General features: G+C 36.9%; 4 protein-coding genes across 10 annotated transcripts; all 4 read left to right on the top strand.

The window, feature by feature from the left end:
- The first annotated feature begins 4,623 nt into the window (after positions 1-4,623).
- Positions 4,624-18,040, top strand: LOC148862627 (oxysterol-binding protein-related protein 1D-like). Of its 2 annotated transcripts, none has more exons than XM_088979668.1 (8): positions 4,624-5,791; positions 7,148-7,504; positions 8,844-8,931; positions 10,284-10,714; positions 14,248-14,403; positions 14,736-15,044; positions 16,476-16,820; positions 17,665-18,040. In XM_088979668.1, exons 1-8 carry the CDS (start codon positions 5,240-5,242, stop codon positions 17,839-17,841), a joined length of 2,415 nt encoding a protein of 804 aa, XP_088835794.1. In that variant the 5' UTR covers positions 4,624-5,239; the 3' UTR covers positions 17,842-18,040. The 2 variants fall into 2 exon arrangements, with proteins under 2 accessions (XP_088835794.1, XP_088835793.1); XM_088979667.1 differs by having other exon boundaries at positions 4,693-5,791; positions 16,461-16,820.
- A 6,505-nt stretch (positions 18,041-24,545) lies between these two features.
- BT1 (BTB and TAZ domain protein 1) lies at positions 24,546-27,903 on the top strand. 3 transcript variants are annotated; one of them, XM_088980201.1, is made up of 5 exons: positions 24,546-24,818; positions 25,232-25,365; positions 25,579-25,882; positions 25,968-26,287; positions 27,317-27,903. In XM_088980201.1, the coding sequence occupies exons 1-5, from the start codon at positions 24,657-24,659 to the stop codon at positions 27,501-27,503; spliced, it is 1,107 nt and encodes a 368-aa protein (XP_088836327.1). In that variant the 5' UTR covers positions 24,546-24,656; the 3' UTR covers positions 27,504-27,903. The 3 variants fall into 3 exon arrangements, with proteins under 3 accessions (XP_088836327.1, XP_088836326.1, XP_088836328.1); XM_088980200.1 differs by having other exon boundaries at positions 24,554-24,818; positions 25,576-25,882; XM_088980202.1 differs by lacking the exon at positions 27,317-27,903 and having other exon boundaries at positions 24,554-24,818; positions 25,968-26,291.
- A 3,822-nt stretch (positions 27,904-31,725) lies between these two features.
- On the top strand, positions 31,726-39,088 carry LOC148862629 (Pyridoxal-5'-phosphate-dependent enzyme family protein). Of its 4 annotated transcripts, none has more exons than XM_088974272.1 (7): positions 31,726-32,224; positions 33,837-34,163; positions 34,915-34,957; positions 35,087-35,452; positions 36,088-36,217; positions 36,361-36,537; positions 38,693-39,088. In XM_088974272.1, exons 1-7 carry the CDS (start codon positions 32,138-32,140, stop codon positions 38,928-38,930), a joined length of 1,368 nt encoding a protein of 455 aa, XP_088830398.1. In that variant the 5' UTR covers positions 31,726-32,137; the 3' UTR covers positions 38,931-39,088. The 4 variants fall into 4 exon arrangements, with proteins under 4 accessions (XP_088830398.1, XP_088830399.1, XP_088830396.1 ...); XM_088974273.1 differs by having other exon boundaries at positions 31,857-32,224; positions 38,668-39,088; XM_088974270.1 differs by having other exon boundaries at positions 31,857-32,224; positions 38,706-39,088.
- A 10,764-nt stretch (positions 39,089-49,852) lies between these two features.
- On the top strand, positions 49,853-54,238 carry LOC148862630 (protein terminal ear1 homolog). Its single transcript, XM_088979847.1, has 5 exons — positions 49,853-50,978; positions 51,531-52,290; positions 52,448-52,567; positions 52,712-52,853; positions 53,570-54,238. The coding sequence occupies exons 1-5, from the start codon at positions 50,255-50,257 to the stop codon at positions 54,059-54,061; spliced, it is 2,238 nt and encodes a 745-aa protein (XP_088835973.1). The 5' UTR covers positions 49,853-50,254; the 3' UTR covers positions 54,062-54,238.
- Positions 54,239-60,674: the final 6,436 nt, after the last annotated feature.

Consider the following 60,674-nt stretch of genomic DNA (forward strand, 5'->3'; position numbering starts at 1 on the left):
CAAGCAACACAATCACATGGTATTACCCATCTTTTGATTTTCTCAAATAGCTCAGCCTTAATGGAGTTTGCTACCATAGATAAACCAATCCAATGGTCAGATCATCTCCACCGAAACTATTTGCAAAGACTGATTTCATCTTTTAAAGTTATTGAGTTTGTACATATAAGTAGAAATAACAATCAAGCGGCCCAACTTTTTGCTTACATTTCATTTAAGGGCCGCATATCACTACTAACTCCCCATTTAAGACTCGCATAACTAATTCAAGGCTGCTTCTTTTGACAAAAAAAATGTATAAAAGACAATAATAAGATGGATGGAAAAAGAAAGCAAAAGTCCTCTACAGATTAAAATTAATTAACTAGAAATGATGTTGCATGGATATGACAGAAATGATACGGAGGAGCCAAAAATATGAGAAGGGACCAATAGATATATACAAGTTTATTTCTTATCAAGGTTGCGTTTGGTGGGGCTTAAAATAAATACTTATTGTGTTTTAGAAGGGATCATTTTATCATATATCATGGTATTCTTTACCACTTACGAGTAATATGAAAACCCATTAGACGCATAACCAATCACCCCATCATATTATTTTAGAAAAAAAGGGGTAGCCCATGAATTTATCATATTATTACTAAATATAATGGTTTAAAAAAATTATATGAAAATGGAACCGTTATGGCCACTGATTTCTGGGTTGACGGTTTGATCATCTGGTTCGAATGGATGGTCTGTTCTGACAAAAAAAAAAACTAAAAATAAAAAATGGCCAAAAACCATTGAATGAATCGACGGGTCGACGGTTTGATCACCTAGATCAACAGGTTGTTGACTTTTTCAACGATTTTTGGCCAAAGACTATACTTGTGGTAAAACGAAACCGGTTGCCTAAACGATTCCCAAACCAAGCAGTCTGACCATCTGAGTCAACGGCGGTTCGAAAACCATACTAAATATTAATAGGACACCCCATCCATTTATCATATTATTGCTGAAAATAATATGATGCCCCATCAATCTATCATGTTATTAAACAAAATAGTAGGGCAATCAATTAATCATCACTTTATAATCCATTACAATCTAGTTGAAAAAAAGGATAATCAACCAATTTATCAAATTATTCTTGCATAACAATAGGATATGGATATCCTATCAACCTATAACATTATTCTTGATAGAATAATAGAATAACTCATCAATTTAACATATTCCTATTGAAAGATAATAGGATAACTCGTGATGTTAACATATTTTTTTACTATAAACCATGATGTTTGTGCTTTCTTATACCAAGTGTTTATTTGTATGTTTGAGATAATGGGCGATGGGATAAGGTAGAAACTCTTCTACCTGTGAATGGTTTCTCTCTACCATCATGATATGACCCACATTATATTTAGACACAAACTGTTTTTAAATAAACAGAATTATTTTCTTGATTCTAGAGGACAAATGTATCAATGACTGTATTTGGTTTGAAAGAAAAATTAAGGAAAACAAAGGAAAAAAAAGATGGGGAAACCTATACAAATTTTGGTTATACATAGGAGTTTAGGCTCAAAAAGACCGTATGGCAGCAATTATAGAGTTAGCAACACGTTTGGATGCCAAGAAATTCTCTTAATGGGCTCAAATGGGCTAAAAAATGAAGTTTTTTTTTTCTAGGTTTATTTATAGATGATATAGTGAAAACTTGTATTTCTAATGAAAAAAGCACTTTTTTTTTTGTTACCAAGCAAATCTGTTGTAAATGGAAAAAGCCACTTGGAAAAGCACCTCACCAAGCACTCAATAAGTACTTTTTTAAGAAGCACTTCTTAACTCTTATGAAGCCCATTTTAGAGGGGAAAACCAACCATTGGCCATTGCTAAGCGCAGTCTAAATTTTCTCGACCTTAATAGTTATTAGTTAGAGTAATGACAGCAATGACAAAGAAAAAAACATCCAATTAGGCATTTAACAACATAATTGATTTTGTTTTTGAACAATTCAATAACTGACTACTTCTCGACATCCCTTAATTGAACACAAAGATGGATTACTTTGATTATTGTTACATTTTACCTTAATCCGTTATTTAATATCAGTATCCGATTAGTTTAATTGTAGGCTCTTCGTGGCACGGCCAATGGACCTTACATGCAGCATTCTGCGTAGACCCCACCCCTTAATCCCTCTCTGTGATGTGCTGTAATATGTAAAACCAAAAGACATGATCTATTTGTGTAATTTAAAAAGTGATGCTATAGTTCTTTTAGGCTTATAGTTAGAAATATGATGTGACAACTCTTTTAAAGTATTTTGGTGGAATGTGTCATGTCTGTGGGCGTTGTTACAATACAGAGCTTCTGATTTCTCTAACACTTATATATATATATATATCTGAGGCATATTCTTTTATGAAACATACATTGTGTATAAGCAATGGTTATGGTACATCCTATCTCGTAAAGGACTCCCGATCTGTTTTTCACAGATGCGCCTTATACCCACTCCGGATCTATTCATCACAGAACGCGCCTCACAATGATGTCACAGTTTGTTATGGCCGGGAATAATTCTCATGTTTGTGTTTAGGGTTTTTAATATATAAGGGCAATTTTTTGCCTTTATATCAATGAAAAATAATATTTTTATATAATAATTAAAATGGGATAGTTTTTCTGGAATAATATCAAGAAAGGGCAGTGGACACTATTGCGTGTCTTTCTCATCCGCCTTTGTATTTATGTGAATGGATCATAAGATTTCAGTCAAATAATTACTGAAATTGCTCTTCACGTCCCAGAAATCAAACTGGCGGCCACATTTGAGGCTTTGACTTGTTTGACGATCTCTCATAAGGTGTAGAAGGGATTCGTTGTTGTATTGGTGGCACCATTGTAAGATGTACCGAAAAAGGAAAAGACGAACTTAGGCCAATTGGGCAGTAAAAGCATGATCACTTGTCTTATAAATTAATTCATTTGGGTTCATTGCAGTCTCCACCGGAGCAGCTGGAGCCATTGTAGTGAGATAAATAAATTTCATATATATATAGAGAGAGAGAGAGTTCGGGTTTGAGGTTGGCTGGGATTGTGAAGTTATTGACTAAAAAATGCACGAAGACATTCCGGTGTGCCACCTATAATTTTACATAACGTGGTTTGTATTGAGTATATGATCATAGTTGCTGCTGGCAACCTTAACCTACCGCGGCAATTTAGATGGATGTGGTGATGGAAAAATCATGTTCCATTCACATGAATGAAGAGCCAGAGGAGGAAGATGAACAAAAGTGCTCAATGCCATTTCTTGATTTTTTTTTTTCAAAATGCTATCATATTTTAATTATTATATATAAATATTATTTTTATTGATATTAAGGGTCAAAAGTTGCCCTTTATCTGTTAGAAACCCTTGTATTTATCATCAAGAATATTTATATTCATATGTTGTCGTTCACCCCAGTTTGAAAGGAGTATAAATATAAATACAAATACAAATACAAATACGTAGACCGTAGAACTTTGCATTTTGTATATATTTACACTGTGCACATTTGTACCTGTATTTATGGTCTTTCCAAACTGGGTTGATGACAAGGCCTTTCAGAGAAAATCCGATTAAACGGGTTCGGGATTCACCATTTAACTACCATTACGAACCCCATGATCCGGATAAAAAGATCCAATCCAGTTCCGTTTTTTTTTTCTCTCTCTCAAAAATCAAAACATTGGCATTGAAGATTTTTTTGATGGATCATTTGGCATACTGAAGATTGAAGAGCAACGATGAATATAGAAGGATTAAATAATAAGGGAAGCATAAGATTCCTTTTTTTGTCTTTTATAAGTAAAAAAAAAAAAATCTTCTGTCACTGTCAGGACTAAAGACAGAGGTAATCTAATGATAGAGGGGTTCTGATGGATATAACATGTGACAACACGTGGCAAAAGATACATAAAAAGTCTTCAAAGCATATAAGATTAGTGCTGGAATAGCAATATTAACAAAAAAAAAGGGAGATAGAGAGATCCATTTGATCGACAAACTCGTGGTGGGCCACGTGCGTCATGGGACTCGGAGGATTTTAGGCTGCAAAGCGCAGGTGAAGTTGATTACTGAATACTGATTTGATCTTACGTCCACCATACGATTATAAATACATATATTTTTTATATTCTAAAGATAAAAAAGGAAAGCAAGTAAAGGCTCAGGCCTGAAAGCAAAAGCATATCGTACAATTTGCCCACAAGCATTTATATCGCGGGCGCACATTCAAAAATACCCCCGAGCCCCCGACTCCATTTCACGGATCCTTCCAAGCTTGTCGTCCCTTTGTGCACTAATCATTTTCGTTGCCTAAAATCTCCAAAAACACCACCTCCCATCAACCGTCTCACAGCCTCAGCTACGTTGAATATCAAGGATATTCCCGTCATTCTGGCGGGATATTTCAATCATTCCGTTTCTCGAACCAAAGACCAACCGGGTCCAGTGGGGGTGGGTGGGGCCTGGTGGGACAGGGAGGAGGGTTGTGGGGTCCATCGCAAAAATTTCTCTTGCCCAACGTACAATGCTTCCCCACACGATCATTATAACTGTACTCCAAATGGCGCACGTTAGCTGTCTCTACAATCATTACGGTTGCAACCAGGACCGTACATAAAAGTTAGGCAAAGCTTAACCTACGCCCCTCTCTAGTCTCTCTCTACTCTCTCTCTCTCTCTTTACCCGCCTCTTATCGGTCCGAACAGACTATAAGTCTTTCCCCTCTCTTTGTATTTTCAAACTAGACTGTTGCATACTGATCAGCGAATTTAATGGATCTGTTGCAGTCTGCAAGTTTAATTGCTCTGAACTGTTTATACAGCTAGATATAACTGTCCTCTCTCTCTTTCTCTCTCATTTGGTTGATCGTTTGATCCACTTACTGTTCGAACCTTATCGTTCTTATGTCATTTCGGAAAAGTTTCGGAAGGCTCACCCTTTCGACCTCCGATCGGGTGCTGTTTTTCTCCGCTGAGTGGACTGATTTAACCTCCTCTTTCCTCCAATCTAGGGTTCATCTACACCGATGGAAATGCCCGAAGGTTCGGCACCCTTCGGCTTCGGCGTTTCGACAGAGATTCCGATGAAATGAGACGGATTCATCGTGGTCTTAGTGCTGTTTCTCCAATTTTGTTATACGTATATTTCTGTTTTTGCCATCCTTCTTTTGACGATTGAGTTGAGTTTGTTGAGATGAATCCTCTGTGTTGCATTGCTCCCGTTTCGATCGATCGAGACCGGAGTAACCCTGGGGTAGCCAAATCTGCGATACAGACTCCGTTAGGGCATGACAACTCTGTTACAAGTGCGGGAATTGGTTCAAACAAGCAGTGTTTTTCGGCTCAGGTTTCGTCGGTTGGTACTGATCTGGACTGCGGAGTGTCTCCTGCTACTACTGTTGTTACTGCTGTTGGGAATCATGAGTTCGAAGAGACGACTGTAGAAGGCAGAGATTCCAAGGCTTGCTGTGGTAATGGTGCCGTGAATGGCAGTGTAACCGGGATTCTCTACAAGTGGGTGAATTACGGCAAGGGTTGGAGGTCTCGATTGTTCGTGCTTGAGGACGGGGTTCTTTCTTATTATAAGGTGCACGGGCCGGACAAGATTTTGATGAGTCCTGCAAGAGAGAAGGGTGTTAAGGTGATTGGAGACTATTCATTGAGGTATATGAGAAAGGCCAGCTGTGGCAATGGCCTACGTGGGTCTGCCAAGCGGTGGAAGCCCTTCGGAGAGATACATTTGAAGGTTCGATTCCTTCCTTTTCTCCCCGGGGTTTAGTTGAATGGTTGTGTTATTCATTTAGTTTCTAGCAAGTGCAGGGTGATACTAATAAGTAATAACAAATTTTATTTGCACAACCATGGATCATGGATGCCCTATCTTCCTTACATAGAATAAAGAGAACTAGTTCTACGAGTATGTAGTTGGGCACTTGTGATTTAACGGCGAGGATTCAAGACCTCTTTCTCCCCCTCTGTATGTTTTCTTTGTTCCGCTGGAACTCCTACATCATGTGCAAAATCTCTCTGCATCAATATGCAAATAAGGGGATCATTCTTTACTTGAGGTGTTATGAGGTCCTCTTTACTGTTAAAAACCCCAAAAGTAATTATTTCCAAGAACCTAGAGGAGGGGGATGAACATTAGGTGATCAGTTGCCCCGAATCGGTAATTTTGTTGAAATCAAACCAGAGGAGTGTGCTAGAAATACTCATACAACATGGACGTGCATTTTTTATACGCAACAAACATCACTTCACAAATGCATGAGCATAATTCTTATATACATGAAATTATTTAATAATATCTGGAAATGCCTCTGATCAGAATGAAAGAAATAGAGGACAAGGTGGTTTGTCAGCTTAGATGTCTCCAAATCCTGCATTATATTTATCAAGTAAAACAATTAAGGGAAACACTAAATCAGAGCTTTGGTGATGAGTCTGAGAATGGTTAGACCTCTGCAGCTGAACTCTGTTCTCATTGAGGGGGATTCCAGAAATGTTATTAATTGGGCTTCCCACCCAGAAAAGGGCCCTTGGAGGTTGGGTCATTCCCTCAATGAGATCTCAGAAATAACCTCTTCTTTGCATTGCGGCTTTAGATGGATTCCAAGGGAGCTGAACTCAATTGCGGATCTTTTGGCCAAATCTGGGGTGGACCAAATTTTTTGGTATAGTGCTAATAGTTTGCCCCCTTTAGTGGGGTGATTTTATAGTTGTGAGATCTTGATGGTTTTGTACATCTTCTCATGTACACCCCCCCTTTGCCCCTTTTTGAATATAATAGTTATCCTTTCTCAAAAAAAAAAAAGGGAAACACTAAATCACTCTGATCAAAACTGTTTGGCAGGTGCTTTTGCTATGGCTTTCTAATTACTTGTGAAAGATCAACCTAGTCTAACACATAAATGAACTCCTAGCTTCCTCAAATATTTATAGTTCTGAATTTTCTACATGCTCATGGGAGATGGAGAATGGGACCTATATATATGACCAGCTATATTCTTTCCATATATTTACATAAATTTTCTTTTATATCAATTACTTACGCTATCATATGTTTATGTGGTCAGTATGTCTTAAATGATATTGCATGCAGGTTTCATCAATTCGTGCGAGCAAATCAGATGATAAAAGACTTTCCATATTCACGGGCACTAAGACTCTCCATTTGCGATGTGTATCGAGAGAAGACAGGGCATCATGGATTGATGCATTACTGTCTGCTAAAGATCTTTTTCCCAGGACGCTCACAAGCAGCGATTTTCCACCCTTGGATGACATTGTGGTATCAACGGACAAGCTAAGGTCACGGTTACTGCAGGAAGGACTGAGTGAAACAGTTATTAAAGATTGTGAATCTATTATGCTCTTGGAACTCTCTGAATTGCAGAGCCAATTGAAGGCTCTTCAATGCAAACATATTGCTCTGCTTGATACATTGAGGCAGTTAGAGGTATTTCTTTCTATGAGCTTCTTTCCAGTATGCTTAAAGGAATGTGACATGTGCTTTCTTAAACTAACAGAAAAAATTTGGAATTTTTAGGAAAAAAAAGAGAAAAGACCACTTTGAGGGGGTCAGCCTCCTTAAACACTTTGGTGATGTTTGGCCTCTTAAAACAGAAAATTTCTTCATTCATAAGTCAACTTAACTCAACAATGCAATCAATTTATTTATAAGAAAATAATACAATAGATTTATAGAATCCAAGAAACTGAAACAACTTTTATACTAATCCACTAACTACTAGATATATAACACAATAGAACCAAAGAATGTAGAGAGGCATAACAATGTTGCAAAGTGTTTTTTTTTTCCTCTTAACAATTAAAAATTAAAAATTAAAACTTCAAAATGATTTTCTCACGAGGAACTGCTGAAGTGTTTTACTCATTCAGATTTCATTAAGACTGATATTTCACTTTCTTAGCTTAAATCTTCTTATCATTTTGTATATCATGACCTCTAAACTCATTGGTTCATGTTTTTCTACCTGTCACAGTATTATTATTTTTTTAATTTAATATTATTGCCAAACTATAGTTGTATATCTTCAATGAGAAAAATTCTACTGAAAGCAATGCCAAGTTCTTCACCAAGTTGTTGGGTGAGCTGTATTCTTTCTGTTTTGAGTGGTAAATTCATAATATGTTATTTCCAACTTGTTTCAAATTACAATATAAATTTTCCAATCGCTTTGTTTTTTTTTTTTTGAGAAGTAAGCTATTGTAGTAATATGTCAAAAAGATAACAAAAAGACAGCCATGTACATCCCTTCTATACAGATGCTATAAAATCTGTGAGCAAAATTCTACTTCAAAATTTTGTAAATGGTAGTTTTAAATATCTGTTGGATGGCAAGGTATGGATGCTATATGACCCTCTAAATGTTTACAACGGGAGTAGTTATTTTGACTGGTGTCGAAATTTTTTTCCTAATTCCTATATGGATTCAATTATTTATTTGTGAACATCAAATAGATATTCACGAGCTATTATTTCAGTAGGTACTTGCATTCCATGTAAAGTCTGAGGATGCTCTTTTGCATGGTAAACTTTTTATGTTATTTATAGTCTCCAAATAATGACTTAACTGAGAAGATCTCGTGCTTATTGGAATTGATTGAGGGTAGCTTTATATTTTCGTGCTCCCATATTTTAAGAGTCCACACCAATTCTTTCCACATTTGTCTATATGTGGTTTTTCCTTGTCTTTAATCCTGCTTGGGCAGGCTATAGAAGATAATATAGAGAGAATAATTTAACCAAATTATCCTTGCCTTTTTTTTTCCAGACAGAGAAAGTAGAACTGGAAACAACTGTTGTGGATGAAACAAAGGAGCGTAAGTCATGTTCTGGACAAGGGAATGGAAGATTTAGTGGTTTGTAATGCTTTTAAATTTCCCTTGATTTCAAATTTGTTTTAAGTTTCTATGTATTGGCATGTATGGACATTATTTGTATTTGCTTGATGACATTTATTAGGATATAATTTGGTCATCTCATAATTTAATTGATCTTATCATCTTATGATTTGTTTATCTCAACTTTCTTATCTGTTACTTACTTACTCATACATTCAATATCTGTGCAACTCTGATTTCTCTCACAAATATTGTTCTCAGGAGTAGAGTTTGCTTCATAGTGAACATAATGTTTTATTTCAATAAAGTATCTATATGTCCCAACCAAACACTGGACAGGACAGTTTTACCTGGGGGCCATATTGGAAAACCTGGAAGTTGAATTGGCTCACACCACCTTTAGGATATAACTTGGTTGAGTTTACTTGCAGTGCAGGGGCAAGTCAAGTATTCTTTTTTGCTTTTAATTTTATTATATAATCAGCTAAAAAAAATACAATATACTAAAAGGTGAAAATGGAAAAGAAGTCGGACATGTTCTTTTTTATGCAGTTCTTGGGTCTTGATCATGTTTGTCTATATTTTGTTCAGGCATCCAGTTGAATATTTTTCACTTATTCCTCTATTAGTAAATCACAACAAACCTACAGACTTTGACTAACACTAGTGCATAATGTAAGAAGAGAGAAGGAATGAGGAAGGAAAAGGAACTAAATCTTATAGTGGTAGACAAGTCTTATCACATTGCACTCATTTAGGTGGATAAAGATCAATGTTCAGTCATTGCACATTTGGTGCACTTTTTTAATAGGCAGTTCACATGGCCGAGGAACTTTCATGTGGACATGGCCACTCAAATTCATTTTTTTCTCACTCAGGGTGGCCAATTTAGAAATCCTAATCATTGGCAGCTGAGGTGAGGTGAGAGAATAAAGGTTTAGGACTGGTGGAGCCTGGAGGAGGACAGAAGATCATTAATAAGACCTGTCCAACCTAGTGTGGCTACTGAATGAATTAAGCAGTGAATTTGAAGTTATCCTGACTGTCTCATAGAATCTTTGAGGCCTTGTCATATTCATTGTAACTTTTGACTCAACCATTATTAAGAAGTGAACCAGTTAGGTTCTGACTGTATAAAAAATAATGATTTTCTGTCCTATCAAAACTAGAAAAATTCTTTCTTTGCTACTGAAAGTCCCAACGATTCTCTAAACATCACATTCTTCAGAAGTACCTTTTGATTATAAGGAATATGATTTCTTGCTTTCTGAAGGTTAAAATGTTATTTTTTTAGCAATTTGAACAACTTGTGAATAGCTGTATTTATTTCCTGTAAGTCTTATCTTTCTTGTTTTCTTCTATTGTCTCAGATTTCTATTCCATCATGTCTGAAGGTAGTGGAAGTGATTCTGATGCAGATAATGAAAGTCAAGATGGAGTGGATATTGAAACTGATGAAGATGATGGAATATTTTTTGATACAAGGGACTTTTTGTCTTCAGAGTCTCTAAGAAGTGCTTCCTACCGCAGTAGGGAGTCTATGGGAAAGGCCTGTAGTGGTGGTATGGAGATCAAGACTATAGAATACCCCTATGTCGAAAGAAGGAATAAATTGCCTGAACCAAAAGAGAAAGAAAAACCAGTTGGTCTATGGTCAATAATCAAAGAAAATATTGGAAAAGACCTATCAGGAGTTTGCCTCCCTGTTTACTTCAATGAGCCACTTTCTTCGTTGCAGAAATGCTTTGAAGACATGGAGTATTCATATTTGATTGATCGAGCACTGGAATGGGGCAAGCAGGTCAGGTCCTCTGCTGTGCTTTGATTTGTGGCAAAGCAGTTCCTTAAAGCATGATCTGCTTGTTTCATTTTTACCCAGGTAGTTGGTATGTCAGCCTTAGCATTAAGGCGTACGTGTTATGTCAAGAATAATCTTTCTCATTTGTTCAAGCTTTCTCTGAACTTGTCTATATTGTCATCCAAACATAGGTTATTCCCTGAACTTTATAAATGATTTTCTTTTCTTTGTTTCATATTAGTACTGGGCCCACTTTTAAGTTATGTCATCCAGTTTAGCGATTTTTACTGTCAAAGCCCACTTTTTTTTGTCTTAGATCTTTGCTGTGTTTGACTTTGTTTGTCCACATGTAAATGTCCTATTGCAAGTCTGAGTGGTATATTTTTATGGGTTTTCCAAGTGCATGTATTGTGTTAGGACTTGAAAAGTAATGCATCCCCCAGTGCCCAAGCTCAAGTGCCTTAATAGTTTAAACATACTGGCATCCCTGGCTGGGATCAATTGTCTTTGGCTTTAAGCTGGGGCGTTGTACAGTCAAAACTTTCATCTCTAGTGGTATTGTGGGAACACTGAGGCCTTTTGTGTCGTGACTTGCAAGCAACTCAAAGGTTCACTGCGCCCCCCCCCCCCAAAAAAAAAAATAAATAAATAACAAAAATAATAATAATAATAAAATAAAAAAAAGATTTTAGGCAGTGTATTGTTCATCAGAAATAAGAGAAAACAGAAAGTTGAAGAGAAATAGGTATTGCAAGCTTCTTTATGTCTCAAAGTTGTGAATGAAACCCAGCCTAAACTTGAATTTGGGCTAGAAATTGAGATTGAGTCATATTCATTCTGCTGACAACTTTGTCCAGTGGGCCTTGGAGTTTGGTTCATTTTTTTGGCAGAAGCTAGAGACATACTGGACTCAATGCCAGGTTAAGCTGAACTGGACTCATAGAGATATTTATTTAGTGACGGTGCTCTGCTTTTGTAATCTTTTTCTTTGTTTTGCTCTTGATGTACATCTTCACATGTACCTCCTTTTCTTAATATAATCTCAGTTACTTTTTGCTCAAAATAAAATAAAAAGAACTTTGTCCAGTGGCCCACCCTGCCAGCTATTTCGGCTGTGCTGACAGGGTTTACCAACCTCCATTTGTACCAGATAATGGTATATTAGAACTTAGAAGTGCCATTGACACAAACAAGGTCATCTTTGACACATTCCCTGACCATAAAATCACCATGATTTCTGCCATCTTTTCCTGGAACTCATTTTGCTCCTTTTGCTTTCAAAATCTATAATCTTCCTGCTTCTCTGAAGTTGTTGAGGTATTGATGACCATGGTTTTCAAGGCGCCCAAGTGAGGCTAGGCAACAAGGGGGCACCTTCTCACCTAGTTGCCAGGTGGACACCTAATCTAGGCATCATTTAGGCAATGGATTTTTCTTTTTAAATAATACCATGAATCCTAAGGCAATTACCCTAGGTTCCATAGAAACCACCAACCATCTTTTACTAGTAGTTATCATCTATTCATGAGAATAAAAAAAGAAAAGAAAATTCAGTAAATATAGGGGCTAAGCCAATGTTTTTGTCCTAGGGGCTAAGTTCTTCCTTGCTTATCAGTTTAAGCATGGTTCAAAGTATTGGTACACTCGATTCTGAAAAATTCGGTATTGAGCAAATAAAAATTGTTGATACCCTATGGTAGCTTAAATTTCAGTCAACGCCTATTTGTCCATTATTATTGCACATCTATTACTATTGTTTAAAACTGACACATGTGCTGCTTAAACTCTAACAAATAAGAAAATAATAAAAAGAAACTAGTATATAAAACCAAAAAATTAATAATTTAGTTTAATTATATTTATTTTATTTTATTATTTTTTTGTCACTTTGATCTTACTGAAATACTGTACCTTATACTTTGAAAAATTATATCTATTATAATCCCCAAAAACATAAAGAATTATAAAAATATTTCGTAGCACCATTTACAAAATAGCTAGGTGCTTAAGTGAGGCGACCCTCCATGGGTGCCTTGTTGCCTAGGTGTTGCCTTGACAACACCACCAAATAGCTAGGTGTTGCCTTGACAACACCTAGGCAACTATGTTTTGGACCATTCTCAGGTTAGTTTTTTTGTTGCTTTTTTCTATCTCAAATCATCTATGTTGGTTATAGGTCCCTTATTTTAGTTGGCACATACATGGGGAGTTCATGAAACTTTATGTATTCCAGATTGCCATTATTGGGCCTCAACCGTAGCATGATTGCTGTTTGGTGGTGTTGGTACTGTGTGGTGGAGACTGCTTTGTCCATTAATCTTGTCATGCAAATCTCTATAAAATTGCCATTTACAGCGTTCAAAAGTACAGCTGCAAATGGATCAGATTTGAATTGATCTGTTACAATTAAAATTCAGATCAAATCTTATCTGTCATATTCATACTGTACTCTGTACTTGGTTCTTTGAATCATTAATAAATCAAATTAAAAATTATCAAAATATTATATATTATTAATAAAATGCACTAGAAATGTCTGATATTGTATTCTATGAGACTTTAACCTATGACTCTTTAGTAAACATAGAACATTTAAACCACCTTTACCAATAGGTAAACATTAATTATTCACATACAGACACTAATTTTATAAATGAGTGCATATTATTAGATTGGATTTGGACAAATGGTTAGTGTGCAGCCCTATTTGACATCTATTTGGTGTCAGTATCTGTGAATCTATATGATGGATGTTTAAATCTTATCTGTCATATTCATACTGTACTCTGTACTTGGTTCTTTGAATCATTAATAAATCAAATTAAAAATTATCAAAATATTATATATTATTAATAAAATGCACTAGAAATGTCTGATATTGTATTCTATGAGACTTTAACCTATGACTCTTTAGTAAACATAGAACATTTAAACCACCTTTACCAATAGGTAAACATTAATTATTCACATACAGACACTAATTTTATAAGTGAGTGCATATTATTAGATTGGATTTGGACAAATGGTTAGTGTGCAGCCCTATTTGACATCTATTTGGTGTCAGTATCTGTGAATCTATATGATGGATGTTTAAACTTTGGAATGTGATCTTTTTTAAGGTAGATCGAATCTCTTGCTTTCATATAATACCATATGCAGATATAGGTTTTCTTAGAATGCTTTTGTTTATGGTTTAAAAACCTGAAATTACTCAAAAATGAGAAAATGGTGTGGTCAATCAATGTCTAGAGGGTATATAACCACTTTTCTAGCATTCATCCAAGTGACTCAAAAATATTCTACCCTATTTGTTTAGCCACCTTTTATTTTTCTTTTATTCGCTTCTAGCCACCTTTCATTTTTCAAACCCTGCTTTGCTTTATCCATTCAATTGATAGCAACATTTCAAAGAATTAATGTTTGGCTAATGTTGAGTTGGAAATAATAGTATTTTCTTGGTGGATCTTACATTGCATGGAATCAGCTGAGCTATGTTTGAGCTTATGGTTGAATATGGGGGTTTGTGTATGGTGCAGGGGAATAGCTTGATGAGAATTTTAAACATTGCAGCCTTTGCTGTATCTGGATATTCTTCAACAGAAGGTCGACAGTGCAAGCCTTTCAATCCTCTACTAGGGGAAACATATGAGGCTGACTATCCAGATAAAGGGCTCCGTTTCTTCTCTGAAAAGGTTATATGTCACTGTTCCTTTTAAAGGATTTGGTTTTATTAACAGTAAATTTCTCCCTTCTGTGCCATATTGGTTTTGCAGGTGAGCATGGATCTATCATTTGTTTATGCTGTATGGTAGAAAGATGAAGATGGAACTCTTCTTTTCCTGTTTTTTTTTTTTTTTTTTTTTTCTATTTTACTTTATTCCTTAATATATACCCTCAGGAATCAAGAAGCCACACTAGTTTTTGACAAAAAATGCAAATACTTAGCTTTCTAATTTCTATAATTAGCCAGAGCAAGACATTTTTGTAGTAAACTTCTAGCCTGTAACAAGTGGCTCTGATTCAGGTGAGCCACCACCCAATGATTGTTGCTTGTCACTGTGATGGGAGGGGCTGGAAATTCTGGGCAGACTCTAATCTGAAAGGCAAGTTTTGGGGGCGTTCGATACAGCTTGATCCTGTTGGAGTTCTCACCCTTCAGTTTGAAGATGGAGAGACATTCCAGTGGAGCAAGGTCACCACTTCTATCTACAATATTATACTGGGTAAAATCTACTGTGACCATTATGGCACCATGTGTATCAAAGGCAGTGGCAATTACTCCTGCAAGCTCAAGTTCAAGGAACAGTCTATCATTGATCGAAATCCCCACCAGGTACTATTTTAGATGTTCCATAGCCTCTTTTTGTCAGGACGATAGATTATAGGCCGAGAAATCCTTTGTTTGAGTGTTCTGCTAGTTCTGTCCTTTTTCTTTTATCTTACTTTATATGTGAAGAAACCCTAATTGTTTTTAATGTGCTTATTCTCTAAAAGCAATCCCTAGCCATTGTACTATACAAAATACTGATAAATTATCATCTAGACCTGAAGTACTTGCCCTTTTCCTCGAATCCTAGTATTAGTATCCTACCATTCTAAACATAAAAATTTCCACCCACCACTTGAATTGGAAAGTGTGGATTCCTGAGATGAGGAAACCCTCTTATTTTTCTCAATGAAATTTCATAAATTCATATTGGTAAGGGAGTTCGTCAGGTTGTCTAAAAAGATAGTGGATTTATTACTGATAACTAGGACTGCCAAACAAGTCAAACTGTATACTCAAAGATCAGGTGCTTGTAGAAAGATGATTGGCTATGTGAGCGATTTACTAAAGTTGGCGCTATTAGTGCTTTCTTTCTTTTTATCAGTAACTCGAAAGAAATTTATTAAAAATATGAGAAAGTAAAAAAACAAGTTGTGGAATAAACAAATAGACTTGACAGAGTCAAAATCCCCCATAGATAGATTGTCTCTGAGCCCCTTGCTTAGCTAGACCATCCACCAAGATGTTAGCAGACCATCCACTTCAATAATTAACCTTTCAAAACCCAATTCTTTTGCTTTCTCAACTCCAAAAACTATCAGTGCTTTCTTTGGCATATCCCTGCATGCCGTGCTCTATTGAGTATTGAGAACCCAGGATCTAAAGCAAGAGGACTTTTGGATGGTTATGGGGATATGGTTACTCTGGTCTGTTGATCATTGGGTCTGAGGCCCAATTTGGTTTGAGACTCTGGTACTACTTCAAGGTCTCAGTTGATACCTTCCATAGTTTCATCTTTCAATACAGTCAATGTGGAAGGTCTTTCCCAGATTGTTATTGAATAGGTGTAAATAAATCAGATGACCCTTGGACGCCATGCCATCATATTGGGGAAGCTAGATCTATGGTCATCAATGAACATGTACTTCAGATGGACCCCAATTATGGGTTTTACTATTTGGGAAGTTTATTTTTAATTTTAATTTTATTTTCTTTAATTAGACTTGTATATCAGGTATCTTTTTTTTTCTACTTTTCTCCTTTTCATTGATATAGTTTACTTTTGTTGATCCACAAAAAGAAAATGGGAGGAAGATAACCCTTTTATCAAAGAGGAGATGATTTTCTTGGCTTGTAACTTGTTCGCATTGTCATCATAAATTTTTTCACACAAGTGGTAAATTCTCTTATTAGATCTGGTGTCCACTGGCTACACCTTCTCACTCCCCTCTTGTTGTCATGATATTGAAAAATAAATAAAAGAATATAAACATGCAGGTGCAAGGATTTGTTCAGGACAATAGAACTGGAAACAAAGTGGCAATGCTGGTGGGGAAATGGGATGAAGCAATGTACTATGTTCTGGGGGATCCCACTATAAAGCCAAAAGGGTATGATCCCATGTCGGAAGCTGTGCTGTTGTGGGAACGCGACAAGTCTGTTACCCAGACTCGTTACAACCTTACACCTTTTGCAATTTCTTTGAACGAACTGACACCTGGCCTACTGGATAAGTTGCCTCCTACCGACTCAAGGCTCAGGCCAGATCAGAGGCATTTGGAGAATGGGGACTATGAGCTGGCAAATGCAGAGAAGCTCAGACTAGAGCAGTTACAGAGACAGGTATGCTCCAATGGATGCTTCTATTTCTTAACATTCACTAACTTAGGATGTCATTTCTATATACCTCGTACAAAATGAATGAAATGCAAGATACCTTTGGTCAACTTTTATTTGGTAGAGTGCTCTTTTGTCTTATAAAATCCATTATTTCTTTTATTTCCTTTCCATGGTAAACCAAACTTTTGGTTGAACATAAATGATTTACTTGAACTGCCTTTCGGGTCTTGGTCCAAGCAAGCCTATTAGTATCTTATCCTTTTGAAATTAATTATTTATTTTCAACTTATTTTTGATAATGCCTATGTTTTTTGTCCTCCTGCTCTCACCCACCAATGCAGGTGCTGGGACTATGTACTCTGTAGAAATTATTCTGATGTTAACTACTTAGCATTAGGAAACAAGGTTCCTAATGTGGCCCATTGCGAACCCTACGGATTTGGCCCAAGTGTTATTGTGGTTTGCCCAGTCTTCAGCAATAGAGGCGTCATTGGAAAAACACATTCACCATTTCCACCATGTTGCCTTGGACATATTATCTTGATTGGGCATGGAAATCAATCTCAATATTTATTTTATATATTAGCATGATGAAGTTAGAAGCTTAAAAACATTGGGGATTTTTCTGTCTCTTTTGTGCAAAATAAGGCAATTTTCCCGAGGTTTGCCTTACTGCCATTTTTATTACCTTTTATCGTGACCAATGAAGCTAAAAACTGAAGGTTGCACTCAGTATCATGTTTCCTTTCCATGCATCCATATGCATACATTTCAGAATGAATTTCCTGATACTTGGATCGTCTAAGCTAAAGAGTAATTTCAACAAAATCGTCCGTTTGTGATACAGGCAAGGAAGTTGCAGGAGAGAGGTTGGCAGCCAAGATGGTTCAAAAAGGACAAGGACGATGGCTGTTACCGTTACATTGGCGGTTATTGGGAAGCTAGGGAAAAGAGGCAATGGGATGGGATTCCAGATATATTTGGACAGAGCAGCCAAGGTTCTCCTTGTCCGGAGGAAAGATGAGATGCGATGAGATGAGGGCACATTTTGGTCAACTAACCTTTTATTCCCATACATGTATTTTACTTTTAGAGGGTGCCTAGTCGGTGGGATATACGGAGTTATCTTTTTGTAAGTTATTTAAGGAACAAGCCCCTTCCACGTAATCTATGTTAATGCTATATACATTTATTATTGGCTATTAATTTTGATTCGTTTTTTTTTTTAAACAATGCTTGCTTATCACTTTATCAGTTGTCGAGCATACCTTAAAAAAATCTGATGACATGGCCAATTTCCTACTTCCTAGACACGACGAAGGTCGCTTGCAAGCTACCCCTGGTCTAGACTCGATTTCTTTTAGAGCTTCGCTTCCATTTTTTTTTTTTTATATCTAATTTAATTCAAGATAGTCACGTGGTCAGCTCTATTCTTACAGTTAGAATATTCCGTCAAAATTCATAGTCACGTAATATAAATTTTTGTTTTTAAACCCAATGTTACCCTTCATCTCTCTCCCTCTCCCTTCTTCCTTTCAACAGTGGCAAAACCGAGCTCTTCATAGTGGCCAATCGGACGAGATAACAGCGGTGTTAAACCTTCGGGGAAGAAGACGAATGGAAAAGGACCATTGCACACACACGAACAATTAAATCCTCGGTTTAGTTGGGAGCTACCCTTGAATTTTTAAATCTGACTATGCGTCTCGGAATCAGATTAGGAGGTATTGTTCATATTATTAATCGGTAAAGAAGAAGGAGAAGGAGGTGTTTTAGGGTTGGAAATATTAGGATCGGAGATTACAGGAGAGGTGGAGTGGGAGCCAGCTGGGGAAGAGATAAGCAGCTAGCTGAAGGTGGAAGGCGCCATCTCTTTCACTACTTTCCAAGGATCGGCTTTGGTTGCCTAGGTTTTGGGGATTAGCCATGTGTTGTAATAGAGTAAACAACTCGCTCGCAAAGTGTCATCGTTCAGTTGTTCTATCGAGCAAGTGAGAATGCTATTTGCAGGGTGTATGGGATTGGAAGCCAAAGCCAAAGGCGTTGTCATTAATTAGATGACAAGGCCGTTCATTAAGCTCATAAGTAGATGATGCAGATATGAGAAGCTCATGCTTGTGCTTGGATTGGAAGCCAGAGCTAGAGGCCTTGTCAAGGAATAGAGTGAGAAGCTCCCTGTTATTGAGTATCTTTGCTCGACCATTGCCCCATGTGATGTTGAAGTCTTTGTAGAAATTACTTGTTGAAGCAGTAGCAATAGCTAAAGAGCTCAAAATCAAAAATAAAACAGAGATTTTAAGAAAATCCCATGAGAAGTAGGGGTATTCAAATTCGGATGGTAAATTGAAAATCGAGGGTGTCAATTTGGTTCGGTTTTTGTTTCTTCAAAAAATCTGTTTTTGGTTCAATTTGATTGAAATTTTCAACTGAACTGAACCAAAAACCAAACTAATGGTTGTATCTAATTAAGCCTGTTAAATATATAATATTCTATTTAAAACTTTATACTTATTAATTAATAATTATTATCTTTTCTAATGGTAAATTCGAAATTTCCCATTGTGTTTTACAGCTTTAGGCCTATGCTAGATTTTAATTAAATAATAGTTAATTAATTGTCTAGAGAGTCTGAACAACTGAAGTGTTAAAACCTAGACTGATTATTAATTATTCATTAATTGTTTGTGAAAAATGGGGGACAGTTGTTTTAATAATTAGTCATTAAATTATTTCTTAATAGTTGGAGATTTCTTAATAGTCAGCAAAATTGGTGGGCGCAATTATGGAAATCCAAATATCTACCATGTAATATAAATTTTCCTTACAAAATTCCTCATTCTAGCTCTTATTTTTGAAAATCTTTAACACCCAAATTGCAAAATCTTTTCTCAGAGATAGGATTTCTAGTCTCGATATCTTCCACAGATAATATCACCCAAGTTCCTTGGATTCAAGTGAATATCAGCTTTCAATTAATTAATCAACCTGTCCTTGATCATTTAATAAATACTAATTTCTCTGATCTCATAGTAAATGGTCATTGGAACGCTTCTTTAATCCAAAATCACTTTGACTCTCACTAGATGTCTCAAATTCTGAATACTTTCATTTTACCTGCAAATACTCACATCCATTGGATTTGGACTAAACACTCATTTGGGAAATTTAAAACTTCAGCTGCTTGTACTGCCTTAATTCAAGAATCTCTTTCTTTTCTTTTTTATCAAATCAAATTTTGTACTAAACGGATTTGGAGACTTTCTTGTCCCCCTTGGTATTAGCTTCTTTTTTAGAGAATTATCTATAACTACATCCCTGTAAAGGCAAAAATCCTTCTTGTGTCTTTTGTCAACAGCAACCTGAAACTCTAAATCACCTCTTCATTGAGTGTCCTTTTACAAAATCTGTGCTTTTTGCCTCTCCCTGGAATATTAATATTATGGAAACAACTCCTTCATCTTGGATTGACTGTATCATTCACATTGAACACAAGAGTCCGGATAAAGATACTTTTCAGTTAATGCTTTCTTGGTATGCTATTGCCTTATATTGCATTTGGTATGCTAGAAATGTGAAAATTTTCAAAGACGCAAATATTTCTAATATTTGGGTTATTAGGAAAGATAATTCTATTTTTTGGGCAATTTCAAACTCTCATCCACAATCAGACCCAGATATAAACTTAGCACCTCAATTTTGTTTACAGCTTAAGCCTTATACTGATTGTCTCATTTTCATTGACGCAGGGAAAATTAACCAATCTTTATTTTCCTATGGGATTATTATACTGAAGATTCAATTACACTGAATTGAAATTTCAGGAAGGAAGAAGTTACATTCTATAGATGAAACTGAACTTTTTGTGATTCATCAAGGAGGTATTTTAATCCAGCAACTTGGAAAATCTCATCCTATGTTTTGTTCAAACTCTCAAGTTGTGATCCAGGCTCTTCAAAATCAATCATCAGTCTATTGGTCCTCTTTAGGACTATTAATAGATACTCATAATCTACTTTCTGGTTTTAGTTATTTTCAACTATTATATATATTAATAAGAGATATAATGTTCCTGTTCATCAATTAGTAAAGTGGAATAAATATATTATACAGTAACATTTCTTATTACCTACTTATCCTCTTTCTGCAAATAATGTCCAAAACTTTGTAATTTACTTTTTTGTTAATATATATTTTGATTTATTTGTCAAAAAAATTGTTTATAAATTATTAAAACCAAACCAAAAACCGAATCGACTGAATTCGGTTCAATTGAAAAAGAGATAACAAAACCGAATAATCAATTACCGAATCGAACCGACTGATTATACACCCGTAATGAGAAGCAGAAGAGGAAGAAAGCCATAAAAAATTATTGATCGTAGAGATTTTATTAATAGGACTTGAAGAATGAGCAACTGGTTGTAAGTTGTGAGTGAAGTGAGATTCTTTAATGCTAGATGGCCTTTAATAGGTGGTGGGATTTGTGGAGAGAAGGTTGGACAGTAGAGGGTTCGGGCTGTGTTCCTTTGTTTTACGCGAGGTTGCGAACTGGCTATAGGCCTATAGTCCATATCATAGAAGTGAAAACTGAAAAGTGAATGAACAAACAATCCTCAGCTCTTGCACTTGAAAGTTCAAACATTTTTTTTAGTAGAAGATAACTGAGAGCTTTAATGAATGGCCTGGTGTCAGCTGTCTTTATCACCGCCATTACGAACAGGGAGCTCGAAACTATACGTGGCCTGGTTGTCGGTTGTCACCTTCCACGTTTTATTAGAATTCAGTCAATTCACATCATTTACTCATAAGTAATTTACTATTGTGCTAAATATAAACTCAAAATACTAATTTATTATTTAGTGCCCTTTCTTAAAGTAAGGTAAAAATATTTTTTTTTTGGATTTTTCAAATGTCTTCAAGCATTGTGATAATTGTTAGAAACCGTAAAAGTAATTTAAAATAATACTGAAACAGTAAAAATATAATTAATCAATTTCTTAAATCTTAAAGATAGTTTTAAAAGTTTTCTTCTTATTTTTTTATATCTTTGTGAAGGATTACACAACCCCCTAACCCAGGTGTAAGTGGAATTGGATCCAAAAGCAGCCTATAAGCTTAGAAATGCAGGCTCATTAGATGTACTTAAAAACTCATGCATTTACACGATATACAATATGGTTTCGGTATGAAAATTTTCTATAGCTGCATTTGGAAATGATGCAAATAAGTATGAATGTAAATATATAGAGTGTAACATAAGTCATATAAATTGTAAAGTTGGGGTTAGTTTTGTATACGACAAATTTATTCTTATCAAACAGACTTTTAGCTATAATTGATGCAAATACGAATTCCAATAAAATATATACCTTCTTTTATTAAAAGCCCACTTGAATGTAAATTTACTTATTTTTATTGATTTATTTTTACATCTTATTATTAATATAAATATACATTGAAAAATGTGTTTTATGTCATTTGTCAATGCATAAATGTAATGTTGTCAAACATAGGCAAAAGTGAACCAAAGTGCAAATTTACCCTGAACTAGATTTAGAAGGGGTGAAAATGTGTTCTTTGAAGGCAAATTAACACTTGCGACTAGACTCCCCTTTCTTTCAAATTTAGAACTTATCTTCTTAAGGTCCATTACTAGGGGTGCAAATCCAAACCGATCTGAAGTCCGATCGTATATTCTCAGATTCGATCAGAAATCAGATCGAATTCGGATCACCCCCTATCCAATTCTAGAATATATGATCTAATATATATTATTTATTTATTTATAAATATATTATTTATATTGTATTTTTGTGAATTTGTTATATTAATTATTTTTTATAAAAAACATGTATATATATGATGAAAATAATTGAAAAGATACTTGTGCTTTTTGTTTTTCTTTATTTAAATTGTTATATTTTATTATTCTTTTAATAATTTTTTAATTTTTTAAAAATCAAATCGGATTAGATCAAATCCGCAAATCTGACTTCCTCATTGGATTTGAGTTCAAATCTATGTTTACCAAATCCAATTGAAATAGTATCAAATTGAATTTGGATATACCCCAATTTGAATCTAATCCATTTGTATCTCTAAACCCTTTTCTGGCATGAATCGTTTTAGCAAACAAGCTCACTCCAAGCCAAATACTTACAACTCAAAGCTGGAAAATAATTCTAAATCAAAATGCATTTTAAAATAATGAGAACTCCCTTTTACATAGCGAGTCCTTATACTCTATTTGAAAAGAGTATAAATACAAAAAATGTATAATACAAATAAAATATAAGGTTTTTGTTATGAGTATAAATACAAATATAAAAATGTAAAAATCTTTTATATATATATATATATATATATCTTTTATTGTAGTTATTGATGTGATTGCAGTTTCTGTTCTATAGATTCATGGATTAATTTGATTTCATTTAGATACACGTTGTACTATTGTTTCTTTATTAAAAAAAAAGGTAGTTGTATGAATAATGACAAAGTCAGCATCTTAAAAAAAAATCATCTGATTTAACTTTAATCAACCACGGTCCGGATTTTTCAAGGTCCCACTCCCACACCCATATATGACTTCTCTGTCCCTCTAAGAACATGATTAGACTATTGATTTTTGTATGTTTGACGGTTCACACATCTCCACTTGTCACATTGTCAGAATACAAAACTAAAAGATATAGTTCTGCTGAGCAGACTAACCGTCTTACTGACAAATGATCACCCTTTTACCTTCTTTGCTTGTCTTGTTTCTTATATGTACCATCAACCCCCTCCCCCCCCCCAAAAAAAAAAAAAAATAAATAAAGAAAATGCAAAAGCCCCTTTTATAAGCTTTAGAAAAAGTCAAAAAACAACAAAAATTAATTATCATGGAAACGCAAATGCTATTGCGTGTCAACCATGACTCAGACAACTATGCGTTTCAAATACGGTGATGTGGAATTTATTCTTCGTTTTCATTTCAACCCAAACACAAAACGCGAATTAGATGGATTTCTTCTCTAAACCTTCTTTTTTTAATATTTTCCTTTTCTTTTCAGCTTTGTGATTTCCAAGAAGGAACCGAATAACCGATAAAGAAGGCCCAGAGAGAAAAAAAAAAAAAGAACATAAGCAAGCAACGGAATGGCAACGTGTCATCGATTTCAGATGTCGATCATCAAACGATAGACATGATCCAACGGTTGACATCTCGACTGCACCTCTTGTACAGCAACTTCGTCGCTCCTTAAAATTTGTAATTAAATTAGAAGTGATTTGTCTTGTTGTATGTATCTGAAATTGTTTAATTAGCAAAAATCTTCTATCTTCATCCGGCATCCCTGGACTGGAAGCATGTATCCTGACTCATACACGATATCAAAGGTTTTGTTCCATGTGGACGAGATTATACAGCTGGATGGATTGGATCGAGTTCCACGTCAGATCCACCACCCCGGGGTGGCTGAGAGGTGGAGATTCCAGCCGCTTGTCCTTTAGTTAACATAAAAAAAACCGTTTGGTGATCACAATACTTCGCTGCGATCGTGTGGCCAGCAAATCTGGACTCTTTGACAAGGGCTTTATCCGCCACGTCATCCAAGATTTTATGAATAAAAGCGAAATTTTCTTCTATTTAGAAAATCAGAAACCCAGTCGAGGACAGAAAAGGAAAACTACAAAAAATAGCTTCTCTCATTTTTATTTTTTTAGTGTTTTTTCTTTTCTGTCTTTCCCTCTCTGTCTCTTTGTCCTTTCTCTTCTCTTCCCTCCTATTTGTCTATAAATGTGGTGCAGAACAGAATAGCTCACACCGAGTACTCGCAGCAGCCTCCAGCGGAAGAAATGCAAACCATGACCGCTTCTCCGATGATTTTCCCGGTCCACTCCTATGAATACCGAGAGTTTCCTGCCGGGACCGATCAAAATTCTGCCGATATTCCCTTACCCGACGTTCAAATTCGTACTTCTGGCGGCTTAAGCATCCCGGCGCATGCTAGCATTCTGGTACCCGACCGTGATATCTCCATCCCGGCCAGCTTTTCCTTAAAATTCCCGCCGGCAAAATTGACACACCTGACCCAACAAGAATCAAAAGTTTTTTGTTTTTCAATTGCTAATTAAAACCTCGTTTTGCCGTAAGTTTTCTTTGATTCGGTTTGGAGAAGAGAGATGTTCTCGTTTCGAATTCTCCTCAGAGGAAAAAAGAAATGAAGGATTCATTCGAGATGATTTGCTATGCTTTCATCTCTCAACTGTTAACTGTTCGAATTTAATCATTTCGTAAAAAGAAAATAAAACGTGCTCTTTTGAGTTTATCGGCTTTATTCTACTATGCTAATATTGATTCGAAATCATTCAGTTTCAGAGGTCTGAATCTTTGTTTTCTTTTTCTTTTCTTTTCTATCGGAAAATTAAAGGCTTCGGTTTCACCAGTATTGGAGAACATGTTGGATCGGCCTCGAAAGCGTCGGAGCTCTGAGAAGATAATTCCCATTCTCGGTGTTCCTTGCGAATCGGTGAAGGCGTTCGTTCGATTTCTGTATTCGTCAAGGTCTGTTCCGGTACAACCGATTACAAGTTACAAATAGCTATCTCATCCAGGTATAACTTGATGCCTGGATCTAATAGCCACAGCACAGCACAGCACAGTTGCTGAATTCTGGGATAAACAGTAGAGACTAGAGAGAGAACGTCTCGGGGATTTTCTGTTGTGTGGTGAATTGGTTTAGGCTTGAAATGACCGTTATGCCCCTGATTCCAGCAGGTGCAGCGATGAAGACATGGTTAATTACGGGATGCATTTACTGGCTCTGTCCCACGTGTTCTCGGTACCCCAGCTGAAACAGAGATGTACGAGAACTCTGTGTGCACGGTTGACGGTGGACAACGTAGTGGACGTGCTTCAACTTGCGAGACTCTGTGACGCACCGGATCTTCACCTCAAATGCATGAAGTTTCTGTCGAACGAGTTCAAAGCCGTGGAGCAGACAGAAGGGTGGAAGTTCCTGCAAGATCACGATCCATGGCTGGAGCTCGAGATCCTACAATTCCTCGATGAAGTCGATTCGGTGGGTACCTATTCCCCATTCATCTCTACTTAACCCTAATTTTTATGGTAGGAATAGGATGATAGCTTAATTTTTATGGGAACAGAGGCAGAAGAGAAGGAGTAGGAAGAGGGAGGAGCAGAACCTGTATGTGGAGCTAAGCGAAGCAATGGAGTGCCTGGAGCACATATGCACGGAAGGGTGCACGATTGTTGGACCGTACGATAAGGAGCCGCCTACCAAGAATAGGGGGCCCTGCAACAAGTTCACCACGTGTCAGGGCCTACAGCTCCTGATTCGGCATTTCGCAGGATGTGGAAAGAGGGTGAACGGTGGGTGCCGCCGCTGCAAGCGGATGTGGCAACTCCTCCGACTCCATTCATCCATCTGCGACCAACCCGATTGCTGCAAGGTTCCTCTGTGCAGGTGAGTTATGATGAGTTTACCACTTTACCTTACCTTCTTCTATAAATTAACTAGTTTTTAAGTTGATTTTAACCATTCGGTACGTAGGTAGGTATGGTAGTAATTGGATATTTGGATCGATCATGGAGTCATGGTTGGTAAGCATAAGAACAAGGTGTATGTATCGTTATTGGCTTTGGCCTGCCTGGTCACTGCCCAGCAAAAGTTAAAATTGTACTGTGTGAGTCTGGCGGAGACGGTCCAATGAGGCCGTCCGTCGTCGTCGTCCATGAACAAAATCTCAAAAATCATGAGAGGGAGAAGAGGCCAATCTCTATCTATTTAGTTAATCGCTAGCAGTAGTCAAGACTAAAGAGTAAATTTACATTACTTACTAGACGGGTCAAACATCTGAGTGGGGGTATTAGATCAAAGTTCAAAAGCAAGGCTGCCCCCTCCACCTAACCAATCCGCTGTGTGAGGTATCTATCAATCTGTCATCCTGATTAATTAAGCCGCCTTCTCTTCTTTCACTTGTCTTGGACAAGGGACCATCCCACCCTCCGACCAGTGTATATATTGGTATCGGATGGGGATTTCATTAGACCAACGTTTTCGAACCGCCGTTGATCCGGAAGGTCGGATCGTTTGACCCGAGAATCGTTCAGATAATTGGTTCTGTTTTATCCAAAATCCGAAATTTAGTTATAAACAGTTGAAAAAGTCAATAAATTATTGATTTGGGCAGTCGAACCGTCGATCTATCGACCCGTTCAATGGTTTTTTTTAATTTTTTTGTCAGAACAAACCATCCATTCAAACTGGATGGTCAGACCGTTGATTCAAAAACCGATGTCCAAAACGATTCCATTTCCGGGTCGTTTTTTAAAGCGTTGCATTGGACCAACAATGATTCGGCAAAATTTTGTTCTAAGAAATATCTTTTGTTTTGTTTTTCTTTTTGTTCACAAAGTAGGTAAAATATGGGTGTTCTCTGATGTTTGGTTTGTGTTGCTAGCTCTAATTGCCTAATTGTTATTTGTGACACAGGCAATTCAAATTGAGAACGCAACTTGAGAAGAAGGGAGACGATGCAAGGTGGAGACTTCTTGTGAGGCGAGTGATGTCTGCCAAAGCCATGTATTCCTTGTCCTTGTCCAAGAGGAAGAGAGAAGAGGGGCCAAGAGAAGCCATCCATGCCAATCCACCCAGAACCAGAAGCTTTACAACCCTATGAATTATTAAGCTTTCTATGTTTATCTTTTAATTATTTCATTTCTTTCTATAAAAGAGGATGAAAATGATATATACATAAATAGTATAGTACAACCAATGGAATTTGATGCAGCTAGTCTAGTGTAATTTGTAAGTGTGCTCGTTCCTCAGATTTTATTAATCAACATCACGCGGTAGACGATTTCCTTTCTACAGAGCATGGACTACAGGGTTGAATGTAAATGGAATGAGAGATCTGGGGGAATAGGTTAGGGTCGCTTTACATGTATGGCAAGAAGAAATAGATGAAAATATAGCTAGGGCCTAGGAGCAAAGTAGTTAACAGGGATTTTTTAGTCCCTGCTTGTAAATGGTGCTGCTTTACTTAATCGCTTGAAAATGAAAGCTCCATGGATGTTTCATGTTTGTCTCTACCAAATTCATTGAATATGCCGTCTAATCTCATGTCAAGTGGAAATTGGCATGAGATTAAGCGACTCTAAACAAAATATTTCGGTTTTGGGAGGAAGACGATGATGATGGTGGGCCGTTTAAGCGACAAATTAAACCATTCACAAATGACACCAAAGTCGAATGGCCTGTATTATATTGACATTTGTGTGAGGGATAACAAGGACAAAAAAAAAAAGAGGGGAATTGAAGATCTTATTAGCAAATTCATTATCCTGACTCCTGACTCCTGAGTGAGCACCATTCATGTCTCTAACCCGTCCAAATCAAAATAAAAAAGAGAAAAAAAAAAGTAAGTAATGAAACCCTTAACCAAACAGAGAACTATTTCAAGACTCCTGAGTGATGCTTTTAAATTTGTAATGCAGGAGTTGGCGTAGCACTAGAATATATATTGACCCTTAACCAAACAGAGAACTTTACCAAACAAGACTACCAGCACGGTCCATATCATAAACATAAAGACATTTGATTAGAGACTATTTCAAGAAATATATAAATGTTGGGGAGACTTGACTATCAGAAAAAAAAAAAAAAAAAAAAAAGTGGGAAGACGAGGCCAAAAGCTAAAGAAGTGGTCTCGTCCCCGTCTACCGGTCTACAATTACAAAAGCCAAAAGGTGATTACTGTTGAGTGATGAACATCCACACCAGGACCACGTCCGGTCTCAGTCTTCTTCAAAGTTCCTCTTTCAATTTCGATTTCTTCGCTGAACTGCTAACGACTCACATGAACAATGCCTTTATTTCTTTACCTTTTTTACTACTGGGTCCTTCACTATAGAAGAGTGGCACTTGTATTGTGAAGTAAGTCAGCGTAATGATGCTAACTACTTAATTACATGTTTTTACTTTCCTTACTTTTATTTTATGACCTGCATCATCCTTCTAATACATGTTGGAGAAGAGAAAATGATGGACATGGACATGAAGGGCCATCGGTGTCGGGTCACTGGTGGAGAGTTCACATCAGCGCCGCACAGCACATCCCAATTGTGTACTGGGGAATATCTTCCATATTAGTCATCGGGAGATATTCCCAATTCACGGCTGGGATGTGCTTTAGGACGTTGTGAGACGCCCCACAAGTAACACGAGCATAATTCTTTGGTAGCTAATAAGTTTTGTTCCAGTGCAGGTTGTTTGCATTTGGATCGAGATGAAACCAGAATTTTCATAAAAAAATATTTCATTATTTTTACAATATTAATTATTATTTCTTCTTTTTTATTTCCCATGAATTCTTGTTGTGCCCTCTTATCGATATTTCTTTCTTAGTGTCTGTCTTAAGGCCTGCATTTAAGAAATTAAGCTTCATAAATACAAATGTATGTGTGTAGGTTTTAGTAATCAAGGTGTCAGCTTGTCATTGTATGATTGACTTGATAATCCAATCCAAGGTGAAAGTAGAATCCAATGCTAGGGAGACAATGAAAGTAGAATCCCATTGCAAAACTGGGTATTGGTGCCGACTGTCTTGACTCTTGACAATGATGTTGCTATTGCTAGGGAAAATAATACTTTCATTGTAATTTACAAGGGAGTTTACATCTGCACCCGACATGTACATCTCTCAGCATGCATTGCGAATATCTCCTGTAGGGGCACCCATGGAATGTGCTGTGGGGTGTATTCTATGGTACATAGATGTGAATTTTAAGAAACCTATTCAAACTGATTTATTTCCATTACTTTAGACTCAGTTTGAAAGGAGTATAAATACAAATAGATGGAACAAAATCTTACATTTTGTATTATTTTATATGTATTTGCACTTTATATATTTATATTTATACTTTTTTCAAATTGAGCCTTAGAGTAAAAATACAATATAATACGATAAAAAACAAATAATAAATCAATTCACAGAGAAGAATATGGACAAGGAGATTCCTCAAAATGGATCTATCATTGGACGGCTTATTTTATTTCTTCCTCAAACTTATTGACTCAAAAGCCTGCGGGCTGCAGGTATCCAATGAAGCAAATAAGACGAAATGAGGAGTTATTCAATTATGTCGTGATTTCGATCAGTTTTACCCACACACCATACAAAGCAATCTCTGTTGGGAAGGGTTGAACTTGAAATTGTAATAGGAGTATAGTAGATAGAAGAATAGATAATTAATTAAATGAACCCCCAGCTTTGGTAAAGTTCTTTTTAACAAAATGACAATTAATATAGGTTATTTTTTAATCTCTAAAATCCATTTTGAAGTAGTTGGGTATAAGCCTGGATAAAAAGAAAGCCTCTTGAGAAACACTACTCAAGCGAGTATATTTATTCATGTTTTTTTATTTCACAAGTAAAAAAAATGAAATAACTATTTTAATCATAAAAATTCATTATTAAAAGGGGTATTTTTATCCCATTAAATATTAAAAACTTTTCCCAGAAAATTTATTTATCCACCTAGAAGATAGTGATATTCACAAAAATAAACATTCCTTAATCTCCATATTAATTTAAAAAAGAACATAAAATTCTTGATCAATTAGAACAAAAAATCCTATTGACCAATTTGAAAATTATCTATAACCATAATCTTCCCTCAAGCTTTTGTCAATAACACTACAGATTAGAAAAGGCAGCAGACTCAACTCAACTCAATTGTGAATGTTATGTCCTCTACTAGTTTGAGACCTAATCAACTGACCCAGCTGTCACATTCTCCTTTCAAATGCTCGTAAACCAAATCGAGGACAGGAGGCAAGTAGGCTACTAGACTTTGGCTTCATGCTTCCAATGACCAGAGACAGACAGGGATGGGACCCTGCCATACCTACTAGACATGTGTCTATCCATCGGGACCCAAGCATCAGATTTAATAGTGGGTCTCACATGGAGTTGCAACTTGGATTGGATTGAAGTTGGGTTCAACTTCAAGGTTAAAAAATATATATGAACCTGATTTAATATTGGGTTGGGTTAAGGTTGAGTCTTTACCCCAACCGAAATCCCACATATGCGCCCTTTTATAGTTTTATATATAATAATGCTATTGTGAATTTAGATCTGATTCAAGAAAATAAGAAAGTATTAATCCATTAAATAAATTGGGACAAGATGAAGTCAATTCTCATCGGGCTTTACTATGGTTGGGGTTCAAGAATTCGGGTTGGATTAGGGGTGACTTCAACGGGACCTAAATTGGACCGATCAATCCTAATCCTATGGTCTGATGGAGTATGGCCTTAATTTGACCAAAATTGGCTGATACCAAGTTTAGATATGCTACCAATACTGTTATTACTGTCCCAATAAGTCGTTACAGTTGCATGTTGGTAACATCTCTCCATCACTGAGACGGTGAGTTTTTCAATGTGCAGTTGCAGAGGTATGTTGGTAGCATATCCTTGCGGTTGATATATAGGTAGAATAGAAGGTTGCAAGTTTGGATTGGCTTCCAACATACAATCCCCCCCAGTCATTGCTATCATAAATTGGGAACATTTCCCATGAATGATAAGCGAGATGTATTCCCTTTTGGTTTATGGGAATGGTCTATTCTGATTCTAACTATTTGATTAGATAGACTCAGAATTCAATTTCCATACCAAATATAATAGATGAAATTACAGCGGCACCCCATAGCATATTTTAATCATATATTGGGATCACCTCTCAATGACAAACATGGGAGATGTTTTCAATGCACGCTGAAATGTGTATGTGAGGTGTAAATGTAATCTCAAAATGAATTCCCCCATTTGAGAAAATAACCATCCTACCAGCCCCCACAAATTAACCCGGATTTTGTGGAAAATTATCATGGGGGTTGAGTTCAGCTCCTTTTTTTAGTTATGAAATCCAATTCCAAGTGATTCCAATTCTCGTTCCAATACACGTCTAAACTAAACATTGTTACATACTATATAAATAGACCTTTCTGATTTTGATTCTAACTCGTGCGGCTGCATTGACCTGTTGGAACAGACGGGAGCGTTTAGTTGGTAGCATATCCACATTGGACGGTTGCGGTATGCAGCTTAGCCGCAGGGATTGTGTAAAACGCCGTCGTCACTGTCCATGAGTTCCTTCCCCATCAAGCAAAAACAAGCCCTTGTTTTTACTTTTTTTTATCGGCGTTCACTCTCCTTTGCTGTCGTTGCGAAATTGCAAATACCTGGGTCGGAAGGCGGGAAAGGGATCCCCGAATCCAAGGTTCAGCTTTGTAAGGCACGATGAAGCTCCAACAACTACCAAGGAGTCCTGCAGCGATGGCCATGAAAAACGGTCTACTTGTGAGGGCATTTTCAAACTCTTCTATGGTATTCATCACTCATCATTCTTCATCTTAAAGATTTGTTCTGCGATCAATATTTTCTGAATTATTTTCTTACCCAAAATCATATACATGTTGACATGTATGTACTGTGTATCGTCCATTTTGCCTCCATCTTTTTTTAATGCCTTTTCTTATTCTCCTAACCATTCTACAGAAAACAAAGAAATGATTATGACCGATTTATCTAAAACTAGGATTTCATTTAGACTGGGAAGTCACGACCACGACTTCAGTTCATCTGGGAAGTCGAGTTTAGTGGACTTGTAGAGAAGATAGATATAGAAAGTAAGATAAAAGAGTAAGGTTCTCTTCATGCATGCGCTGAAGAAGTATTGATGATTGGAAAGTTTCATCAAATAGTAGCTCCAGAGAGGAAAACCATGACCCGAAATGTCAATAGATTAAACGAAAGCAAGATGGTGTTCAGGCCATTATTGGATGAATATCCTATTGATGTTGCTTTGTTAGTAAGGGTGTCAATAGACCGGTTTTGGATTGGACCTCATCCAGTCCAAAATCAATTTGGACGGATTGGATGAGCCAACAAGACATATTGGATTGGACCAATCCGGTCCAAAATATTTATTAGATTGGATTTCAGCATCCTAACCATGTTGAGGTTGGGTTATGGATTTGTCAAATTGTGGCAAGGATTTGAAGCTTAGTCTAAAAATACCCGCATTTCTACCAGAATGTCTTTTTGGTATGTCTGTATGGGCCAATATTTTATGCATAACAAAAATATGCCAATATCCTTTTCAACATAATTTTGAGTTTCCATTGAACGATGGTGCTCTTTGCCTTGATTTTGGGTATCTTTCATGTCAAAGTTTTATTAACACTTGAGCTTTATCAACACATTTCTTTATTGCCTTTATGTCCGTCTTGCACATCGTTATATGTTTTTTTCTTTTGCAGTTGTTTAATGGCCATGCTTCAATTTAGGGTTTTAAGTATTTGGTGTCTATCTTTCGTGTCAAAGTTTTATCAACACTTGAGCTTTATCAATATATTTCTTTTTTGCCTTTATGTCCATCTTGCAGATCCTATATGTTTTTTTTTTTTTTTTTTTTCTTTTGTAGTTGTTTAATGGCCATGCTTCAACTTAGGGTTTTAAGTATTGGTGTCTATCTTTGACGTGCTTCGTCCATGTAAATGATACCACCTATTTGGCTATTTTGCTATATTGAGTGATCTTGTGGATGATTCAAACTGACCATCAGAGAGGGGGCCCAGTGGATTAGCCACATGGTCAATCCCGCATCTATTTAAACCCTATATGGCTATACCCAATCTTGTATTGGAGTCTTGGTCAATGTATTATGGCCTTCAGTATTTTCAATTCTTTAATATAGAAGTTTCATAAAGAGAGGTCTCTTTTGAACATATGGTAGGCCTTTTGGCCATAATTTTTTTTTTCCATGAATCAAGGGTGGGAAGAGGAATATAGAGACTCCTTTTGAGCTCCAAACTAATTTACCTTGTGGAAAATTCATTGGTTGTTTTGGGAATATTGCTGTACACCTATGTTGACTCTGATAGAATTATTATTCTAAGATGTAACTAACAGTTGATAAAATGTTTACTTTCACCAGGGCACCCCCAAGCTGAAGCAGTGTGGTAAAGCCTTTATTTCAGATTTGCTTGATAGAAGATGGGCACTGCTCAGTCCAGATACTAAAATTCATCAAATAAGATTATCAGGTATTCAAATACAGCATGGAGCAGAACCATTTGTCAACTTTTCCTTTTCAAACAATACACAGCCACCTTTAGGTGATGACTCAATGGAAAAGAACGATCAAGATCCATTCTTTTATGTTCTTAGGGATGATTTATTGCATCCCTTGGTGAATGGTAATAAAGCAAGGAAACTGGATACATTACTTCCGCTTGTTGAAGATCATTCAGTCACTGATGTGGTAAGATTTTATTTACCTTGGTGCTTAAATTGTGGATTAGAATATCTTCTCCATGGTTTAAAGTATCGGGGCGTATCGTATCGTATCTTTTGAAAACGATACGGTCCGAAACGCCTGTTTCCAGGTGTTTCGGATCCCCAATTTTTTTAATAATAAAAAGCATGCTAAAAGTGTCCCAAAAAACCAAAATTTGAAAAAAAAACAAAAAAAAAAAAAGAGTTTCGGCCGTTTCTAAGTGCTGATACGATACGGCCGAAACTCGTATCGTATCGATACTTTGAACCTCGATCTTCTCTAAGCTTCAAAACATTCTCTTCTCCCCCCTCACTTTTTTAGGCCTTTATGGGTACATACATATAGATATACATATACATGTGCGCATGCATAAACACCTTTGCACCCTTATTCAAGGAAACCTACAGACCCATACCAACCATGGGATTTTTGATGCCTGAAAAGTGTATGTTTCACTAACCATAATTCTTTACTCTTCCACATTTCTTGGATAGCACATATATAGGAAAAGGAGCAAGATAAGTTAAGGTATTACTGTATTAGGCAGTTATGCTCATCATGTAATGCTGTTCCTGGCGCATTATATCCAGTAAAATGTGGATTTCACTTCCTAAAACGTGTTATGAATAAAACACTTACTTTATTTTGTATTGAAACAGACACCACTACCAAGTACTTTTCATTGTGTTTTAGGCACATCCAGGTCCAAGTAACACACTGTTCGAACATTTCTTAGGTTACATGTGGAGGTTGTCAAAGTGCACATGCAGCAGCTGTTGGTAGGGATTTGATGCAGTTACTTTGGAAAATTTTCTGAAACCATATTCCTTTGAGAAACCTTACGCTTATTCAGTACAACAAGACCTAAAGTAGTTTCTGGTTGAAGATTGACTTTGCATGTTGTTTAGCTGTTTCTTGTGCAGAGAGAGGATTAAGGTCACATTTACTTCTGCGGGGAGAACAGCCTGAAGTTGTGACAGGATACAATCTGATATCGACAATGTATGGAGACACTACATACATTCCAAGACATCTATACACAAAGAGGGAAGAAATGCTAAAAGGGCATGCTGATTTGGTAGCTGGTAGCAGTGGTTCTGTCATATGGCTCTGTGATATTCTGAAAACATCTTTGGTTTCTTGTAGTTCTGTGGAAGAAAGTTTTGTACAAGCAAATGCTTTCCAAAGGAACTTCACATTGCTTGAACCTGAAAAGCGCCCAAGAAAGGTTGTTATTATTAATGAAGGTGCTGGGGATGCCATTGCACTGCTAGGTAGGTTGAGTTCTAATATCTTTGGGATTAAGTGTTAATATGTGTGTGCATGGGTTTAATGTCTATGCATATGTTAATATGGCATACATGCTTGTGCATACAAATCCAACTCTTTTCCCTTTTCAATATAAAGTGTGAAAAAATGTTTGTTGTCCTTTGGGGATCAGAAATTGTTTATAAAAATACATGTTTATAAGTGTTTTTATCCCTTTCAAGCAATCAGGTCTGTTATTTCAGTTAAACTGTTGGAAAGGTTATGCTAAGAGTTTTCAATTCCTATTTTATCCCTTTTAGGCAAAGGCATCTATTAGTTCTGTTAAACTATTGGAACCTTTATAGGATGGGAGTTACATTTTCTGTGAAACGTCCTGTCCCATTCAATTCCGGATTGGAATTCCCTTTATATGCCTTTTATGAAGTTAGGGCATTGGTGGAGATATGGGTATCCGTAGAATTTTACATAAAAAGGAATATGTTTTTGTTTAGTTCTTCCTTTCTTGTTATACAACTTCATAATCATGCCAAAAACTGGTTTTCTTTTGGGCTTTGAACATGAATTTCCCAAAAGGGATACAACATTTGATTTTCCTTATAAAAAGAGACATTTGATTTTTAAAACAGCTTCTCTCTGACAGGTATCATTCGCCTTGTTGAGTACCTTTCACAAACTCATTTATTTGGAAGAGACCAACCAATGAAATTTATTGTAGATGCTGGTACTGGTACAACAGCCATTGGTTTAGGGCTTGGAGCCATGTGTTTAGGGTATGTTTCAGTTTGTTAAATATATTTTGCATTGAAACTTGAAGAATTTTTGGATCATTTATGTCTTCCTAGAAATAAGCGGAGTTTCTATAGAATCATCCAAAAGAGCACCAAGCAGCCTAACAATTCATGTTTTCTGTCAGTTTGCCGTGGGAAGTAATTGCAGTGATGCTGGCTGATACTATTGAAGGCTACAGGAAACAGGAAAAGCGATTGATATCTGAGTTCAAGATGCTTTGTTCTGTACACCTTGTTGATCATCCACTAAATGAAGTTAATGGTGGCATTGTTAATTGGGTAGAACGCAGTCATCCAAGAAAGTAAGTAAAGTGTCTTCATCACCATCACTCATTTATGTATAATCTAGAGTTTCTTCTCAGCACTTTCATATATGCTTAGTGTTATGCCTTCTGAAGTCTATGCCATCCGTGTATTGTTTAGAAAACATCAAAATTTCCATTATCGCCATATATATTTATTTATCAAATAATAAAAGTCCATGATCAATTATCCAGTTGTGGTAAAGAAATAAAAAAAAAAAAAAATCCTGTTGTGGTAAAAGAAATAAAAAAAATACCCAGTTGTGGTAAACATTGATATCAATCATGTCTATGTGATGCACCTTCATTTGTTGATTTAAGTATATCAAACACAGTGGTTAGAAGCATTTCTCTTAACATAGAATCTTGCTTATATCAGGTACTTTGATTTTGGTGTAAACTTTTGTTCATGTGGAAGTGGATTTAATTCATGTTATTTAATAGAAGTTGACTGATTATAGAATTATGAAAACCAAGGAAATGCTGTGAAAATGTTTGAAATGATAAAGCTTCAGAAATGATTTAGTAGGCAATAACAGAGTTAATGATTCTGGTGTACAACCAAAACAACTATTTAAAATAGGAAAAATAAAATATAGTAAGTGATGTATGTCATTGCAGTTTATTAAGGTAATGCATCCTATTCACAAAACCGGTTGAAGTTTTCAAATATTTTTAGTCCATTGGTTTAAGGTTTGACAGAATGTCTCTTTTTATTCTTTCTCCATAGTTCTCTTTTTAGAGTTTTGGTTGGAATATTTTCATATTTTAATCAAATTCATGTATTTTTATGCTATGGTTGTGGTATTGGATCGGAGCAATCAAAACTTACTGGAATTTGGCAAAAAGTTGGAGAAGTTTGACCTAAACCAAGGTTCAAAATATTGATACGCCCCAATACAGCAGAAGGGTGTATTGATGCTTTGAGCCTTACATTTTATTATTATTTTTTAGTTTTTTTTTTTTAAATTCAGGATTATGCCTATTTTTATATGCTTTAATCATTAAAAAACACCTTTAAATAGGTGTATCAGAGGGTGTCTAATTTATGTGGTTGAACCTTGTTTTTTCTCATTTAAGGAGCTAAATATTGATGATGAATTTTATTTTATTTTATTCTCTTGCTTCGCCTTGAAAGAGAAGTGCACTTCACTGGCAAATTGAATGCCTAGGACATGCATGTCTAGTGTGTGAGTATGCAGCTTGGAAATGCAGTAAGTTTCCAGAAAATCATACTTATGACATGTTTCTTTCTCCAAGTAAATTTTGGTATTCAAATTAGTGAATTACCTTAGACCGCCCATGTAACTGTCATATGCTACTAGTGGAATTTCAAGCCATTTAAGCTCTGTATGTTTTAACTGGAAAATATGCTCATTGATTAGTGTTGGATAAACTGTTTCCTGACATTATGTTTACCATATCTGATTTAAGCCATCCTTTTTCTTTTTTCCCTCTCTCAGTTATATGATAAGAAACAGTCTATTGAGTGAGTTACAGTAGAATACAAAAATGAAAAATACAATTCCTACTCCCTTCATCCAAAGAGATTAGGGTGAGGGAACCACAGTGCAGTGCAACATACAAATCAAAAGATAAATTGGAACAATTTGATATATATCACTCCGTGGGCCTAACACCCCCCAATACAAACTTTCTTACCCACTCTGGGTAGGCTGTTTGCCAGGCTGTTGACAGACATTGCAATCTAGCTGAATGAGCAGTTCAATATATGCCAATGTTCTTGAGCAAGTCGTGCAATACTGTCCATACTGTTCTTTCTGCTTTAAATTCTAGTTTGAATGAGCAGCTCAAACTATTTGTTATTTTATCTCTCTTATATATGCTTTGTGACCCTGAATGGCTTTGAACAAGTCTTGCAATACTGTCCATACTGTTCTTTTGCTTTAAATTATAGAGTCAACTATGTGAAATGATGAATAACGTTATACAGATTCTTTGAGATCTCGCTCCTTTCTCTGTTAGTTAAATTGGAATTTTCTCCATATGTTTTCAATCTTTCAAGTATGTTTCTTATTCTCCAGTAAATAGTAGTTCAGAGTACTCGAATTATTTATTCTATGATACTTGGTTGAGATGATGTATTTGCTTTGACATTCTCTTGTGAAGTTTTCTACCTTAGGAGAAGATTTAGTGTTTTTTTCCAGATTCGGCAATGTCTTGAAGGGAGAAGTAGAGGCGTGCAGAAGAGTTGCCAAGCAAACTGGTATTTTAGTGGATCCCATCTACACCTTGGCCGCTTGGGAACATGCATCACTCCTCTGTCAGGAGGAAACCAAAGGAGGTGCCAAAGTGGTAATGCTTCACACTGGGGGTACACTTGGCATGTTTGGATTGGCACAAAGATACAAATCTTACTTCCGGAGACTTGAGGGGCAGTTCCCATTTCCTATTGTATAGAGAAAACCTTAAATCTCATTGTATCACATATAAAGTTATGGCATGTTGAGTTCATATTCTGTTCATTTAAACACTTGCACTAATGTCTCTTGTAATATAATCTTGGAATGAATGGAATTTGTTATTGGAATTGAAGGCCTTGGTCACATTTGAATAATTGAATGTGATAGGCATTAGTTTCCAGTTCAATTCCATGGTTGGCATACTTGGGAAGAACATGGGAAATCTATATCTTTTGCTTTCGAAATCTATGCCATACTTTGGTCTCCTTTTCGTTGGGACAGTGCAACATTGTCCAGCAGTTTACTATTAAGTTCAGTTTAACTACCGGATAAGACATCATTGCCAACTTACCATGTCTGTGGAAACTGGAAACGAGTAGTGTCGATTGAGAATTTGAGATCCTGCTTGTAGCATCATATCTACGTGGAGCCTTTATCTTGTGGCTTATCTGGTGTGCAAGAAACGGCCTCGTATACATAGGGGTCCATTTCAACCCAGGTTCCATCATCGTCCGTGTCCAAGCTATGGTGGATAATGTTTTGGCTTCTGTTGATATGAGAGTGGTTCTGAAATCGAAGCTTGCATGTAGAGCCCGTTCGTTGGTCTAAGCCACCAGAGGGTGTGATTAAGATGAATGTTGATGGAGCCGTTGGTCCCTCATCCTCCCATTATAGCAGAGGCTTTGGCTCCTTTAAGAGGGGTTGGAGTTTGCTTTGGAAGTGGGGGTGTTTCACATTTTTGTTGAAAGCGATGCTCTCTCCTTGTTTGTTGGTGGATTCTTTAGAGCCAAGGTGGGAATTCGGATTTCATCCTCCAAAATCTATTCTCACTAGGGGTGCCTACAGTTCAGTTAACCGAATCATGGATAATTTTTTGAAACCGAATTGATCTTACCGGTTTTCACATTTTCTGAACTGAAACCAAACTGGTACTACCGGTTAACCGGTTGGTAGGTTCAGTTTTTTACCGATTTGGTTCTTCGGTTTTTTATATTTATAACATATAGTATATATATAATATTATAATATATTATATATTAAAAAATAAATAATTATAAATATAATATATAGATAATATGTGACGTATATTAAAAATATATATAATATACTGATCGATTTGATTAACTGCATCTTTTGGTTCAGTTTTTCGATTTTTTATGAGCACCCCTAATCTTCACAGCCCTTACAGCCGTACATTGAGAATATTCCATGCTTGTATGTTATGAGATATTCCTTACAATACATAGGTGCAAAGGTTGTGAGGATGAAATCAAATTCCCATGGTGGTCCATGAGCATTTTGGTTGTTAAGTACAAACACCTCTTGCATTGGTTATCTGAGTTCTCAGTATCTCATGTGCCTAGAATTGCAAACGTAGAGGCACATTTAGTTGCAAAATTTTCTCCCTTGTTCCCGGGTTAAAACTGAAAATCTTGTCTCTTGTCCTTGATTTTCTTCATGAGACTATTGGAGATGTGCATTAAGAACATGGAAGTTTTTCCCCAAGGGGCCTTCTAAAAATTAGGGCCTGTTTGATTCACATATAAGATCGGAATTGGAATCAGAATTGAAATTCCTAGGAATCAGAATCACCAATCCCTGATGCCCGTTTGTTTCTGTTAGGAAATTGAATTGGACTCAAATTGTTGTTGTTTGGATCTTTGGAGGTGGAATTGAAATCAACTGAAAATTTTTAATTTTGTATTAATTTATTTATTATTTTATGAATATATAATAATAATAATTATTATATTTTATTAATAATTTATTATTCTATTGTATTTTCTTATCATTTTATTAAAATTTTATTATTTTAAATTAATTTATCATTATTTAATAAATAATATCTTTGTTTTTTATTATTAATTTATTAATATTTTAATTATTAACATATTCTTATTTTATTATTATTATTATTATTATTATTATTATCATATTATTACATTTATAATAATTTATTATTTAATTATTAATGTTTTATTATTATTTCATGAATTTTATTATTATTATTATTATTATTATTTTATCATTTTAATTATATTGTATTAATATTTATTTATACTATATTATTATATTTAATAATTAATATCTTTATTTATTATTACTAATTAATTATATTTTATTACAATACTATTATTTTCTTACTATTTTACTAATATTTTGTTAATATGTTATTATTTTATTAATATTAGGGTGGGGGGTTATCATGAGTTCTTTACTTATTATCAGATTCTTGAGGGAATTAGAATTTCATGACGATCAAAGAAATAGTCAGAATCGGAACGCGCTATTCTGATTCTGATTCCAAGCATCTATTTTAGGGATCCAAACAGACTCTTAGTATTGTTTATGTATTTTTGAAATGCTATTTAGTATACTTTTATTAAATTAAAAGTACCCAAGTATGTAATATCGGATTTTCCAATACTTGCCAAGTTGCTATGGCTGGGGGGGAGCTTCTGGATTCAGATGGTCAAATTGAAATTCCATGCTTATTGGTTAATATAGGAATTGGTTGTGAAGTTTTATTTTATTTTAGTTGTCCAGTCCATAGATAATCTTATAAGAATTCTTATAAGATCAGTTGTAGTAACTTCGTATCCCTTTCTTTATTATTATTATTTTTTAAAAAAACTTTCAGTAAAACAAAAGCATACAAACCAGCAGCAGAAACATGAAACAGATTAACAGACACGGAAAGATAACGAACCAAACAAAATCCATGAACTGACTCATTTCCTGACCTCCTCATAAAACAACAAAAGGAATATTGTTGCCACTACTGAATAGCTGCACATCGAACATCCTTAGAGAATAAAACAAGCTTCTATTACCCAGTTTACTTGTGGATTAATTAGGTATTTAGCTAACTCCTCCGTGCAACTACTTTCCAACAAAGCACAAAGAACCGACGACACATAAAATCCAAAACAATGGGTTCGGTGCAGTTTTAAAGGGTGATGCTCTTATTTGTTTCAGACTGATTTTTCATGGCTTAGCATGTTAGCTAGGATAGGACTTTGGAGGGGTTCTATGTTTGAATATAAAGACACCCCTACATCACTGTCTTGATGGAATATCAATGAAAGAGAGAGAGAGAGGTCTTTGTTCATGACGTCACTCCAATAAGGGAGGTCTTACCCCATTTTGAAAAGAGAGGAATTATTCCAATATAATACTGATTTTATAGTCTATTGGGAATATATCCATATTTGTATGTTTTTATTCATGGAGCGACAGGGCTGCATTCAAAAGAAAGGGGAGATTTTAGTATTTACCGGAAATGTCAGATGGGGGCTTAATCATCTAAGTCTTTTACTTTTTTTTTTCTATTTTTCAATAAATAGAAAAATATACATAAGTGGGTTAGATGGTTTAAATGAGTTTGGGTCAAAATTGCCAATCGGGTAACAAATCAATCTTATGCATGGTATTTCATCAAAATGACATCATTTAGAGTCTATTAAAGCAATAATTACTTAATTAAAATATATAACAACTAAAAAAAATTAGGGAAAATTTCTTAAACTATTTCGACTGTTTAGTTAATTGACAAACTGTATTCTTACTGTCTTAGACTATCCTTACTGTTTGCCCTTATATTCTTCTTGGCCTCTTCTTAGCAACTTCGACTTCAAAGTAAGGATATTATAAGTTGTAACGACAACGATCGGGGGCGCTTCTCACAGGGCCTATTCTGTTTCTAGATCTGATCTTATCGTGAGTAAAGCAAACATTTGAGAAATTGTACGAGGTGGGAAGGTTGCCACGGTTCGAGCCTCGGTCTATAGAGACGATAATTTTCAGCAAAAGCTGCTTCACAAAGTAGAGGAGGGACGACACAGAGGATTCGTGTGCCGACGAGGACCCGACGAGAAGGTTCACTACAACTGCCTCGTTATTTGAAGTTGAGCCAACAACCAAGAAGCCAGGTCAAATGAATCAAGGTTCATGATGCCAAGTCCAAATGTGATGCTGGGGTCATTGGCAAAATGGGCTAGAAAGAAGAAAAATGGGGAGACCAAGTTCCTGAGATACAAAGAGGGCTATCTCAGTTGGGCTGGTTTTTCCGGCGAACTCCCGATATGTGAAGAGGGGAGGTGGAGAAGGAGAACAAAGAGGGAAAGGGGAGCGAAGGAAGAAGATTGTTGCCACTGCCGGAAGTTGCAATGACAGCGATGACTTTGGCATCGAAAAATAGAGGGAAAAGAGGAGGTCGCCTTTGGAAACTTAATTCCCAGTCTTTGTCTATAAGCACAAACAACTGTCTCCAAAAAACAGTAGCTAAAACCCTATTCCCGGTCTCAGAGTAAGAAGAGGAGGCTTGGTGAAGTACAACAGCTGAAAAATGGAAATATCTCTTTCAAGAGAATTTCATCCAGTCGGAACGGAATCGTTATCCTCGATCATATTCTAGATCGTTATTCTAGTGGCCGCTGCATTCTAGATTATCCCTATCTCCCTCTCTTTCCCTAATTCGGTCATCTGATTCGGAGCTGTCCACGGCGGAAAAATCTCGGTCGTCTAGCACAGTAATAACCCTCTCAGATCTGGCACATAAAATTTTGTTTGTCTTCCCGTTGGCAAGAGAGAATGCTCTATCGAGAGAGAGAGAATTTGTTGGGGAACGACATTACTGAGATCACCACCTTGGTTCCTTTTGACAGTGGTGTCACTATTGTTGTCTCTACCAGTGGTGTCGTTAGGTGCCAGAACTGCCACTGCACCAGTGTGGTTGAATCAAAGAAGGGTAGGAAAGTGAAGAGAAAAGGGATGGAGGGTAGTACTGGGTTTTAAAAATAATTTATAGGTCACATGGTGTGTCACATGTGTATGATATGTCTACGATTTTGAAGGAACATTAAGGACACTAATGGCATGGGTAGAGTTAATCAATTGTCAAAAACAATAAGGTTAGTGTAAGATAATATTTAAACAGTAAGGGTATAGTTTATCAATTAGCTAAATAGTAGGGATAGTTTAACAAATTTGCTAAAAAAATTATTGGTTTTTTAGACTATGACCATGTTTGGGAGTGCTTATGTTAAGAATAAGTGTTTAATAACAAGTGATTATTCAAATAAACACTTATTTGTATTTGACACCTAGCTTAAGCACTTAAACAAGCAATTGTGACTCTTCTGCCATTCATTTTCTTTCAAATTTACAAAATATCCAAACCCAAAGCAAATGAATAAAAGTACTTTGATAGAAGTGATTTTACAGAATTGCTTTGATAAAAGTACTTCCGTAAAAGTACTTTTATAAAAGCACTTTCATAAAAATTCTTGCTAAAAATGCTTTCGTAAAAGCATTTTTACAAAAATGCTTTCGTAAAAGTGCTTTCATGTAAAGTGTTTTTATAAAAATACTTTCCTAAAAGTGCTTTTGTCGAAATACTTTTTATAAAATTACTTTTTACAAAAGTGCATTTGTAAAATTGCTTTGTAAAAGGATATAATTGGTATTTTAAAAATATAACGAGGACAATTTTGAGAGAAAAAAATTGAATAAGTGCTTATTGTATAAGCACCTAAAAAAAACTGAAAATTTAGGCTTAAAAAATAAGTCCTTATTTTTAAAATAAAAACTTATTTCGAACTTATTTTTCAAACACCAATAAATGCTTAATGGTATGGTCCCTGCCCAAATAAACAGTTATTTGAATAAATACTTATTTTTAAGCACTCCCAAACATCACTTATAACTACTTAAATCAGAAGTAGAAGGTCGGTGAAGAACAGAAAGTAGCAATGACAAGCATAAGGTAGATTGGGCTTTCTCAGGCTTGATTTCACCGGACCAGCAAACCTGACCTTCTTCTTGGGTAAATATCAATCTTAAATTTCCAAACTCCATCACTTTTCCCCACCCTATTTAATGGGTTTGACGACAAAGATAAAATTACAAAAATGTCCATTCAAAGTTCTGTATATTTTCGTCTTTTTCTTTATTAGTAATTCTGTGATTTTGTGTATTTTTGTTGCACTTTCGCAATTTCTTTTTTCATTGTATTATTATTTTTTTTTTGCAATTTTCAGTGTTTTCCGTATTTTCATTTTTTTCTTTGTTATATTTTTTTTACAAATTCTTATTACATTTTCTTTATTTTTTGCTTTTTGTTAACAATTTATCAATTTTCTACAAATGATCTCATAAAATGGTATAAAGGCAGTTTGGAATTTTGGAAATATTTAAACATGCATATGATAACCACGTGAGAATATCCTTTAATTTTGGTTCTATGATTGTTTTAGTTGGGACCATTTCTTGATATTATGCTATTAAAATTCCTGCCTTCATCTCCTTTAATATTCAAAAAGGAATAGACTCACTCATCAGAAGAAAGTGAGAGTGGAGTGGAGAGACTTTTGTGTGTAAGTTACCATATAAATACCTACAACTCTATAAATGGGTAAAACACTATTGTCTTTTTGTTTGTTGAAAACTAAAAACGAGATGGAACTTTTTATTATTTCTTTTTGGGACAGGGTTATTTCAGCTATACTTTTTCCCCTTTTATGAAAAAAATCTTTGTTTTGATATAAACGGAATGCAACAAATAGTTTTAATGTAAAGCGAGAAGAGCTCATAGCTAAAATATTCAAGTTTCCTTCTATACTAGAACAAAAAGGTGCTTATAAGAAAAAAGGTTCCCTTGTTTACCAAAGAAAAGAAAAAAATTAAAAGGTTCCCTTATTCGTTCAATTAGAAAAAGAAACTTTAGCGCTGCTATCATCAGATGTATTGAACTAAAGACTTCTCTACCGAAAATAAAAAAGAAAAAAAAAATCAGATACAAGCAAGGTTCAAAGTATTACTAAGTATCGGTCGATACATATCGTTTTGGAACCCCTCCGATATGCTTTTATAGTGGATGTATTGGGGGTCTGACCCTTTCAGGGGGTGGAGGAGCCCTAAATCGCCCCCCCCCCCCTGAATCGGTTTTAGAAAAAAAAAGTAAAAAAAAAATAATATCGATTCGCCTGATACGCTGGTAGGGCATATCGGTCATATCGATATTTTGAACCTTGGATACAAGTAGATGTAAATTCGATTCATTAACATTTGGATTCAAGCGTAATATTATAGTTATAGGTTAGATTTGGATATTGAAGATCATTAATAAAATAAACTAAGAATAACGTGAAAAATAACTTGTATGATAATTAAACTTATGAATCTAATGAACATATACAGTGTTGAGGTGGATTTAAATTTGGTTAATTTATATAAATGGATTAAATTCTGATAGTCTTAAATCAGATGAGTTCCAAATTCAAAGTTGGACAAATGACACCGTTTGCAGTTTGCAGCCCCTAAGAAGACACAAAGACAATTCAAACAAACGAAGCCATGTGAAGGAATGTTGTTACATTTACATAGATGGTTTGTGCTCCAGTCCAATTCCTCATCTGTACCCTTCCCACTTTCCGTTGTTTAGGCTGGACCGAACTAGAAATAGCTACTATTTATTTTTTGAATACGTTAAGCAAAGCCTTTTTGGGGCGAAATTCCTTGGATGAGTGTCGGCCTCTTAGGTTGGTTGGGTCATGAAGAGGAGGGTTCCTTTCTCTTTCTGCTTCCAAACTCCAAAAAGAACAAAACACTAAAACTAACTACATATTACAGAAGAAATGTCGATTTGGGCCTTTAAATTCTGGCCCAGCCCAACTTAGACTTGACTATGTGACTGTGTGTGCTGCCACTGGCCCACAGGCCACAGCCAGCAAGTTTGGTCCGGCCGGGACAAGGCAAGGGAAAAAACCCTATGCCCAGCCATACCTCTGATTTTGTCATTTTGATGATGCGACTTGCGAGTGAGTTGAGCTAGGGATATGCCGATTAATCCTTGGCTGAAATGATGCTGTCCTAGCCTGCCTAACCCATTAATGATTAATGTGAGCAAGGCTACACTCATCTAGCTAATTAACGGCCAGCACCACCTAATTAATGAATCACCTTTTATTAACCCCTCGACCTACCTTTTGGAAAAAAATAAAATAAAATAAAATTGGATAATTGTAGAAAGTTTGGATGATGAAGAACCAAACATTGATTGATATGCTGGTTACCTATTAGCGGGATCCTTCTCAACAGAATTTGTCTATTGCCATTAGTTAGTTATGTTGTTTGCATATTTAAAAAGGAGTCATAAAAATTAAAAAACAGTGACAATATTTCATCTCCCAAGAAGAATTCACAATTATGGTTCAAAATAATGATAAGATATGTCTGATATAGGACGTATCATATCATATCATATCTTTTGAAAAAGATACCATCTAAACTGCTTGTTTTCAGGTGTTTTGGGCCCTTAATGTTTTTTAATAATAAAAATATTTTATAAATTTCTCAAAATACTAAGCTTTGAAAAAAAAAATAAAAAAATATATATATTAGCCATTTTAAGTAGCAATACAATACGACCGAACCATACTTTGAACCATGCTCACAATGGGTCAAGTCTCTCACACAGCAGAGATCGCTCCTTCCAACCATACGACTTACAAGTTGCATCATATTATAAAGTGCATGGCAGCATTCCGGTACCAAGGGGGAGGCATGGATAGATAGTTGACCGACATCTCTCTCTCTCTCCTTGAATTGAAAGTTGAAACACAGCACGCACACTCGCTTACTACATGATATATTGTTTTGATGTGATAGATAAGCACTCACATAAAATGCGTACACGTTCAATGCCTAGAACGTAAAACCTCATCATGGAGCCTACTCTGGTCTGATCTCTGAGATGTGGAATTCCTATACATATACATATGAAATGTTTCATATCTGTCCCTTGTAGTTCTAAAACAAGTAGATAGGGAAGGGAGTATGGAGACACCCCATTTACTTTAACCTCAAAAATAGAATCTCATAAGTCATAACACAGAGAGCGAGAGAGAGGGGTATATACCACCCTAATTAACAATAGTATTCAATAATTAGTATTAATGATTCTTTTGTTTGTTTGTTTATTAAAGAGGAGGGTACAGAGATGTCGGATGTGAGCAGGTAAATACGTTTAAGGGAGACAGCAGCGTGCAAGTATCGAAGCAAACACTTGGGTGTTGAGTGGTTTTAGTTTAGATATCCCAATTCCCATGTCCATGTCCACGTCCAACCAACCCCACATTCTCTCTCTCTCGGAACACCGGTTCCCCTTCCAGGGCCTCATCATCATGGGTCAAGGCTCAAGCTACGGAGACGGGGGCGTCGGGGGATCAGGGATGTACGTGGCATCACCCATTCAGCTTTCCGCCTTTAGCCTTCAGCTGGATCTCGAGATGCATCTTTATTCTTTACTATCCGCCGCACGATTGCGATTATGCCAAATAAGGTCTGGACCGGGCCCTACTACTTTAACCACTTCTACCGTATGCTTCATTCATTCAACTACTCATCTCTACTCAGTTGGCACTTGGTACCCCGGAATCTGGATTTTTCACTTTCTGAATTTCTCCGAAAAAAAAAAAAAAATTGCACCACTCCCTCCCGGCCTTCAACTGTATGTATACAAACCTATAAATACAGATGGTGTTTTGTATTGGGCCTATTTTTTTTCTCTTAAAAGTGCATGGGCGTGAGTCATCAAAAACCCAACCTGCTCGGTACAAACAATGCCATCCAAATATCCAATACTCGGGGGTTATTTCATAGAAAATGTGAAAATAATGCCATTCAATAGTTGCCTTGGCGTCACGTCCAGACAACCACGTAAATAAATTATAAATGTACATGCCACTTAACTGGTCTGTTCCAGAATTGCCTTCACGCGAGGCGAGCCACGTTGCGTTAATCGGTGGTGATAAAAGGACACCATCTTACCGATGAAAGAGGTTAATCAGGGGGCCAGAAAGGTCCATGTGTTGTTGATTTCAGGGAATGAAGGTGTAAGAAGGACCAGCTAGCACACATTGGTCATGGTCCTTATCTTATGGGATGGCTTTGGCCGTTTGGCGTAGATAGATATAATAGAAGAAGACGATCATCAAAATTCGAATATATGTGGAGGGTGGACCCATCTTGGTAGCCACTGGGCCAATGGTAACCTGTTGATTAGTTTCTTGCGTTTCGTAATAGTTAATACTGGCCAATGGTAAACCTGTTGGGCGTACGTAGTACATCGTCATTGGCCCACCATCCTCCGATTCCAACAGAGGACTGGAATAGGCTAGGTTTCCGGGTCTCTTACTCTAAACTCGGAAGTAGGACGAAATGTCTCACCTGCGTCCGGTACCGGGGTTTGAGTGTCCTATTTTTTCTCGAAATGGGTCAACCGTACTTGGGAATATGAGCAGTACACGTGGCATACATGCTTTGAATATAGAAAATACTTTTATACTGGCGAGCTTTAAGACAGTCAAACACAAAAGGGAGTATTAATATAAGACATCCATAAGTCCCAAGTGTAGGGCTACGTCCCAACCAAGTAAAATATGCTATAAACATTTGTCGCAAGTGCCACGTGTACGGTTAGAGTCAATCCCTCCCGGCAATAAATTAAGTGGTCAAAACAGGGAATCGAGGAGGTATAGCAATAACGATCTTGATATCATCGTCGATCGACACCCGTACCCGTATCTGTGGGTATACAGTAATACAGTACAGCGTGCTGCACTGCTGCTATCTTTACTATCTTACCATTTTACTCCCAAAGAGAATTATTAAGAGGAAGAGAAAATATCAAAATAAGGGATAAATTCAGTGTACGAGGACAAAAGGGCATTTGTGTAATTTAATAAACACAGTGTGAATTGAACGAACCATTTTTAGCAAATTCGGCTCGAAAAAAGGGTGGTAAGAAGGGAAATGAAAGACCGGTTTGGGCTTTTAAGCTTCAGAACCTTGGGACCGGACTTCAGCACTTCACACTCTCGCTGGCTGTAGCTTCTTGTAAGTTGTAACTTGTAAGCCTGTAACCTGTAAAAGAGAAAGAGAGAGAGAGTGTGTGTGTGTGTGTGTGTGCGCTCTTATGTAAGAGTAGAGAAGATGGATGGCAATGCCGAAGAAGGCAACCAAGGGACCGTTACATGGTAAGCTGACCCTGAGATGAAGGCTGGGCTTTAACGTGCGCCTGCAAAGCCTCTGTTGCGTTAATGTACCAGATTTGACGCGTTGGCTTTTCGCCGGGAAACCGCTTTTAGTACGATAGCGGTTTCAGGCGACAATAAAGACAGAAGCAAAAACAACAAAGAAAAAGGGTGAAAAACAAGGTTCAGAAACTGAAAGATTTTTTTTTTCTCTTCCCCGGTTTTCCGGTGCGGCGAGCTAAGGAGCTCTAAAGCGGCATGGATGAAACTGGAATCGTTAGGCAACCGGGACACTTGGACCCTCGAGCGCAAGAGTTCCGACCGAGAAATATTCCTTCTCCACAAAACCAGGTTGCCCTCCTTCACCCGCAAATTTACTACCAAAGCCCTTCTTCATACCCGTCTACAGGAGTTCAAGCGATGCCTTTCTATGATGGGGGGACAGGTTACCATTCAGCCCCTCTAGTGGCGTACCCTAGACCCAGCAGTGTAAATCCACCTCAACCACCACCATCGCTGCCGCCGCCTTCGGCCACGGTTACGAGAGCGTTGCTTCTAAGCTCTGTGCCAACGGACGTTAATGAGACGACGCTGAGGAGAGAGGTAGAGGTGTTTGGTGAGGTGAGAGCGGTTCAGATGGAGAGGTTACAGGATGGAATCGTCACGGTTCATTTCTATGATTCAAGACATGCACAGGCAGCGATGATGGAGATACGAGAGCAGCACATGCAGCAGCAAAGTAGGTTGCGACAATACTACGACTCGTTGTTGAACCAGAATTTATGGATTGATGTGGAGAATTCGGCGGCCCCGATGCCTCCACCTGCGCGTGGGCTCATTGCTGGCCGAGCTGTTTGGGCACAGTTTACTGTGCCGTCGCCAACCATTGGTCCCGACGGGCAAAATCAAGGGACCCTGGTGGTCTTCAACTTGGATTCGGGAGTTTCAGCAAGCAAGCTTAAAGAAATTTTCGAAGCTTTTGGTATGAATTACCAACGAATAACCAAACACCTACCCAGGTTTTAACTGAAATCGGCCTACTGATGATTTAATTTTCTGGGTTTTGACTTTTGATTGACTTCAATTTCATGTTCTTAAATTGTTTTCCTGTTTCTCCTTCTCCCCCTTCTCGCTTCGTTTCTCTTTCTCTTATTGTTTTAACCTATCTTTTTCAGTGGAAAAACAAATCAGAAGTCGATCCTTTCTCTTTGGTTCACTCTTGGTCTTGTATGAACTCTGAGAATATTTGAACAAGAGAATGACAGAATCTGTTTCGTTCTTTGTGGTATATATTTTTGTGCACTTGTTTGTTTAGTTGCTTCTTACGGGGGATAGTGGGGGCAAACGTCTTAAGTGTTTTTCATTTTTTTCTCTTTTCTTTTATTATCTGATTCTTTTTCAACTGTTGTTATATACTTCGCTTCTTGCTCATAGGGTGGCTTATAAGCTTATTTATTTGGTTGATTTTGATTTATTTTTAATTTACAGCTTTAGTTGATAGATTTTCTTCTTGAATGATTTTGTAATAATTTAGGGCCTGTGAAGGAATTGAGAGAGACGCCGTCAAAACGGCATCAGAGGTTCGTGGAATTCTTTGATGTTAGAGATGCAGCTAGAGCTCTTTCAGAAATGAACGGAAGGGAAATCGGCGGCAAGAATATAGTAATTGAATTTAGTCGTCCTGGTGGTCATGGAAGAAGGTTATCGAACGCTGCTGCTACCAGCGCCACCAGCAACATCAACAAAACCACCACCGCTTCTGATGTTAACAGAAGCAGCTACCACACAATGAGTACTGGGAATTACTCTCAAGCATCAGCACCTCCATCACTGCCTCCTAGATTTTTGGGCCAGTCAACCTCCGATTCTTATCTAACCCAGCCTTCTCAAACTCAACACCCGAGTAAGAAACCTGGCTTTACTAGGAAGAATATTGCTAATTGGAACGGCAACTCGAGATCAAATTATGGAGCTCCAGAAGCCGTAGCAGGTCCCATGGGTTCGTTGTCTCTTAGTGTTGTTGGCAATGAGAGTGAAGGTGACGAGGATCGTAGTGGGTCGTCGAGGAGAAGGACTAGGAAGAGCAGCGGCAGCGGCAGCAATAGCAATACCAGCAACAAAGGCAACAACAGTATCTCTTCAGCAGCTACGAAGCTGCCGAAAAGTCGGTCATGGAAGGGCAGACAGAAGAACTCGGATGTTCATTTCTTGATCAACGAGGATGCAATGATTGACTCCGATTGCAGTGATACCAGAACCACTGTCATGATCAAGAACATACCGAACAAGTACAGGTGATTTGCTCCCGGAAGTCCTAGTTACGATCTATATATCTGGGATTTATTTATCTCTCTTTTTATATGGATTTCTATTTGGATTTGTATTTATTATTACTAGTTTCTTTCTGTGGTTTTATTTTCTGTTTTGGGGGGGATTTGGGGCGTGGTGCAGTCAGAAGCTGCTATTGAACATGCTGGACAACCACTGCATAAACTGCAACGAGCAGATTGGCGACGGCGATGATCAGCCCTTATCTTCCTATGATTTCGTTTATCTTCCCATTGATTTCAAGTAATTTTCTCTCGTCTTATTTTTTCTCTTTATCAAAGAAATAAATAATCGTAAATTTGTTTATTTTACTTGTTTTGATTCCATTTCAATCATGTCTTTGTTAATACTTTTATTTTTTCCCCTCCGTTTTATTTGTTGCATCAGTAACAAGTGCAATGTTGGATATGGGTTCGTGAACCTAACGTCTCCCCAGGCGACATGGAGGCTCTACAAGGCTTTCCACTTGCAACCATGGGAAGTCTTCAACTCCAAAAAAATCTGTGAAGTCACTTATGCTCGGTTGCAGGTATTACATTTTTATAATGAATTTATTTATTTCCTATTGGTTTGTTGGATTTTTTTTGTGCATATTTATTTATTATTTGTGTTTATATCTAAATTTTCATTTCCAAGTACAGGACGTAGATCAAAATTAAATTATTGCCTTCTCTTTCATTTTAGCCTCTCGTATATTCTATTTGTGATTATTGTTAAATTACGAGTGTTCCTGTGCGTCAGATATGAAGTGGGTTTTGAATCTTTTGATTTTTATATTTTCTCTATGTTTTACTTAATTTACTTTGTAAAAAATAAGACATTGTTTAATTTCTTGTCTTTATTTATTTTTTATTCTATGTAAATTGTTTATATACATCCATTGGCTTCTTGAACAACTTATTTGATTATAGAAAACTAGTTTTTTTTTTTGTAGAGATAGAAAACTTTTTATTTTTTTTAAATTAAGTGATACAATATTAATGAAATTTAAGATAGATTATGGTCAATTTTGGAGTAGTGAGTGTTATTTATTTATTTTGGTAAAAAAGAAATTCATTAGAACCAACAAAAACTTAAATAAAAATCAGTGCAGAGGGTTCACTGGTTTCCATGTTTGATTGGCATTTGGCAATGTGGCTTATAGAGAGCCATAGACGTTAGAAATTTCGTGCGTACTTTTTCATAATTGAAGTAATAAAAATAAGGGATTCTGTAGTTAAAAAGGACATATATCGGTGAGTCCAGGGCTTGGAGACACTAAAAGAGCATTTCAAAAACTCAAAGTTCGCATGCGAGACAGATGACTACCTCCCTGTGGTGTTTTCTCCGCCTCGAGACGGGAAGAACTTGACTGAGCCCATACCCATTGGTGCTCACTCCAGCGCAACTACCAACAAAAGACTGGGTCATGCCAGTGGAGTTGATACGAGGGAGGAGGAGGATGATATTAACATAGACGGTGATGGAGATAATAGGGTAGATGTGTACGAGGAGGAAGGTGGCACCAACTCAAACCGCATTGCCGATAATAATGATAGCTACGATATTGACGACAATGTTTGTGGTAACAGTGGCGTTGAACCGGAAGTTTGTTTTAATTCCACCGACGGGAGCACTGTTACCTGTACCAGTGCAATGGGTACTACTACTACTACATCACCCAATGGGTGCTTGAGCACCGAGCCTCAGCTGCAGCAGCCCAAGGCTCTGAGTATGAGTCGCGCTCAGGTCAGCTAGTTTCCTTTTTTTTTTTTTTTTCCTTTATTTCATTCTGTTTCTCTCTCTCTCTGGTCTTCTATACATGGTTTTATTCATCTTGTAATTCCGAAAAGAAAAACAAAAATACATGAAATTTACAAACATCGAGGATTTTTGAATGGTGGTTTACACATTGGAAATATGGAAGTATCTTTTCTTCCCTCTTCCTCTCTTTTTCTCTCTTTCTATATATATACTTTGGCTGCTCGTACAAATCATGCATCTCTCCCTCTGTCTCCTGTTAAGAAGACGAGACACTCAGCCACCTTCTGCCGCCGTTTCATGGCAAGCAGGTGGCTAGCCTGCTGCCACCCACCCACGCTACTACTACTACTACTTCAACGTCACCTTTTTCGGCGCGTGCCGTACAGTAGTGAGTAATGGTGGTTACGTGGTTTATATAGGTCTTGTTGTGCACATTAGATAAAACGTAATATATGATGTTAACGTGCGCACTAAACCATTTCCGTCACCAATGTGAGGGAAATAGTGAGGGAAATAGAGAGATGCACATTGGCTGACTTCGCAAGATACCTTAAAATGTGTTTGGTTTCAAATTAGAAAGTAGCAACCCTCCTTTGAATAACACAACGACCGGACTGGACTCCGTCGAACTATCACAGAAAATGTAAAAGAAATCAAAGTATTTTCATTTTATCGCATTGAAGGGCAATGGCAACGAGGGATCTCGGTTTATAGGTCTGAGTGTTGAAGGGTAGCTGGTTGATTGACGTTGGTTTTATTAAGAGACTTGGGGGACTAAGAAGGATCCGGTATTTGATATACCAGACGGAAGGAGAGATAACTGGTAAGAGAGTTGGCTCGGTCATCCAAGTGAAATCGTCTGTCGCTTAGTTTTTTTTTTTTTATTATCTTCTTCGTAAGCACGAATAAATAAAAGAAATGTCGAAGACGAAGAAAAAAAAAAGGAAAAAAACACCAACGTCTGCAACAATCAAGAGAGATGCATAGTTGGTTACAGTTAAGCTATTTATGCCACGCAGGACGTCTTTGTTACGTGGCAATTTCCAAATTCATCACAGGTCTTGGAAGTTTGACCGAGACCGTACCAGGAGCAGGATTGGCAGAGTATTAGTGCATCGCGGCCCTCATCAGTTTGTTTTAAATTGTTTTATTTTCTCGCTCATCCACGTCATTGGATGCTCTTTGCTTTTCTCCACGCAGAGGGTCTGAGCCGTGCCTCATTAAAGGTTTCGTCCTGGGCTCTCCTCTCTGGCACCCTGAGATGCCAGCGTCGCGGTCTCTTTCTCTCTCCAGACTCCACCCTTTCTTTTTCATGATGTGACGGAAAGACACGTATAACGTGCCACGTGAGAGTGAGTCCAGGTCTTCATGGCGCGGGTTCGTGGTGCATAAGCATAACCTCGTATGGTTGGTGTCAATGATGACAGCTACAACTGTGTTGACCAATCAAACCGGACAAAAAACACAAAAACTCTGCACTGCGCTGCACTCACCCAAGCCATGGCTGCCTCTCTCTCTCTCTCTCTCTCTCTCTCTCTCTCTCTCTCTCTGTGACTGTCTCTGGACAGCCCTCTATTACATGTGATGGCGATTACCACGCCGGGGCAATGCCACGTCCCCTGATCCGGGATGGAATCAATCCCTTTACTACCTGTTTCAGGAATCAGGAATCATAATCTGGACCACCAAATCCACTTTCCAAGGTGATGCGGCGATGCCTTCCCTCTCCCGAGCCCCCATCGCTGTTATTAATTCTTATTCGTCCCGGATAAGTAAAACTAAAACCAGAAAACAAATTATAACCTAGCGAAAGAATCATGTTTTTCGTCTCCTGACTGGAAAAAAATCAGTTAATTTATTGCGATTTGCCGGTGGTGGGTGGACGGACTGACGGAAGCTTTAGTGCAAAGATTGGGGACTCTGGCTGGCTATCTGGTTTGATCAGCCGGCCACCAGCCAGGGGTTAGGCTTCACTGTTTCAGATGATCGATCATGTTGCATCATCGCATCATGGCTCATGCATGGCGGAGTTAGAGGTGGGGAGACTATATATGAAGTGACAATACATGAACCCAAACAAAGGGGTAAGCCTCAGAAGAGCGCGCCTGCGGCTGCGAGCTGCGAGACGCCCAAGGTGGTTGGTTCCTCACACCAATAAACCTCTGGAGTCTGAACGCACAACACTCTATATCATTATCTAAAGTTTCCAACTGTCATTGAGAGTCTGAGACAGGACATTTCTTCTAAAGTTTCCAACTTTCAATGGCGATAAACTTAGGTTTTCTCCCTTGTAAACAAAAACAGAAAAACAGTAATAATAAACTTGGTTTGATTCTTTCTTTTTGTGTTACTCTTCACCTGCACACACGCATATATACATATATATAGAGAGAGAGAGTGCAGGTTATTACCTTTGTTTGAACAGGTTTTGGATTGACCTGTCACTCACGAGGGAAGAATTATTGCATTCACCATTTGGAAATTAATAGGTTGGGGTTGAATTGATATAATGAACAAATTAGTAGCGTTACTATCTTATAGGGGTTAGTATCTTGATTTTCAAGCAGTTGTAGTAGAATTGCAAGTCTAATACTTATTAGTTGTCGATAAATAGAAAGTTATTGCTTAAATATAATTGCAAAAGAAAAGAAGAAAATAGCAATCACCTAAATTAAACGGAGACGAATCAATTTTGTGGGTCGGATATTCCCCACGTTCCAAATTTGTCACTGTTTGAAACAGTCAAGATCATTAGGTCATATCACAGGAGACGATAAAGTCACGAATCATGACAATGCAATGAGCCAATGAAGTTGGTCTTTGATTTGCAGGATCCAACCAGTTAGATGACCACAAACATATTTCTCTTGGATTGGAATATATTAATTATCTATTTTATTTTGTAAACAAAATTCACGGTTTTATGTATTATAAGGATCTATAACTATAACTTTGTAATGGGTGGACCATACACATCGATAAATATTTTATATAATTATTTCGTCTTGGAATGTCGATAGTATGCAGAGTCTTGTTCTAAGAATGAAACATTGGTATGAAGCATTATTGGTGAAGTTATTATATCTTTTTTCTTTTTTGAAATGCTATTATGTTACCTTATATCTACATGTCCACTTACCTTATTTTTACATATAACTTCATAGGAGCAGTTAAACTATGTATTTATTATTATCACTGCCATGCATACCTTAAAGCATTGTTTGAGTAATTAAAACAAAAAATTTGATATTAAAATAGTTTTATTCGAAATATTTTCAAATAAATAGAAAGAAAAGAAAATACTATTTTTTAAGTTTTAACACAGCAACAATTACTACAATTTTGTATAAAAACCTAGGTTTGTAATTTTGTAAAACACGAAGAGAGAAATCTATATGTTCAAGTGTGTTTTGTCCTTCAATAATATTAGAATGAACAAAAGATGGAATGAAAGGACTATACTTGGTTCCTCTTCCTGACTTTTTCTTCCACAATCCATCAACCTGCTTCATGTCTTCAACCCTAAACTTGAAAAGAGAATAAGATTGTTTGAATGACCTTGGTCAATTTCCATATTGGAGAAAATCTGAGGTAATATAATCACTTCGGCTTATTTCAATTTTAGATTTCAAGTAGGTCCTGGGACATGAGTGTCACTATTTGACTCCTTGTTCATTATCAAAAAAAAAAAAAAAAGAAACTTTCTATTTTATTTGAATGAGGGTAATTGAAAAAAAATAAAGAATTTCAAACTTGAATCAGGGCAATTGCCCATGCTTCCACCTATCCATGATAAACCTTTAAAAGATTTTTTTTTTTTAAATTATGATTTTTTTAAGTAAAACTTTTATTCCTAGCTAAGTGATGGTGCGCAATCTGGCCGGTCCTAGTTGTCGACAACCTTGCCTCTAAACGGAGCTACAAGGAACCTGAAACGGAGAAGATGAGGGAACTCCGGGGGGGAACTCGGTGAGATTGCTCTGAAGTTCTAGTTAGTATTCTCTCAAAGGCAAGATAAAACCAGATGGCGCAAAGTTCACATACCTTGTTCTTGGGGGGTAGGGGGCTTTTATAACCACTTCGCGCACTCACTCCGAGGCTTTTGTCAGGTCGGGTATGATTATTTCTGTGCTTCTTCCAGTTCGGGTGTCATCCCTTCTGCCGTTTGAAGTGCGACTGTCAAGCGTTAGATCTCGAGTCAGTCAGGTACGCCGCCGCTGGATACGGACTTCCTCGGTATCAGGCATGGTACGGTTGTTCAGTTCGGCGTCCTGAGGGTGAAGTGCTGCGGACACCTGGGGGCGAAGTGCTTGAGTGATGAGTGAGGTGAAGTCTTGAGTTCGGATAGAGGTGTGTCCCGAACTGCCATGGGGCAGGCCAGCTCAGGTTAATGCCCTTTATGTTTGTAAGGTTCGTGGCCTAAGGGAGAGCTCGGGCTCCTTGCGGGGAGTTCGGTCTCCTCGTAGGGAGTTTGGACTGCTGGTTCCTCCTTTTGGAGTTTGCGCCTCGGGCATATTATTTTGCCGAGCTGTTGCTTTTGTCACGTATTGAATGATTACGAGGTCGAACCAAATCTTCCTTCATCACTAAGTTTTATCCGGTAAATGCATGATTAAATACAAAAGAATTAATGACTTATAATGTGAGAAGTTATTTGTAAGATTTATGGTAGTTGTTTTGGCAGAAATTGTTAGATTTATAAGGCTCAAACTTTTTCTCTCCTGTTATGCTACGTTACAATCACTTGTTTGGGGATAGGAGAAGACCTTTCAATTTTGTTTCTTTTGTTGTCTTTATCTTTTGTAAGAAACAAAATTGGGCAGGATTCGGTCTTTATATTCTGCACTTCATTTATTATTGCTCTTTCAGCTATTTGCAGAACAGCAGAGCTCCCTCTCTAGTTGTGATTTTGATTTTTGAGTTTTCATACCTTACTGTTTGGTTAATTAATATATGATTTTCTGTCTTAAATCTTTAAAGTGCTAGATTCCATGGAGAGATAGATGCTCTTGGCCCATTAAGTTATAGGGATAGCGATGTGCCTTGTAAGTGTTGTATATTCTCTCTTTAACTCTTAGTTTCTGAGTGTATTTGTAATCTGAAAGATTCACATCAATACTTGAACATTAAAATTTCTTTTTACTCATCACCTTTTCTTAAGTTTGTTTTTTTTCTCTTTTATTCCTTTCTTCTATTTATTTATTTATGTGCCAAGTTTCTAACCGTTTTCCCTTGTCGTCCCTCTCTGTATATATCAATCTCGTCTATCCTGTATACAGATATCCGTTGTATTCTGTATCGATAGTGTGGTTTTTTTACAATCCTATGGACCATAACCCACTGCTCAACGTCTGGTTTGTTCATGCATTCAATTCCAAAAAGAAAAAACCTTTTTGATCCAATTTAATGAACAACTCTCTACGGTTTACTGTAAACATCCCGTTGCGCTAGTGCTATATACATTGCGTACTACCCCTAATGTAATACGGAGAAATGAAGGAACTGCCTTTTGCCAGGTGTAGGAGATGACATGAGTTTCCGAATCCTCTACAGTTCTACCCCTATTTTCGTGCAGTAACTATATATACACGACTAGTCTTGTCTTGTTAGGCTGACGTGGTTTATGCGTATGATTGACATGCTGAAATTCAGTGCCTGAATGGAAGATGTGACGTAGAGGTGGAGCCCTGTGAGCCCTCTTAGACCACAATGGCTATGATGTCCCATGTGGAATTGTGGATGGATAAATCTCACCGGCACCGCCGGCCAGGGAATTCGTCCAACGGCCACCCAGTTCAAACTCTCGTCACTTCAGTTTTTTCTGCTCAGGGTCGGGTTCCCTTATTTATTTCAGGTTACTCTATAGAACTATAGCTCAGATTCGTACACGTAGGTCCCATGCGTCAGGCTGACATGGTGTATGATGATTGGCTCGGTATCCTATCCTCCGGGTCCCGTAATGGATTTTTGAACTGCGTCCAGCATTCAGCAAACTTGTTGAAGAATAACGAAGAAACAATCGAAAGAAAGAAATTCAGAAAGGGGGCCGGACCGCCGGAGTGAGTGAAGACTGAAGAGGGTAGCAAGTGAAAGGGGGGGGGGGGAGGCATGTAGATGGGGAGATATTCCCATTCATGTAGATGATGAAGAGGGAGCTCAAGTCTCGAGAGTAGAAAGAATCAAACGTAAGCAATGAGAGATTAATCCAACGTGAAACAGTGAATGTTTTGTCTCCCTTTCTGTTTCGAGAATTGAGAGCCATTTCTATTTTATTATCAGAAAAGTCGACCACTCGACTCGACCACTGTCATATGGGTCGTCTTCTTAAGAAAAGGACAACTTTTTTCTTTTTAATTTGCCACTTTCGTCCAATCTTTTTGATATTGGACTTGGATTGGATCTGCTTATGGCATTAAACAGCCAAAGCGCGCAGCAACACCGCTCCGTCTCGGCTGTATTTTTCTAAATTATATATGGAGATTCAAGGGGAGAGTTCCAAGCTTAAACCTCTGAAATCGTACATATCCATCCATCGCATATATGCATTTTCAGTATTAATTTAAGGACTGAGACGGATGATGGAAGCAGTGGTGAACGCGATGGTGTT

Source organism: Nelumbo lutea, chromosome 3 (assembly GCF_056320005.1).
Source record: "Nelumbo lutea isolate HS-2025 chromosome 3, American lotus-T2T, whole genome shotgun sequence".
In the NCBI taxonomy this organism is placed as follows: domain Eukaryota; kingdom Viridiplantae; phylum Streptophyta; class Magnoliopsida; order Proteales; family Nelumbonaceae; genus Nelumbo; species Nelumbo lutea.

Excerpts from the sequence above, each read along its gene's own strand:
- LOC148862627 (XM_088979667.1), top strand. The coding sequence starts at position 5,240 with ATGAATCCTCTGTGTTGCATTGCTCCCGTTTCGATCGATCGAGACCGG. Across the intron at positions 7,505-8,843 it reads ATACATTGAGGCAGTTAGAG|ACAGAGAAAGTAGAACTGGA; the intron begins GTATTTCTTTCT and ends TTTTTTTTCCAG. Across the intron at positions 10,715-14,247 it reads CACTGGAATGGGGCAAGCAG|GGGAATAGCTTGATGAGAAT; the intron begins GTCAGGTCCTCT and ends TGTATGGTGCAG.
- BT1 (XM_088980200.1), top strand. The coding sequence starts at position 24,657 with ATGCAAACCATGACCGCTTCTCCGATGATTTTCCCGGTCCACTCCTAT. Across the intron at positions 24,819-25,231 it reads CGGCGCATGCTAGCATTCTG|GCTTCGGTTTCACCAGTATT; the intron begins GTACCCGACCGT and ends GGAAAATTAAAG. Across the intron at positions 25,883-25,967 it reads TCCTCGATGAAGTCGATTCG|AGGCAGAAGAGAAGGAGTAG; the intron begins GTGGGTACCTAT and ends TTATGGGAACAG.
- LOC148862629 (XM_088974270.1), top strand. The coding sequence starts at position 32,138 with ATGAAGCTCCAACAACTACCAAGGAGTCCTGCAGCGATGGCCATGAAA. Across the intron at positions 34,164-34,914 it reads ATCATTCAGTCACTGATGTG|GTTACATGTGGAGGTTGTCA; the intron begins GTAAGATTTTAT and ends AACATTTCTTAG. Across the intron at positions 35,453-36,087 it reads GGATGCCATTGCACTGCTAG|GTATCATTCGCCTTGTTGAG; the intron begins GTAGGTTGAGTT and ends TCTCTCTGACAG.
- LOC148862630 (XM_088979847.1), top strand. The coding sequence starts at position 50,255 with ATGGATGAAACTGGAATCGTTAGGCAACCGGGACACTTGGACCCTCGA. Across the intron at positions 52,291-52,447 it reads AACATACCGAACAAGTACAG|TCAGAAGCTGCTATTGAACA; the intron begins GTGATTTGCTCC and ends GGCGTGGTGCAG. Across the intron at positions 52,854-53,569 it reads TCACTTATGCTCGGTTGCAG|GGCTTGGAGACACTAAAAGA; the intron begins GTATTACATTTT and ends CGGTGAGTCCAG.